This window comes from Chenopodium quinoa, unplaced genomic scaffold, assembly GCF_001683475.1.
Source record: "Chenopodium quinoa cultivar QQ74 unplaced genomic scaffold, ASM168347v1, whole genome shotgun sequence".
Classification (NCBI taxonomy): domain Eukaryota; kingdom Viridiplantae; phylum Streptophyta; class Magnoliopsida; order Caryophyllales; family Amaranthaceae; genus Chenopodium; species Chenopodium quinoa.
Genome location: NW_018744878.1, coordinates 3,549,499 through 3,610,446, shown reverse-complemented (window position 1 = coordinate 3,610,446; position 60,948 = coordinate 3,549,499). Strand labels below are relative to the sequence as shown.

General features: G+C 36.4%; 4 protein-coding genes across 4 annotated transcripts; all 4 read left to right on the top strand.

Moving 5' to 3' along the window:
- The first annotated feature begins 2,781 nt into the window (after window positions 1-2,781).
- Window positions 2,782-8,194, top strand: LOC110705578 (probable glycosyltransferase At3g07620). Its single transcript, XM_021883468.1, has 5 exons — window positions 2,782-3,223; window positions 5,168-5,923; window positions 6,009-6,133; window positions 6,356-6,704; window positions 7,342-8,194. The coding sequence occupies exons 2-5, from the start codon at window positions 5,285-5,287 to the stop codon at window positions 8,008-8,010; spliced, it is 1,782 nt and encodes a 593-aa protein (XP_021739160.1). The 5' UTR covers window positions 2,782-3,223; window positions 5,168-5,284; the 3' UTR covers window positions 8,011-8,194.
- A 706-nt stretch (window positions 8,195-8,900) lies between these two features.
- LOC110705577 lies at window positions 8,901-18,187 on the top strand. Its single transcript, XM_021883466.1, has 4 exons — window positions 8,901-9,636; window positions 9,900-9,998; window positions 10,092-10,162; window positions 17,742-18,187. The coding sequence occupies exons 1-4, from the start codon at window positions 9,475-9,477 to the stop codon at window positions 17,980-17,982; spliced, it is 573 nt and encodes a 190-aa protein (XP_021739158.1). The 5' UTR covers window positions 8,901-9,474; the 3' UTR covers window positions 17,983-18,187.
- A 12,034-nt stretch (window positions 18,188-30,221) lies between these two features.
- Window positions 30,222-35,393, top strand: LOC110705854. Its single transcript, XM_021883787.1, has 4 exons — window positions 30,222-31,859; window positions 31,920-32,657; window positions 32,742-33,054; window positions 33,520-35,393. Exons 1-4 carry the CDS (start codon window positions 30,222-30,224, stop codon window positions 35,391-35,393), a joined length of 4,563 nt encoding a protein of 1,520 aa, XP_021739479.1.
- A 6,738-nt stretch (window positions 35,394-42,131) lies between these two features.
- On the top strand, window positions 42,132-43,396 carry LOC110705576 (ethylene-responsive transcription factor TINY-like). Its single transcript, XM_021883465.1, has one exon. It carries the CDS (start codon window positions 42,373-42,375, stop codon window positions 43,138-43,140), a length of 768 nt encoding a protein of 255 aa, XP_021739157.1. The 5' UTR covers window positions 42,132-42,372; the 3' UTR covers window positions 43,141-43,396.
- Window positions 43,397-60,948: the final 17,552 nt, after the last annotated feature.

The window sequence follows — 60,948 nt, the reverse complement described above, 5'->3', positions numbered from 1 at the left end:
TACAAAAATCGTTTGAAAAATTGAGAGTTTCACTTACCTAAATTATTTGAGTAAATAATCTCCTATTTTAATTAAAAGTACTTTTTCGTATATAAATTTACCAAACCTAACACCAAAATAACAACCACAAACCCAATGTTTCACTTTCCATTAGAATCAACCAATTTAAGATTTCATTTCCAATGATCATCCTAGTCTAATTATCTAAAACCAAATTTTATTTATTTATTTATTTTTATTTTTTAATTTTTTTTTAGGACTACTGTACCACCCCTGCAAATCTGCTGCCCATGCATGCATGATTGCATAATAGAGTATTGATTTAACCTATGATCATTAAATGATCTCATGCATATTGAAGCGGAGAAGCGCCAATGCAATAATAAAATAGTGGAGTAATAATATAGGTTTGATGTCAGCTTAAAATTTGTTAAATATGATACCCATAAAATCACATTGATTGAGGGGGAAAAGTCAAAAACGTCCTTAAAACAACAAGCCAAAATGACCTCTTAGGAAGTAAATAGACTTGATAATTCACCGCAATGACAAGCCTAAGGCGGCACAAAACGTGGAACTCGCAAATTATTTATTTTAGTTTTGTACCTATCGCTTTACTCTCTTCTTCATGCGCGTATATTTTACCTAAATTACATGTTGACCCGTCAACCCATCATCACTTGATAATATCGTTTTTTATTGTACAAGATTGATACGGAGTATTAGAAAACTATACATTACGATGACTTTAAATAGTTAATTTTATGTGTAAAGCATAAACCAAAATTAAGGGATATATGGAAGTAGTGCAAAAATCAAATTTAAGGATTTAAAAAAGCAGAGGAAGTGATAATGTTTGATTAAGATTAACATTTATGTTTTCAAATCAATTGACATTTTATAACTAGATCAAAAATACATGTCATAAGCATGTACAATAATATTAAGGACAACACACCAAATAATTGAATATTTAGCTATTCAATGAGCTGGCATTCTGTTATTCCTTTTTCTCATTTAGCTTTCTGTTATTTTAGTACAATGAATGTATTAGATTCTGTCCAGCTAGCTTCAACTCCTTAGTGCATGTATTAAGGGGTAATGCTGTAACCGTTTTCAAGCTAAGCAATTAGAATATCTCTATCTCTATCTTCTTCTCCTAATTCTCTCTGATAATTCCTCTGCATTGATTTATCTACACTCAATTTCTTTCACTCATCAAATAATTTTATAGAATACTTTATACTCCATATTATAGCTTTAATAGGGTCTAACATTTTAACTAGTTTAAAATTTGGAAACGAAATTCTCATAATTTACTTTATACAATACTCAAATCGCAGATATTCTAAATAAATGATATTTACTTTATATAAGTCGGTTTTTCTATTTGATTATCTCAGAGCCAAAGAATGTGAAATTATTCACGAGGTTAAGCAAACCATGCAATTAGATTATCATATTCCTTCCCCTAAAAATTCTCTTTTCCCCTTTTTGTGACTATTTTCCCTTGTTATTGTTTTTCATTTACATTAAGTTGGTTTTCATATACGGAATATCGCATACTCTATGCACCCAAATATACCTAAATGAAGTATATTTAGTCGTTTCCCATGTGAGTACACTACAATTCACATGAATCACATTATACCACATAACTGACACTTTTAAGTCATATAGTAATATATGACACTTTTACATACTACATGCATTGTCCACAACTCTATAAATCATATATAGATCTATCGTACGAGTACAATTCTAAATTAACTGTTGAATCCATACCAACCTTTAACAAACTTACTCGAGTTCACCTCATATAACATACCTTTCAATCTCTCATCACAAGGTCACACTTGAACCCACTAAGGGCCTGTTCCGATTGACTGAACTCAGCTGAACTGAACTGAGCTGAACTGAACTGAACTGAACTTATTAATTAGTGATTTTTAACTACTAATTAGTAATCTTTGATTATTTATTGATTATTTATTATTATACATATGTGTATATACAAATGTACATATTATTATTAATATTAATATTATTATTATTATTAATTATTGATTATTATTATTATTATTTATTGATTATTATTATTATTATTATTATTATTATTATTTATTGATGATTATTATTATTATTTATTGATTAGTATTATTATTTCAATTATTATTGTTATTATTATTATTTATTGATTATTATTATTATTTATTACTTATTGATTATTATTATTATTAAATAACAAAAACCTACAAAGTCAAAAGATTTACAAGAAATTAGTGGGGAGCCGAGATACAATCTGGCCCCCCACCCCTCTAGCTATAGCGAACCCAATCCTGTTAAAGATGTGAGCAGCCGCACGAGCTCCAATATCCTGAGTCCTAGCGAACGCCTGAACCCGCTTCAGCAACGCAACGGCATCCTTCTCTAATTCCCCCAATGAAGAAAAGGAGAAAGGAAGAAAACCATAGCCAATAGCCCTGCAACGCGCCCCATACTTGTCTCGCTTCCGCTGAGCCGCAGCCGACATAACACGACCAGGAACGAAGTCAGACAACCCAGATTGAAAATATTATTATTATTGTTGTTGTTGTTGTTATTGTTGTCGTGGTAATAAGAGGTTAAAAGAATGAAATTTGGCTTTATATCATTAGCAATATCATTAGACGTAAATTAAGAGCTGAACTGAACTGAACTGAATTTCAACGGAAGAGAACAGACCCTAAGCCAGGCCACGACCCATCTACACCTCATTGGAATGGCTAACATTTTCAAACCAAGGAACAAAAGCATCACGCGTTGGCTACCCTCTCGTACTCTCGTGGGAAAATTAAATTTCCTTTCCTTAACGACACCAGACACAAAAGTTCTAGTCATTATGAAATGTCAGATTCCAATTATTAATTAAAAAAAAAAAAAAACCATAGGTTAAAAAATTAAACACTCAAATACTTCGTACTGGTATAATATAAAGTTAAATCATGGACCAACCTTTGGCTTTGCCCCAAAACCCCAAACTAGTTATAGTCAGCTCAACACTCTTCTTAGTCTTCTAACACTCCAATTTGGAAAATTCTACAACATTTTCTCTCTCCAAATTTCATTACTGTACATTAAATTCTCTCAAACTTTCTCTATCACTTTCTTACCATAAAAATTCAGATCAAAATTCCTCTGTTTTCCTCTGTTTTTCATTGATTCTTGCTCAAGTTTATACTGGGTACGTCTTAATTCTTCTTGTCTTTTCTTTTGTTTTTTGTCATTTCATTAATGAATATTTTCTTGTACTTTTTGAGTATCTGAATTTTCTTGTTGAATTATTCTGTGAATTTTGATCAATGAATTGCTTTTTTGGGTTTTAATTTCTGGGTTTGTACTCTTTATTGTTAATATATGGTCTAAAAACTTTATATTATCTTAAATTGATTGCATGGTGGATCTCAAAATCTATACAAATACCAAGTACAGTAATAAAATACTGTGTTTGCTTGAACTGTAAGGTTGAATAAGGAAAAGGACATTTGAGGATACTTCATAAACGAAGTACTCTGTAATTCTGTATTATTATGCTATGCTCTTTTGTCCTTTATTTTAATTATTTTTATTTTTTCTTTTCCTTTTTCCCTCTTTATCTTTTCTTTTTCTTTAATTTTTTTATTTTGTAATTTTAAATAAAGTGATTGAAAAGTTTAATCTCAAGTTTATTGATTTGGTAGTTACTAAATTTCTCATAGACTACATTATTTACACGTAATTAAATTGGTTTATCTTCTTCGTCATTGCAGCAATTTTGGTCATGTTTATTTTCTCTTTAATTTCACTTTATTATCTTGACATTTAAGATTTGGTAGGTAGAATTATTTTATTTTATTTATTTTTTCAATGTTTGGGACAACTGGAATTTTATATGCATGTAAAATGCAACACATAATTCATTTTTTTTTTTGACCAAACAACACATAATTCATTTTACTTCTCAATATAATATCCATTATTAATTTATTACTACATTAATTAATAGAGTATGAAAGAGTATTTATTAATTAATTATTGGTTGATGAGTACGAGTACATGTTTAATTATTAGGTAGTGGAGTACTATAAACTATAAAGTAGATTTCCACTTGCGTGTTTCTTTTTCTTTTTCTTTTTATAATTAATCCGATTTTTTTACTGTTCATAATGTTCGTTCAAGGTTCAACCAACCAATATATATTTACTAATAATGTGCATAATCTAAAATTGGTAGCTCATTAATCTTTCATACTTCCTTAATTATCTTCCATTAGGTAGCAGAATGCCAGTGTAGCGCACATTATAAGATTTCTAACTCACCATGTCCCTATATAGAATACGCACCTTGATTGTCAAGTTGTTTGGTTAACATAAACGTGCACTCTTTTTTTTTTTTTTTTTTTTTTTGAATAAAACATAAGACGTACACTTAAAGGGCTTTATGTGAAATTTTTTGAATATAGCTCGGAAATTAAGTGCTTGTTTGGTTAGCATAAGATCGCATGGGAATTATAAGTTCCTTAGAAGTGGAACTATGTCAAGCTGTTTGGTTAGCAATAAAACACTTGAAGGGGTTTATGTGAATGTTATACTTACCTGGCCTTAAAGTGTAGGAAGCCTTTAGGTAAATGGAGCTTACCTAAGTTAGTCCTTTTTGGGTAAGTGGAAATAATTGTGTGAATGTTTACTTCCTACTCTCAATCAAACAACTTACCAAATGAATGGAAGTGAACCTCATGGGAGTTATAATCTAAATAATATGTACGTTCGACCAAACAATCACCAAGAAAGTTAAAGAAAGATTAGGTATAGAGCATTGAGGATATCAATTTTTTCTTGAAAAGGCGAGTGTGAATTTATATTGGGACGAAGGGAGTATATTAAAACAAAGTATAACTTTTTACAGCTTAAGAGTACTTCTGTTGTTTTATTTATTTGTGTGCTCTTTTTGGGTCTTATCTTCTTGATTGGAGCGACATGATTCTTCTTGCTTGGATGTTGTATGTACCATTGAAAACAATTGATCAATGACCCCCCACCCTCCATCCATCCTCGGACATTCATCAACACATTACACATATGCACGTACGTGTACATAATAACCAAGTTTTCCAATGGCCTAACTTGTCTTAATATGTTTTTTTTTTCAGATGCTGAGCAACATCATGAGCTCCTCATTGTTAAACAAAACAAAGGAATTTTGTGAGGAACAACAGTACTGAAATCTTCTGGTACATTTCTGTGGTTGGGATTCAATTCATTATAATATGGGAGCTGATTTGCTAAAAGCCTTTCAAGTGGAAACTAGAAGATTGCTTTGGCTAATTGGTCTGGTGTTTATAACTGTTATATTATTCCAGTTTATTGAATTTCCAAAGGGTAGTGCTTTATGGTCCTTATTTTCTCGGGGTGAAGGCCCCATGTCAAAGGACCTTAGCCTTCTTGGTGAGAACTCGACATCCTTATCAAGCAACGTGAGTTCACCGAGTGTTGGAAATACAAGCATTATATCTGAAGACAGGAACAATTCTTTGGCAGTGGGACTTGATGAAGGCCGAAATGGTTCTCATATCTTGGAGAATCCTGATCCTGGCAATATAATTGATCGTAATTCTTCATCCATTGACACTCTGAAAGGACTTGCTTTGCCACCGGAAGATAATGGGAATTTAAGTTTGGCCCCAATAGAACCTCCAGTTGCACCATTAATTTTACCACATAATGTACCTCCTAATTTAAGTATGGAATTAAGCACTCCACCGCCACTGCTACTGCCACCGCCACCTCCACCTCTAGTTCATGCATCAGATAAGAAGCCAAAGTCCAAAATATTTGAAAAGGAGGTCCTTACATTGTCAGACATGAGTGAGGAGTTGATCCAAAATTATTTATCACCTTCTACAATGGTATGTATGGTTATCTGAATTCATATATTGTCCGCATTAGTCTATTCCCTTGTGCTAATTAATTTTACTTTCTTACTAATTTTAGGTACCGCGATGGTCATCAAAAGTAGATAAGGATTTAGTACTTGCAAAACAACTGATTGAGAATGCACCTCCCTTGAAGGATGGACTCTATGTTCCATTATATCGTAATGCAAGCATGTTTAAGAGGTAATGCACTAACGCTTATATTAGTCATGCATAAATTAAGCTCAAACCGTACATTTGGAATTGGGTTTTTAAAGCTTGGATCACGAAATGTATATTACTCTTGCGACTTCACCATTATGCTAAGTTTTTGTTTGATTACAACCAGGCTCCTGGAATGCAAATCATATCAGTAACTATGATAGATATTCATTTATTTTTCTACTATGTTATGAAATTTTTTAGGAGCTACGAGTTGATGGAGCAGATGCTTAAAGTCTACATCTACAAGGAAGGTGACAGGAGAATATTCCACAGGCCACCACTTGAGGGAATATATGCTTCCGAAGGATGGTTTATGAAACAGATGGAATCAAACCGGCATTATGTCACCAAAAGACCCAGGGAAGCACACCTCTTTTACCTTCCTTTCAGTTCTCTGCAGTTGGAGGAGGCTTTGTACGTGCCCAATTCACATAGCCACAAAAACCTTATACAGCATTTAAGGGAGTATGTGAGTATGATATCAACAAAGTACCCCTATTGGAATAGGACTGAGGGTGCAGATCACTTCTTTGTTGCTTGCCATGATTGGGTATGCTTCCTGTGCTTAATTATATAAAGTTTTATGACTAAAACATGGAAAATATATGCTTTGAATTTCGTATGTTTCTTCTTGAACTGGTTGAAGCTCTTATGGAGTCTACTTTACTTGGGAAAGTTTGTGCTACAAATCTGCCAAGTGCCAATTCAGAGGAAAATGCAGGGTATCTTAATATTCATCACCGATTTGGCTTAAGGCATCTAAGATTAGTGTCTAATTAAGATCAGTTGACCTTATGTTGTTCAAGAGTCTGGTTCTTTTATTTTCATTTTCGGTTCTTGGCCTTCACATAAATTTTCACTAGGATGCACGTAAAATACTAGATCGATTAAGGTGTATCCCGTGCTTGGACTTCAAACACCACCTGCTCATCAATACTACTCTATTAGGCAGCCTAGAATGGCCTCGTGACAATTGTTGCTATAATTTGATTTTCAAACAAACACTTACATTGATAAGAGCAAGACGATTCTTGACACTGAAATTTCAGAGGAACCACGGTGAATCCTTGATTGTAAGGGGTTGGGACAAATATTGATATCTGTTATTAGTCTTGTTACTCTACTAAGTGTAGATATCCTATATCAATATTATGAGTGCTGATTTAGTTCACTGTTTTCTTTCACAGGCTCCATCTGAAACAAAGCGGATAATGGCTAATTGCATTAGAGCTTTATGCAATGCTGATGTCAAAGAAGGATTCAAATTTGGCAAGGATGTATCCCTCCCTGAAACATATGTACGAAAAGCACGAAATCCTTTAAGAGATATAGGAGGAAAACCTCCTTCCAAGAGGAAAACCTTAGCTTTCTATGCTGGAAATATGCATGGTTACCTCCGGCCACTTCTTTTACAATCTTGGGGCAACAATATTGATCCTGACATGAAAATATTCGGTAGCATGCCACGTTCTAAGGACAATCGAAACTACATCAACTACATGAAAACCAGCAAGTATTGTATCTGTCCTAGAGGGTACGAAGTCAATAGTCCACGAGTTGTCGAGGCCATTTTCTATGAATGTGTCCCGGTGATCATATCAGATAACTTCATTCCTCCATTTTTCGAGACATTGAATTGGGAGTCATTTGCTGTGTTTGTGGCCGAGAAAGATATACCAAATTTGAAGAACATCCTTCTTTCAATACCAGAAAAGACATTTTTTCGAATGCATATGAGGGTTAAAAAGGTACAGCAGCATTTCTTGTGGCATCCTAAACCTCTCAAGTATGATTTGTTTCATATGATTCTTCACTCAATTTGGTATAACAGAGTTTTTCAATTTAGACCTAAATGATTTATTTATGTTAACAGGTATGGAAAGTTTCCAACATTAGTTTGTTGTTTGTATTATTTTTTGTAATGTTTTTGGTAGAGGTTGCTAATTCTTTATTTATTTGTTCAATTAATGTATATAATTTGTGTTAAGATAAAGAAACTTTGTAATTGTAAACTTGAAATAATTTAGTTCATTGATACTATAGTATAGTGCTCCAGAATCCAGATGCTATTATAGTATCACATCTACACGTCGTACACAATACGGCGGAATTGAATTCCTTCATTTTCGAGGGGATTGCCTATAATCTCACATATGACCATGTCATTAAGGCCCTGTTCTCTTCACCTTATAAAAATAATATCAAGTAAAAATAATTTCAGTTCAGTAAAAATAAGTTCAGTTCAGTAAAATTCAGTTTTCTTAAAGAAGAATTATAATTGAAAATCAGTAAAAATAATTTAAGTTCAGTAAAACAATTTCAGTTCAGCAAAATTAAGGTGAATCAAACAGGGCCTAAGTGAGGGGTTATTAATTACTCGTATTTTCCTAATCTAGTTTTTGACGTGTGTTGATGAGAATCGATCAGGATCTCTTGAAATTGAAAGAGACCACTTTTTTTTTTCACTATCAGATTTGTCCAAAATTTAACAAAACATCCATGGTATGCATGACTAGTTAGCATGGAGTACCATATAGTCCATATTTTAAATGTTGGTTAAACTAAAGATATTCACTTTAGAAAGAAATCATTCTTTGACATAAGTATTCAACTATATATATATATAAAAGGATCTTGCTAACAAACGCCCCCGGAGTGTTGAATAATCATTTGAAATATTGCCTAAAATGATATTATTTTGGAAAAATATGACAAAATCACGTATCGATCGATATAATTAATATTCATTTTAATTTAATCTTTATACTTTTAACTAGCTTATCCAACGCTTTCAGGGCTTTCGTTAGCTTTTGCCATTTATAATACATGTATACTTTGGTACCAAAAAAGAAAAAAAAACATTATACTCTTCCCGTTCAAAAGGCAACAAATCACCTACGAATCTACAATACGGTCACACTAATCTCCGAGAAACGTAAGAAAAATGGCAGATATCATGAAGAGAATTGTTAAACTACGTTTAACTACTCAATATTCAATACCCTCTTGCCCCTTCTACCTTTTTTCACCCAGAAAAAGTTTCTCCATTTTCACAATTCACCCTTTCCCCATTAATTTTTTATTCTTTTTTACTTTTTATTTATTTAATTTTTTTTTTTGGGCTGTTTCTTTACCAAATTCCATAACCAGACAGGGGAGGTGGAGGAGGAGAGAGAAAGTGAGAAGGGGTTAGACATGATAAAAACCCCTGATTTTGATCAGATCTATCAATTGCAATACTCTATTTTGATGGTCTGAAAATTCAATTAAATAATTTCTAAAAAAATAAATAAAGAAATTCATTAAAAGGATTGATTTCAATGGCAAGTGCTTCTGTGAAGATGAAGCCCATCAACAGGAATCAAGCTGGGCCTTCATCTTCTTCAAGCAAACCCATTTTAAAGAAAAAGATTGAACCTTCAAAATCTGTTGCTGATTCCAAGTTAAATAAGTCTGTCCCAGTAAAAACTGCAAAACCTGAGGTACCCATTTTCTGATTCTTTATTTCTATTGGATGATGTGGTGATTTTTTTATAATTTAACTGTCAGTTTACATATTGGTTTATTGGGTGTTTGATAATCTATGTGGGTAAGTGGATTTATTGTTGCTTTGGAGTGTCGAGGATTAGACATGGGTACTTGATGTGAAATGAAAAGACGAGAAATGAAAAGTCCGAGTAATATAGGCTTTCGTAACTATAATCTATAGCTGATCATTGTTTTTTGTCATTGTTTGAATTTGTAGGAGAAAGGGAAAGCAGTTGTACCTGCAACACCTGTTAAGAAGAAAAGGGAAAAGAAGGTTTTCAGTTTGACAGGACAGAAATATGACCCTCCAGAGGAAGTAAATTTGGATTGAATTATTGATATAATTTTTCATTATAGCAGATGTCTTGTCACATTGGTGTAACTTATTTATATGTGATCTTGTTGACAGAGGGAGCCCTTGAGGATATTCTATGAATCGTTGTCGAAACAAATACCAAGTAGCGAAATGGCAGAATTCTGGTGAGCATTATAATGTTCTGTGCTTATTGTGATGGTCTGTGAATCTATTGTTATTTTGTTCGGCCTTGGTTGTTGCTGTAATGAGTATGCTATGGGGATATTATGTAAAGTGCATTATGTGAAGAAGAGATATCGTGCTACTTGTCTGACCGAGTTAGGAGACTTAGGACTTTGGAATTAGAATTGATTAGCATCACTGTGCATGTCCTTCATGCATTCTTGAGGTGGAAATTAGTTTTAAGTCCTTTAACTAATGTTTTTGGCAACGTATGTTATTAATATTTACATAATTGTTGCTCTTCCTTTACGTTAATAAATAAGCTAAAAATCATTGAAGACAAGTTATACAATTTCAACCTCAAGATTCTTATGGCTGCATGATCAGGATTTGTCATTGGTATATCAGAGTTTTGATACGAGTAATAATTTACTGCCATATAGCATCAGGTAACTCAGGTCATTGTCATTTATTAGAATGCTGACCTTGGAAGCTAAGTAGATGTTTGGCTCATGTGACACAGTGACACACATACTACATCTAGGGAAATTGGGAATTATTTAAAATCAAAAGTGATGATATACACATTATATAATAAAATATCCAAAATGGAATTAAGGTTGTGGCAAGGGAGGAAAACTAAGATGTAGCTGCACAATTAGATGTACCATTGATTTATCTAATTAAAATCATTAACAGTACAAAATTCTATCATTTTAAGCTCACCTCTTTCACTTATTGATTCATTATTAGAAAATGTGAAGGTTCCAATTGAATTCAGCGGTTTAGTCAGAGTTAAAAATGAAGGAGAAAATATTGTGAACAGAATATAATTAATTGAGAGATTGAATTTGAAGGTACAAGGAATAAGGACTAAATGAGGAATGGATGTTGAACATTGAAGTCTTAAAGGTCAAAGGTGAATGGGAAGAAGCGACATTTGTCCCTAAAGGTTTGTGATTTAAAAAACTTGGTATACATATGACTTATGGAGATTGAAAATAGACAGAGAGGAAGTCAGTTAGTGCAATTCCTTGGACTTCACCATAAATTAATCTTGAAACAAATCTACTGTGGTATGAGTATGGAGATACATATATGTAAAAGACTTGCCTTAAGGGGAGGGGCACTTTAGTTAAGGAAAATCAATTGAAGGAGGAAGGCTACTAGTGGTATATATATAGGATAGATTAATTAGAGAAAAGGAAGCAGAAATTTTTGAGAGAGTATCATTTAATTTCCAAGCGAAGATCTGAGGTTATAATCTTAGTGGTGATTTAATTGGACTGCTAAACCAATCAAGAAACAGGGAAGGCTTTTAGCTGGCAGGGGAAACCAACTATCAAATTTACCCTAATTTTTCTTCTTCCTCATTTCTACAAATCTGATTTTTCATATCTATAACAACTTGGGTGAATAAAATTTGTCCAAAACTTTAAAGGACTTTGTCAATGGCTGATCCTCTCTCCCCCTCTATTGGATTTTATATTTTAGGCTCAGAACTTTAGTTGAAGTTGTGCCTACTGTGGTGATTTCACAAATCTTTCAGGGTTTGGAGATTAGATGCCCCCCCACCCCCCACACCAAATTGTGTAGAATACTTTTAGTTTCCATTGGTTGAAGAAAAATACCCAGCTAAAATGACCAAAACTTAGGTGTCAAATGAAGTTTTAGTGGGTGGAGTTTTTATATGATGTTGTCATAGGGATAGGAGAAAATATATTAAAGAGTCCTGAGTTGAAGATCGGAACATGGACATATAAATAGGCAGGCTGGATAGAGGCTTTGGTTTCCAAGCTTTATTTATTTATTTATTTTTATCACAGCAATGGAAACATAAACAAAAGTGCTAAATTGACCACCAAGAAGAAGAAGACCCACAAAGGTTGAAGGAAGAACTACATCCCAAAACCCAAGAAATCAGTTAAGACTCCAAATTTGAAACCTCGCCAACTCTAATTAGTACGTACTGCTGAAGGTTATTCTTGTTAGGTCTGTAGAATAAATTAGAGTATGATTAGAGAAGAGGAGATGAAAGATGATGAATTGCTCATAAAATGAGAGATTGACATTAGTGAAGGTTAAAGAGTTAGGTCTATTAGTCTACATATTACTAAGTACATCCTTCATTTCTTAATTGCAACACTTTGATTGTTGTTCTATACATATCCTAATTTGTCCACATTTTAGTAAAAAAATTGGTTTCCTTGAAATTTTCAACAATTGTCAAAAGGAGATGTTTCCAAAAAAATTACAACACTTCTAAATTTGGTAAGTTTTACTAATAAAAATACTAACAATGACCTTACTTTGTGGAGTGAATGGGGACGAAAGGGGTTAGATTAGGTTATTTGGGTAATAAGGAGTAGGTGAAGCCTTGCCTCTATTTCTTTCCTTAAAAATGTGTCATTCTCTAAGTAATGTAATTTTATCGAAATAGGGATGTATTATGTAAAAATTTTGGGTTAGCCAATGTATAACTGTAAAATAGTAAGTTTTTGTAGTAGGAGATTTTAGAGGATATTGAGAGATTTCTTATGACCTTGAGTAGATTAATAGAAGGGAGATCTTCTTGTTAGAGAAAATGCAATGGTAGGTTTAAGGAAGAAGCTTGTATTTTGGTAGGTTGGTATCTAAAAGCATTTCTTAAGTGGGATAATAGTTGAGGTGTTGCATGAATTTGGTTCTCTTTGGCATGGAGGAAATGAGTGATTCAAAGTGCGCATGATCTTCTAAGCAATGGTTTGGATGTGTTAACTAGGACTAGTGTTCACTGTACTAGCCTGTGGGAGTTTATCACCACTCGCCTTTTTCTTGGTCAAATACAAGGTAAATAATGAAGATAATATCATTTTGTAGTATCCCTTTGTCTTGCCTCTGTTTATTTTCAATTACCCATCAAACTTAATAATTTTTTTTTGGGAGGAACGGTTTTAACTCTTGTTGGAACTTTTGTTTTGAATAGCCCTTTATGATTGGGAGTTTGGAGAGCTGACTAAATTGTGGTGCATTCTTGATTCTATAGTATAATTTTTTTACATAAACTCTAAGTTCACCATCTTTACCTCTTACTATTATTCTTTGGAAGGCTAAGGCTCTGAGCTGGGTGAAATTGTGTGGGTTTTTAGTTTGAGAAACTCAGTACTGTTGAAAGTCTGCCTGTAGGTGAAACAAATTATCATCTCTTCATGTGTGCCTTTTCTTTCCTGTTTTGGGGAGACTTGTGAATACCCTGTTTTTGGGTTGTTAGGTGCACTGACTTACCTATGGAAGAGGCTTTGTAGTTTGGTAGGGAGTTAATGGGTTTTCCTATTAAATGCATTGGATCATTTATGCTCCTGTGAAGTTTGGTAGCCTAAAGTGGCGAACAGCTTTGCGGTGGGTTTGCTAATATATGGGTGCTTGGGTTTGAGAGGAATGTTTTGGATAGTCTTCTTGGCTTTGTTATGCGATCTGGTGTTCTAATTAGCTAAACTACAGTCAAATTCTCATGAGCATTTCTTTGGCATTTCTCCTTTCAGTGTAATGAGTTCTGATTCCCCCCCTTGATTTGCTTCCTTATTTGTAGAATTGTAGCTTTTGATATCCTTCTGAATGGATATTCTTTTCATCCTAAAAAAACCCTGTTATCCTGTATGCGACATAATATCCAGTGAAGATGTAATTCTCTTGTAAAAACAATTCAGAGAAGAATGGATTGACTTGACCATCCGACCCACTTGTATGGTGTTCCCTGGGCTAAGTAAAAGGACGTTCAGAAAAGATGAGTTATTGTTTGATTACCATGAAAGCAGATCTCTCTAGAGACAATAACTTTATATTAATATTTGACTCCTTTCAAGTAGCACCAAAACCTCATCTCACCATTCATTCGCTGGAAACCTTCTTATTTACAATAGTATAATTGTGTTTTAGAAAGATACATGTCTGATTATATGTTTAATGAATTGTCTGCTTTCTTTCTCACAAACTTTTTTTTTTCTCATGCAATTATTGTCTTTCATCAAGTCTTGCCATTTTGAGGAAGACATCAATGTATCGTGCAAACTTAAAATGAGTACATTAAACATTTAGTTGTTTTTGTATTCCACTTTGACTTCTTGTATCTAAACCCTGATTAGTGCTTCCTCTGTTTTCTTGAGTTCTTAATCCAAAATTTAGTTTATGAACTAGTATGAAGTGGATATATCCATTTCAGGAGTATATATGTATATTTTTTTCAATGAAAGTAGACCTTTTTTAGAATACCTGGTGCCTGTGTATAGTGGCTGTAGCTATAAGCTCATATGGGATGACTGGAAGTCAGTATGCCTATGCTCTGTTCCACTCATCAAAAAGTGTTGATGAGCCATACCTCCCCGATGCACTTAAATTTGCACAGCCTCCCATACTAGACATATATAGTTGGACTTGAGATCCCTATATGTTTCTTTAGTAGTTCCATTACAAGAGTTATTAACACTTGGTTCACTGTAGTTGCTTACTTTCTTTGGCACCATTTGCACCAGCAAACTGTCTTGTAAGCTGGTGAGTGATGATAAGCTTATTTATTGGTGGTCTGGATTATGGAGACGTACCCTGTGGACAAAATTGTAATGCCATATCTTGGGTGTAGACTAGTGCATTCAGGAGCATGCTCATGGTGGTTGGTCTTTCTATTGGTATTATGAGTTTATATAGCATGATTCTTTCGGTTCCGTGACGCTGACATTCAAGGGAATGGAACTCTGTAATGGTATTGCTATATATGTTTCTGACAATCCACTCAGCACCAATTATTTCTCAAATGACAATGCTCAGTTGTATAATAATGTCCCATGACGTGCTGAGGACACATTAGAGAAGCTCCTCAAAATAAGTTTTCATGCCTAATAGCTAATATTCTATAATACCCTTATGCAGTGTAATGAGTATTCAGAGTGAATAATTTATGACCTTTTTTGTGTAATGATTGCCTCCTTTGAACAACAACAAAACCTAGTATGAATCTCCGTCTGTTGTGCTTGGAAGGTTATGATTGGGATAAGCTATTTTGTTTACTGATAGACCTTCAGAGATTAAGCTACTCTACCATCTAGGTATCCAAATTTGTCTAGTTAGATCTCTCTATTACTCTTCACACTCAGGTTAAGAACGACAATTGACTACTCATTGGTGAATCTGGTCCTTTGTTTGTCAGTCAGGACATTTCTAGTTGGGAATTTCTTTGCTAGCTTGTAGAGTTTGTCTTCATTTGATTTGATTCTCTGTGTTTTAGTTAAGTTTGCTTCATTCCAAATTATTTGATTAATACCCCGTGAAATTTAACCTATCAACTACTACAAGAACTGGCAGAGCCCACTCGATTAATTACCTGACCTCCTTTATTTTATCCGATTAGGAGCAACATCTTAGTAGTTATTGAATGTGCTTGCTCAACTGCTTAATTGTTTGCTACTTATTTACTTGTCCAAATCATAATACTCGCAGCCTCAGAGGTTTTGGATAATAATGGAGACAATCATGAAAGCTTTTGCTTGAATAGTTGACAAGGACTCTTTTGATTCAACAGTAGAATATACAACTGTGGCGTGGACCTTCCACTATCATATCCTTTGCTTTATTCATAATCAGCTGAACTTCTTTTGGTGTTGGTTGAGTTGTCGTGATGTTGAAGTTTCTATCTTTTTGCATGTTTAAATTGTGTTAGTCCTCGAAGTCTTTGTTAAAGCAGAGATCTGAATTAAGTATTTGACCTAGTGGGGCGTGTTGCAGCTATTGCTCACACGGTACGTTGTATGTCACGTTGTCACCCATGCTAACAAAATGTTATATGGGAAATTCTGAGGTGACTCTGCATTCTTTAAAGTTTCGTATGGTGGAAATTTTAAAAATTCGATTTTCTGAAATGATCCTTGTTATCGTTTAACAAACTTTAGTGACTTTAAAATGCAAATTAATGAAAATATCCGTTAAATTAAAAAAAATAAAAATAAAAACCATTAATTACTCTCAGTCCCACCCCCTTCATGGCAGCTAACAAGCTCCAATGTTACCTCTTCCTTATCCATTCCCCACCAATAAAGCTTCCACCTTTGCCAGTAATTCTTTCAAATTTTGAATTAATATTCACTTCACAGTTGAACTCTATGCTCAAGGCCTCAAGCTATCAAATTCCTTCCATATTATCAGCCCAGCCATTAAAACATCTGGGATACCCTGAAATGAAAATAAGGTGATTGCAGTGAATGAGGGAATTTGAAAGGCCGCGTGCCTTCCACATTGATTGTTTCATGACCGGATTATCAAGCCTTTATTTATTCTCCACCGTATTAAAGTTTACAGAACATAGATTTATGACCATTATCATATGGAATTCCCCAGATGATAACGATGTTGAGGGGTAGTTATTTCTCTTGTTTCAACTTTTAAAAAATTCTATGTGATTTCTCCTATCTTTTCACATACTCTGATATTCATTCCAATGATATGTCCTGATGATGTTTCTGAAAGCCTTGTGGATGTGTTTGATTATGATTAGACGTTACCGTTGCAAACACCACATGCACTTCTGCTCTTTTGATACTACCCATAGCACAACTTGTCCTTGAGCTAGTTTTCTTTTGGGAGCTAAAAATCATTTGTTAGATTTCTAGAGAATTACCTAGGCTCCACTGCCGTACTGATAATGTCAAATGACCTGCTTCTACAGATTCATTTTTAATTTTCTAGGCTTTCAACTAGTCTTGTCTGTAGCAAAACTTGGTATAAAAATAATTGAATCATAAAGTTGTTTTCTTTGCATATATATTCACATAATTAAATTCCACCGTAAATCTCAGGCTGGCTTTCTGCATTTAATTTTGCTGTTTGGATGTTAGCTATGCGTCATAATGGAATAAAGGTTGCATAAGTGCCTTCTCTTATGTAATAAACGATATTACACTCGTGCTGAAAATTGGATGGTTTTATCCATGCCTTAGCTTAGATGTCAATTTTAAACGTCAGTCTTCACTTTATATGTAGCTAGATTTATTTGAGAACGGAAAATTTACTTAGTGGGCTTCAGCATTTCCTGATTAGACTAATGTGGACCTGAATTTAGAAGTGGACAAACAACAAATTTCCCCCCTTCTTTGGTTATGAAGAATGAAGTATGAGTGAGTCAATATTATTCTCCGACAATTTCTAAGGAATTAGGATTGTTGGTTTTGCATTTCAAAGTTCTATTGTTGTAAGTTGGAGCTTTTTTAGCTAAATGATGATTAGCTTTTGACAATTTGATTTTTTTTATTACGGAGTATGTTCTCTTGCGGTATTCAAGTTGATCTACAGCTTGGAATTAGCTGGCCAAATAATGTTATTTCATAGCTTGGGACTCTTTCAGTTAGGGATTTTCTGGAGTTATTTTGTTCAATTTTCTGGGAAAATTTCTTGAATATATTTTGACGTGCTCACTGTTGCAGATATCTGGAGGAAAAAAAAAATGTGTTTTTTGTTTGTTAGTTATGAATCGATTTCCATATAGGAATCAATTATGTGACTTGAACTAAATAATCTGATAATTGTGATATGAAGGCAATAACAAGGGCTGTTTTGCAGGTTGATGGAACATGGTTTATTGTCTCCTGAAAGAGCCAAAAAGGCCTTTGAGAGGAAACAGCGAAAGCAGAAACAACTTAAGATGGGAACTCCTATAAAATCGACGCCTGCACCTAGTAGACCAGAAAGTTCAAATAGACAAAAGCTTGTATCTAAGAACGGTGATATGAAGGCCAAGAAAAGAATTGTTGAAGACAGTGATGACGAAGTCATTGGGAATGCTAAAAGAAGGAGAGCATAAAATATGGTACCTTCGCACTCCATAGCAAAAAGTATTTGTAGAACATTCCACAAGGTTAGTTTCCTTATCATTCAAATTCTGAACAATACCATAGCAAAAGTCCATTGTAACAATCTTATAGGGTATAAGTTGAAGTCCTTTTTTCACTGATATACATTGTCAGATTCGAGAATAAAGGAATAAAATACAAGTTTTCTTTTATACAGCTCAACTGTGTTATTGATTCCAGTGGTTCTACACTTCTACTTATCTGACTGCTAGTTTCTCTTCAGAATTATCTGACGCATCTTCTTTGTGCTTAATCTCAAAACATCTTTCTTGTTGAGATTTAATATCAAAGTTTCATTTAGCAGCATACTGTATACTTGTATTTTTTCAAAAACTCTTACCTGTAGTTGATTATTGAATGCTCATGGGCCATCTGAATGCATGGTTATAACGAGCGGTTCCCGGTATATTTTTAACTATATCAGTCTTTAATTCACCCACAGACCCAAAAAATTAAAAATCAGAAGAGGAGAAACCTAGCAATTCCATGTGCATTTGCATTTATAATAAGGTCAGTAAAATGTCTCCGTGATGGTCCCTTTATGGGCCTTTTTAAGGGAAAAACATGACTCCTGTGCCCTACAATGCCTTAATTTAGATGGGTGGTTTCCATTATCAGTTTTTCAGAAAAATTCTTGAAAATCAACTCTTCTCTTTTACTTTTTTTTATTAATTGTCCTACCATTGATGTGTACTTATGTCACATGATCATCATGTAGACTGATCAGCGAGGATCGCGAAAACAATGAAAAATATCTGTCTCAGGTGGTGATTATTTATGAGTTGAGATGATTTATTGATGCACTGTTATATTCCATCCATGGCAGCAAAGTTTATGAACAATTTTTTAGTCATGTGGTTTAATTGCAGCCATTCAGGAGGAACAGGAAGTCTTAGATGATTGTGACATTTAAGATTTTGTCCAAGTTAAAAATATATGGATTTTGACTACTGTTACCTTGTTTGTTAAAAGCTGCAATTTGTGCTTTTGACAAAATGATTTTTTTTTTTTTTAGTTTTTTTCACCTAGTTATAACAAAATTATATGTTCACATGAGTAAAGGTTACTCAAGTTCAATCCACAGCTGAATAGGCTCTGATAAGTGTGTGTTCTTTGGAAAAAAAAAAAGGGTGTATGTATCTGTCACAATACTTCCTTCGTTATCAACGAATTGTTACTTCTGTGTTATACACGAAAAGCCTCATGGAGTAGCCGAGTAGGTGCTGCTATGCTGGTGGTTCCATTGTTGTGCACTGTTTGTTGCATTGCATGTGAGAATCCCATGGAAAAAATAATTCGTATCAAGTTGTGCATTTTCTTTTCTGCATCTTTAAGGTCGTGGAAACCCAGGTTCATTTATGGCTAAAAGAAGGCGGTATGTTGCATGAGTGTATCAAATGCTGACATCTTTCTTTTTTTTATTCTTTTAATTTTGTGTATGTATAGAGTCATCAAGAGTTATAAGTTAGTGTTGTAGACGAGATTTGATTCAAATCTTGGTACGAGTACCACTTTTTAAAAACTAAATGCACCTTGGTACTAGAAGAATTTGCTACCTCTTATTGTTGTGTCATCTGACCTGTGTAAGGTTTTTACTCAACTCAACACTTTGGCTGAAAGCCTGAAACACTGTAATTCTAGGGTTTTCTATTACTTTGACTTTGGTTTACAAACTTTTTTCACCATAAAATAAAGTCCAGTAACTTTGATGTACCTTTTCTCATAAATGTTCATAATGATCCTATAAAAAAAAACTTGACTGATTACTCCTATTGGAAGTATTTGTGGTTTTCTGTACTGTAAGTGAATTTCCTGGACACAAAATTCATGTGATGAAATATTTGGTAAGGTGTTCGAAAACAGGATGGTTTGTGAACCACTTCATAACTAGCATGTTCGCGAACAAAATTTGAACAGGCCTAAACAAGCCAAAGGTTTAGAAAGCTAAGCTCGAATAAGAATTTAAATCCTCGTTCAAGCTTGAGCTACCTCGAACACTAACAATTCTTTATCAAGCTCGCCTAGCTCAACTCAGCTCGTTTGCAACTTTGTTTCTTGGTAAAAAAACATTAACACATGACGACTACTAATGAAATGAATATTAACTTGTTTACAGAAAATGAAAGATCTCAAATAAAAAACTAAGTATGGCCTATGTATTAATGAGGAGAGTATTTATTCAATTCAATTTTTGTAAATTTTGATTTATTATTCGTAGTTTTTAAGAAAAGTTTTATGGGAAAAACTAGGAAGTGCAAAACTTTATGAGATTTTTAATTATTTTTAATTTTTATCAGACAAAAGCTAATGAAAGTTGCGGGGGGCTTGGATAAGGTAATTAAAAGTAGAAATATTAACTTGAAATAAACATTGATTATGCTGATTGACGTGTAATTTTGGCATGCATTTCCAAATTAATACTCGTACTACCTCTGTTTTTATTTAATAGATATTATTCTATTATCACGTTTGCCAACACACTTTTTTAACGATTAATATCTCTAATTTTCGATATTGTAAAATTATAAAAAGTTGATATTAATAAAATAAACATTAAGACGCTTTAAATAAGATCTCACTTGGCTTGTTTTATCATAGCTATAAATCACGAAAGGTGGTCAAAGTGTTATTTTAGAAACTATTTTAAAGAGTTATCTAACGGCCCAAAGACGTTCGTTAACAAGATCCTTTATTATAACTAGAAATTAATATGCACACTTCAAAAAAAAAAATTAAGAAAGGAATTTAAGTGACCAAAAACTTTGAAAAATAATGAATTTGTGTACGTGAATTATTGAACCAACATAATCACAGCAAAGTGGGCGATAGACAGTACTAAGATTTAATTGTTGGCTGATCCACTTTTGGTCCCAAGTCATAATCATATATAAGGAAAAATTGCCAAACTAAGCGTTTTTGGGAAACAATTTCCCAAACAAGACGCGTGGCAAAACTATTTACCAAACTAAGCTTCCAGAGTAAAACGCCAACCAGGATGGCGTTTTACCCTGGGCATTTTTTTTTTTAATTTTTAGTCAAGGATAAAACGCCATCAAGGTTGGCGTTTTACTGTTGGGCAAATTTTTTTAAAAAAACACATTTACACAAAAACGCTAACGCCGTTGGCGTTTTACCCTGAGTGATTTTTTTGAAAATAATTTACCCCCCTAAAGCGTCACCATGGTTGGCGTTTTATCTCTGCACACAAACACAGCTACACAGCAACAGCAGCAACAACCACAAGAGCTGCAACAACAACAACAACAACCACAGGAGCTGCAACAACAACAACAGCAACAACCACAACAACAGCAACAGCGACAACCCCAACACTCTAAAACGCCAACGACGTTAGCGCTTTTGTGTTAAAAGTAACACGCCAACGGCGTTAGCGTTTTTGTGTAAATGTTTTTTTTAAAAAAATTTGCCCAGCAGTAAAACGCCACCCTTGATGGCGTTTTACCTTTGACTAAAAATTAAAAAAAAAAATTGCCCAGGGTAAAACGCCACCCTGGTTGGCGTTTTACCCTGAAAGCTTAGTTTGGTAAATAGTTTTACCACGCGTCTTGTTTGGGAAATTGTTTTCCAAAAACGCTCAGTTTGGCAATTTTTCCCATATATAAATGATGTGATTAGTGAAAGGCTATGAATGCTATTGTTGCCTTTTTACATCTTATTTTTCCAATGTCCAACACATTTTTTTAAATATAAAACTTCATGAAAATGAAAAGTCGAAAATTTTTGAGCTCTTTCTCTACGTACCCTTAACTAAGGCAAAGCTACCTACGCGTTGCCCACGCTGAGTATCATCAAATTAAATCAATTCATCTGTACTGTCTTTTTCTCTCCAAGTGTCCGAATTTTATTCCTCGACTTAATATACTCTTTCCGTCTTAGTCCTTATATACATTATTGATGTATGGAAAGAGTTGTCACCTTTTAAAAAATTGTTCGTTACATTTATGTTTAGTGTTCATATCAAGAGATAAATATAAAATAATTGTACTTATGAGAAGTTAGTTTATAAAACCTACATCTTGACTGATTTGGATCATAGAACAAGTGTGATGTACTAATTCATGGACTGCCTATTTTCAGGTAGCAATTTATTCAACATCAATGAAGCAATGTGGCAAATTTTGGTAGATTTTGGAATGGTGCCAAGGTTGATTTTAGCATTATTTGTGGAAAAGAATATACTCATACTTTGTAATTGATGCTACAGTTTGTGAAAATAATGTAGGTTATGGTGCTTTCTAGTTTGTTCGTTAATTAAATTAGTTATTGTAGTTGTCAACTATTCTACTGATTAAAATTTTGAAAGCTAAAAGACGTATAACACTTAACACTACATGTTAGATAAAATTTGTCACGATCAATCTTTGAAATACGATCATAAGAGTAATAAAATATTAAAATTGTTAGTAAATAAATTAATAAGTTTAGCCGTAATGTTGCATTTTTTTGGCAATTAGTTGTCTGATTGATTTTAATTTGTTTGTAAACTAAGTGGAGATTGATTAGTCCTTTTTAATCTTAATTTCTTGGCGTGGACCCTAAGTTCTTAACTAGCTAGCTAGCTTAGCTAGGGTTAACACAATATACACGAATTGACTCATTAAAGTGGTTCCCACGCTGTTGGTACGCGCGATTATCCCCCACTCAACTATCAACATGCTAATCTTTACTGCTAAATCCTAATTGGCTACTTCAAAGCTTAATTAATTATACTTAGCCTCCTAATTTAATTAATTTACATCAGACCGTAAAAGATTAATTTTTTGTAAGCCATATAATAATTAAAGTTAATATTTGTACAAGTTTTTTGTTACATGAGTTTTTAATCATTATATATGCATAAACATACTACTCAATCAAGCAAGGTTAGGAATTTATCTTGTAATCTTGTCGAATTCTTCCAATTGTGGTACTTGGGGTGGGGGTGGCCTGGGAGCAGAGGGTAAGAACGTTATTCTTTCCCCTCACTTCTATGTGGCTGGTCCTATGCTATCCACAAATATTGAACCAAAAAACCCTTGAGGGTTATCAAGGACATCATATTTACCTTAAAGAAAGTATGACAAGAAGATAATAGGTTTATATTTCGTCTACCCCTCCTTTCTAAAGTGGAATATTTAAAGTTCAGCGTGTATTGTGTGCGGCTAGCTACACCATATGGTCGTTTGTAAATAAACAAATTAACCCTTATAACACTGACCGAGTAACCTCTGCAGTAGTGACCGAGTAACCCCTAAAATATTGACCGGGCAACTCCTATAAAAATGACGAAGTAACCCCTTTAACATTGACAAAATAATCCCTATAACATTAATTAAGTCACCCCATGATATCACATATGAAAGTTTGTGTTTAAAATTGAGTTTAAGGAGGTTCAGCTCAATGGCAAGTAAAATTGATGATGGGGCTTCACCCATCATCTTAGGCTTTTGATCGAGGTAGTCCTATGAGTCTATATCACACTCTATTTTTAACTTAATACATGAAATTTTAGAAATAGATGACGCAAACAATTTGGCCGATTAAATTAAGAAAAATTTGTAAATTGCAGCCATTTAAAATTCGTATTTTGTAAATTGCAGCCATTTATTTATTTTATTTTTTTGCAAATTGCAGCCCAAAAGTTCGTATAAATTTTAAATTGCAGCCCAATTCAACTTTTTCATCGGTTAACATGTCAAAAAAAATTCGTTTAAGGTTTTAGGGGACATTTTAGTCCTTAAGGAACCGAATTGAGCTCGGAATTAGCAAAAAAATAATGTAAGTGTCTCATTTTTATAGTTTCCCACAAATCGATATATTTTTGTTACACAAAACAAGACACTTATGTTATTTTTTTTGCTAATTTCGAGCTCATTTGGACTCTTAAGGGCTAAAATGGACCCTAAAACCTTAACCGAAGATTTTTCGACATGTAAATTGATGTAAAAATTGAATTGGGCTGCAATTTACAATTTATACGAACTTTTGGGATGCAATTTGCAAAAAAAAAAAAAAATTAAATGGCTGCAATTTGCAAAATATGAACTTTAAATTGCTGCAATTTGCAAATTTTCCTTAAATTAATGTAAGAAAACCATGAAATAACTCATCAATAAATCATTTTCGGCTAATTAAAATTGATCATAACATGTATAGAAATAATAATAATACTCCCAATCGAATAAAGAATAATTCTCCACACATCATGCAAGGTATATGTATCCATAAGTAGAAAAAACAATCAAACCATCATGAAATTGATCTTTGTAAGTTCCGTAAAGTAACATAATTGAACGTGTTTGCACGAGGGCATCCTTATGGTCCCTATTTAAGTTTAAGGTGCCTTTTGATAAAATCTCTAAATTTGTCTTGGTGTTTTTATAAATGTAAGCATCAATCTTTGGAATCCTTAAGTTTTTAGACATGGTGACATTATTTACCACTGCCTGAATATATATCAACAACTTTTGTTTTTTAGGTTAGGAGAAGGCGTCCTATCGAATTAAAATCTCTTACAGATTAAATTGCCTGAATTAGCGAGTAAGGTCCCTTGTAGGGAAGATGGGTAAAGGAATCCCCATTCTAAATATAACCTCTAGCGGATAGTGATCCCATATCTTCAAGAATGTAATTGGGTACCGTGAATGGTTATGTCTAATACGTAAACTTATACGAAAAAAATTTGAAAAATTACGCGTATCAATCAGATGTATATATCCAATAGCTTCCAAGGGTAATACGAAGTATGATAATATCAAATGTTGAGGGTCCATTTTGAATAAATATGTGTATTTATTCGCATAAAAGTTGTTGCCTTAATCAGCTTAGGGTTTAAAGTTGTAAATCAATGTTGTTCTTATTAGTGCTAAAATTATTAATTAACTTCTACTCCGTGTATGTCTAGCTAGCTTAGGTTGATTTATTAATGGCCAATATAATGCGACAATGGACAAAAACAACAGTGAACAGTGGCTCAAAGAGGGTTACTAATATAATGGAAAAGATATGAAACAATAATACTCACTAAATTAATGATTATTGAATACTTTGTATTTGTAAAAATATGTTTAAACAACATGTCTTGTGTGCGGCTGACCACATTACGTGGACTTGTAAAATAACAAAATAATCTCATGAAACACTGATCGAATAACCCCTATGTCTTTGATAGAGTAATTCATGTAACACCAACGAATTAACCCCTAATACTGACCGGATAACCCCTATAACACTAACGAAATAACTCTAATGATGGCTGACCACACAGTGTGTGTGGCCAGCCTCCCAGCCACATATGAAAATTGTGATGTTTAAATTGTTGGAATTATGTGATACGAATGGATTCAATACTCAAATACGGAGTAGAATTAATGATCGTGAGACATAATTGACCAATGACGTTAATTATTAGGTGGTTATACATTTTTGGTAGGAATTAATGATAACTTATGGGTTTAACTAAGTTAAAAAGCCTGCTATTATTATACTTGTACAATGTATCTACAAGGTCACGTAAACACCAAGTAGAATCGATCATTAATTGATTGGCTTCAGCTGCTTTACTAAATTAAAGCCTAATATAATTACCGGAAGCATGTTATAGAATTAATTCCTCTCCAAAATAAGTTAATATTTTTTCGTGTTCTACTCGGTTCACTCGTTAGGCTAATTTAGATTTGGGGTTCAATTTTGGGGATTAGGTTCCAACCCCCTTCCAATTATTGTTGCTGGGGATCGAACATGTAGTCCTCTTTACCAAGTACAGTCTCAAATCTCCCAATCATCACCGCACCAACAATCAACTGGTCTAAATAAATTAATATGAGGCAGGAAACACTTTTTTTTTTTGACCGGTAAACTACGGGGAGGGGCCCCATCCTATCATAGGAAACACTTATATATCCAGCGCGCATACACACACAAAGAGAGCGATAGACAGAGATCTAGGACTCGAGGAGCATGTAGACGGTCTATACACCAATAAAAGTGCATGTGACATTTGAAGCAACAATTCTCATAGTCTCATTCTAGTACTCGTATTAAAATTCACAATTTAAATGTATGGTTCAATCCTTAAAATAAATACTTTTTTTTTGTGTTCTACCCGGTTCACCCTTTTTTTTTGGGCTAATCCGAATTCAGAGATCAGTTCTGGGTGGTTAGGTTCCAGTCCCCTCCCAATTGTTGTTGTGGGGGATCGAACACAGGTCCTCCCTACCAAGTGTAGTCCCAATCACCACTACACCAACATCCAATTGGTTAAAATAAATACTTATGACACAAAATTAATAATGAACGTACCATTATAGTGTATTTTATTTTGATTGGGCCATATATAGGAAGTCTCAACACTCTCTATAATTTAGAAATTAAGTTTGGTAAAGAATTAAACTATTGATTATATTATCTACTTTCGAAAACACAAGTTAATTTAATACATATATAGAGATGTAAGAATGAGTTGAATTTTTATTTTTTTATTAAAATCAAACTATTGGCTTCCTATTCTCATTTTGATCAATATAGTAAGGTAGTGTTTTTTTTTTGGACAATAGTAACTAACAAACCTAAAAACAAACCAAAACAAAGCAAACAAAAAGGACCAAAACAAAACCCTACGCTGCCTAGCATGCCGGGCTAACCATTGAGCCGGGGCAACCCAGAACCGAGGCACCTTAGAAATTCGGCAAACTGAAAGGCTATCAAGAAGACGTCGAATATCACACAATAACCAAAAGCAAGAGACCTCTGAAGCCCAATCTTGGAGAAGACAGAAAACCATATCAGAGCTATCCTTTAAATCCAAATTTTCTCCCTTTGAAATCCAATACCCTAAATCCAAATTTCTTATCTTGTGAATACCTCTCTTATCTTTTTATTTAGATGTATAGTTTTTTTTTTAATTTATTTTTATGCTTAGTTTAGCTAGCCTAATGCTGTAATTTTTCATTTCTTATAAAAAAAAATTATTAAAAAACAAAAAAAAAATATTGAAAAATGAAAATTGCCCAAGGATGAAACTCAAATGACGACGCTAATATGTCTTGCTTGCTTGACTCTTGAGTGATGAGTAAAAGTTCTTTTAGAAGGGTGTATGCAAGAGTTGGGGTCATTTAGAGGTCTATTAATCCTGGTTGCATTAGTGTATATGAAATGAAAGCCGATGAATGCTCAATTGCACGTCTAGCATATGATATTGTCAATTTTACCCAAAGTAGGATATGTTTGAGTCAAATTGCGGTCCCTTGTGCCCTTAATGTGCCTCCTCTCCTCCCCGAAATGAAACTCTATTAAGGAATTAGCTCTACTTGTATTATGTGTAATAAGTGGCATAATAAGCCACACGTTCTCAATAAAGAAAGAGCCGCTCACAGTTAAAAGAGGCGAGAGCATTGAAAGTTGAAAAAAAAAGAAGAGCATAAAAAAAGGGGAGAACAAAAACTACCCCAAAACTTCTCAAAAAAAAAAATTCTCTTCTTTAGAGGTCAACTCGTGGATGCCTCCCACACCTTGTTTGCATTGATGTTTCTTATGAAATTCCCGAGTTAGAGTGTAGTTAAGGGGCCTTGGGTGTGCATTTTGGGAGGTGGACTAGCATTTTGAGATTTTATAACCGAAAGAGGGCTTGTTACAACTTTGGAATATCTAGGTGTGCTCTAATGAACTAGTAAAAGGCCAAAGGAAGTATCCTAGTGCAACTTTGTTTAGTTCTCCTCTCTACCCCCAACTCATGTGTACATTTGTATGATTGGTAATTCTTGAAAGTCGTTCACTTGTCTTGCTTGTGTCTCATATCCCGATGAGTTGACTTGGGCGAAAAATTGAACTTGTGTGATTTTTGTCGATGTGTTGTGGATTGCGTGAGTTGTGGGGTTAACTCATTGGAAACCCTCACGAGATAAAAACTCGTCCTCTAAGGCGACTTAGAGGTTTAAATTGCTTCTCACTTGTGCTAAAAGTGATGATGGTTGTCACCATGCGGATTTGTTTATTTATGCTTCCCCCTTGTTGCCTCTCCTTGGATTGATGATTAGCAAATTGTTTTCCTCCTTTGGTTTGACATGTTTGTTTTGCTCGAGGACGAGCAAAAGCTTAGCTTGGGGGGATTTGATAACTTGCTATTTGATATGATTTTAGGGTGTTTTGAACCTAGTTTACTTGATAAAAATTGCGTTTTGGTTCATTTTTACTCTATTATTATGCAATTTTTGTGTATCCTATGCTTCACGGGTTGTTGGTGTTTTTGTTGAGATTCTAGATTCAAAAGAACGACCAAATGGAGCCCATGGATACAAAGCCGAGGTTAGAAGCAAGAAGATGGTTGAAAGAAGCCAAGGAAAGGAGCAATATAGAAGAAAAGATGGAAAAAAGGGCTTAGAAGACCCTGCACGGCCGTGCCAGACCTTGCACGTCCGTGCAGGAGGTTCCAGAAAGTTTCAACAAGTTGCCAAGGCCTGCACGGCCGTGCTTAATTTGGCACGTCCGTGCAGAAGAGGCTGCACGACCGTGCCAGACCTTGCACGTCCGTGCAGGAGTGCTCCAAAAACTTAGAACACTCTGCCAAGGCCTGCACGGACGTGCCAAATTAAGCACGTCCGTGCAGATGTAGCTGCACGTCAGTGCCAATATCTGCACGTCCGTGCGGAGCTGCTCGATTCTTAGCAGTACGTTCTGCCTCAATTCTGCCCCCTCTGCACGTCCGTGCCGAATCTGGCACGACCGTGCTTATGCTTGCACGTCCGTGCCGAATCTGGCACGTCCGTGCGGACCTGCAATCAAGCCCGATTCTTGTTTTCTCCGTCTTTTTTATTTGGGGGTCTTATAAATACCCCCCTTTGAGCTCATTTGTAAGGGGCAGTTTTTTTTTAGAGCTTTCCTCTTAGTTTGTAGTCTTAGAATATTAAATTCTCAAATCATTAGTTAGTTCTTAATTTTTAGCTTGGAAGCATTCAAATTCAATCATTGTAGAAGACAAAATCCACCATTGTTGCTCACTTTGAAGCTTCATAGTAACCATTTATTACTCATCTTTTCTACTTCTCTTTACTTTGTTGTTGATTACTTGCTTAATTCTTGCATGCTTAGATTGTTAATTAGCTTAATCCTTAGTTTGAACTTGTTCATGAATTGCTTGAAACCTCTAATTGCTTTAACCTCCATGGATTGTGAGTAGACTAAATTCTAGGGTTTGGGTAAAACCCTCAATGTAGTCACTAATTACTTGTTGCATGTGCTAATTTGGTTGTTGTGGGATGATGATTAGTTGAGCTTAAGTGGTTTAATTTCTTAGTTCTTGTATATGGCCATTGCTAGAACTATTTATCCAAGCTTTCTCAACGAAGGATCGAGAGATGAACTTGAGTTAGCTCCCTTATGCTTAATTGACCCGAAATGCCATGAGAATAGGGATTACCGGTCAAGGGAATGTTTATGTCATCGTGATTATTCTTTAACACTTGTTTTATGCTATGTAACCACGAGAGTAGGTTGTATTCACGATTCAAGTAATCCCTCTAGCTTGAGAGAGTAGTTGGGTGCTTTAGATGACTTCCCCTAATTTGTCCCATTAATTCACCTTGATTGTAGCATGCTAATTGTGATTTGTGATGAAGTTGAGTGGTATAACCCGAGCCCTAGATTCCTCTTAATATTGTTAATCTTCTCTTAGCTTTAGTTGAGTTGAATTAGAAGAAGTTATTCAAAACCAACCCAATTTAGAATTCATTTAGCTTATTTAAACGGTAGTACTCGGTGGTTGATTCAACGCCTCTCTTGGGTTCGACCCTTTCTTACCCTTACTATTGTTAGTGAGACCAAGATAGAAATTATTATCTTTGGTAGGCTCGATGACGGCCTATCAAATTTTGGCGCCGTTGCCGGGGAGGCAAAGTCACATTGAATGTATTATTGTTGAATGAGACTAGATGTGTGTATATGTATAGTAGTTTTCTTACCTTAATTTTTGTTTATGTGTGTTTAACTTGCGATAGTCATTGCTAACGTTTTTCTTAGCTTTGTTTGACTTTGCATGACATGAAAGAGTAAGCAATCACCGCTTATTCCCGTTGATCCAGAGCTAAATAGGACTTTGAGAAACGTGAGGAGACTCTTGCAAGGCACACCCGAGTTTTCCATTGTATATTCGGATTCTGATCCGGAAGAGGTTTTTTGAGCTAACGAAGAAGATAATATGGGAGAGAATCCTCCTCAACCATTGTTAAGAGACTATGACCACCCCAACGCATTCCAACTTCGGAGTGGAATACGTCTTCCCACCACGAATGCAAACAACTTTGAGCTTTCACCACAACTCATCCGTATGATTCAAAGCGATCAATTCGGAGGTAGTCCTCATGAGTGTCCTTTTGCTCATTTGGACAACTTTCTTGAGTTGTGTACAACCATCAAGAAAAACAACATTTCGGAAGAGTTCATCCGTATGCACATGTTTCAATTCTCCCTCCGTGATAAAGCAAAACATTGGTTGAGAACGGTTGAAGAGGGATCATTGAGTACATGGGACGAGGTCACTAGAGCCTTTCTTGGAAAATATTGTCCTCCGGAAAAGACCGCCGAATTAAGAAGAAAGATCACCAATTTCAATCAAGACATTGATGAAACATTGATTGAAGCTTGGGAGCGTTTCAAAGATTACACAAGGAAATGCCCCCACCATGGTTTTACATCATGGATCATTGTACAAAGCTTCTATGACGGTCTTACTCCTATTTCAAGGGCCAACCTTGATTCCGGGGCCGGTGGTAGCCTCAAAAAGCTATCGGTGGATGATGCATATAAGATGATTGAAGAAGTGGCCAAGCATTATGCATATGGAGGTGATCGAAGGCAACCTCAAAAAAAGAAGGGCGGAATTCATGATCTTAGTGCAATAGATCTTATTACATCAAAGTTTGATATGCTAGCTCACAAGTTAGATCAAGCCACCCTCACACCCTCAAGCTCTTCCTCACAAGTCATGTCTTGTGAGACTTGTGGAGGAAATGATCACTTGTCCTCTTATTGCAACTCAACGAATCAAGAGCAAGCGGCGGCAATTAGGCAAAGGAATGAACAATACTCCCAATCCCACAATCAAAGTTGGAAGCCTCAACAAAACACGGGATGGAAGCAATACAACCAAGGCCCCCCACAAAATAACTACAACCAAAATCAAACCCAACCTCAAAACCACTACAACCAACCTCATTCTCAAAACCAACCAGCTCCATACCGCCATCCCAACCAAAGGGATCAAAACCACCAAAGATCACAATATAACCAACCCGCTCCTCCTCCTCCACCTCCTCAAAAGACTAGCCTTGAGTCCGTTCTTGAAACATTCATGACTCAACAAATAAGGAACAATGCGGATATGAATGCAAACATCCAACAACTCCAAGCACATAATAAGATAATGGAGAGCCAATTAGCTCGAATTGCACAACAAGTTGGAAGCTCATCCTCCAATTCTAGTGGTCACTTTCCAAGCTCAATGGTAGTGAACCCAAAGGAGCAAGCTAAGGCTTTCACTTTGAGATCGGGAAGGGGTTATGAGGGCCCGGTTATGAGTGAAGAGGAGCCACAAAAGAGAGATGAGGGAGTTGTGGTGAGAAGCGAGGATGATTTTGAAAATGAAGTAGTTGAAGTTGAGAGAAAAGAGCAAAAGAGTGATGAGGGAGCCACAAAGAAAGATGAGGGAGATGAAGAAAGAATAGAAAAGCCCCCTATGAGAGTATATAAGCCCCCCATTCCGTTTCCTCATAGAATTGTAGAGAAGAAGTTGAATGAGAAGTTTTCAAAATTTCTTGAAGTCATGAGAGGACTTCAAGTGAACATCCCCTTTCTTCATGCTATGTCACAAATGCCTACCTATGCAAAATTTTTGAAGGATCTTCTATCCAACAAGAGTAGGCTTGAAGAGAGTGCAACCATCTCCCTTCCTAAGGAGGTGAGTGTAATCAGTCAAAACAAGCTTCCCCAAAAGCTTGGTGACCCCGGTAGCTATGCAATACCGGTGAAGATTGGAGATTTGGAAGCTATGGATGCTTTATGTGATCTTGGGGCAAGTGTGAGCTTGATGCCCTATTCTATTGCAAAGACCTTGAAAGTTGGAGACTTGAAACCAACAAGAATGTCCTTACAACTATCCGACCGTACGGTTAGGCTACCTTTGGGGATTCTTGAAGATGTGCCGGTTCAAGTTGGAAGAGTATTTGTGCCATGTGATTTTGTAGTAATGGAGATGGAAGAAGATTCAAGAGTACCCCTCATTTTGGGGAGACCATTTTTGAACACCGCGGGAGTGGTGATTGATATGAAGGAAGGAAGATTGACTTTGAATGTGGGAGATGAGAAAATTTCATTTTCATTCTCACAAACTTTGAAAAAGCCATTGATTGATGAAGTTCATAGAATTGACACATTGGAGAGGGACTTAGAAGAGTTCCGAGAAAGATTGTATGAAAGAGATCCTTTACAAGCTACCTTAACGGGAAGCTTAGTTGAGGAGGGTGAAGAAGCAAAGGGGTATGATCTCTTGCTCAACCAACCTTTGGCCCACAAGGTGATAAAATTTGAAGTGCTTAACGTGGAGGCAAAAGAGGAGAGGACTACGCCTCCTCCTAAGGTTGAACTTAAACCCCTTCCCCCTCTACTTAAATATGCTTTTCTTGATGATAGTGAGAATTATCCCGTTATTGTCAATGCTAAGCTCGATGACACCTCTCTTGAGAAACTCCTAGTTGTTTTAAGGAAGTATAGAGATGTCATTGGGTACAAAATTGATGACATTAAGGGGATAAGTCCCACCATATGCATGCATAAAATTCTACTTGATGATGATCATGCTTCCTCGATTGAGCACCAAAGAAGGCTCAATCCCAATATGAAGGAAGTGGTAAAAAAAGAAGTTTTAAAACTTCTTGAGGCGGGCATAATCTACCCTATCTCCGATAGTAAGTGGATTAGCTCGGTTCAAGTTGTGCCTAAAAAGGGAGGCATGACCATCATCAAAAATGATAAGGGTGAGACCATTTCTACGAGGTCGGTCACTGGGTGGAGGATGTGCATTGATTATCGAAAATTGAATAAATCCACCCGGAAAGACCACTTCCCACTCCCCTTCATTGATCAAATATTGGAAAGACTAGCATCACATAGTCATTATTGCTTCTTGGATGGATACTCGGGATTCTTTCAAATTCCAATCCACCCCGAGGACCAAGAAAAGACTACATTCACATGTCCTTTTGGCACCTTCGCATATCGAAGAATGCCATTTGGGCTTTGTAATGCACCTTCCACATTTCAAAGGTGTATGATGTCTATTTTTTCCGACATGCTTGAATCATCAATTGAGGTATTCATGGATGACTTTTCTGTTTTTGGTTCATCTTTTGACACTTGTCTTTCAAACTTGATTAAAGTGTTAAAAAGATGTCAAGAGGTGAACTTAGTTTTGAATTGGGAGAAATGTCATTTCATGGTAGAGGAGGGAATTGTTCTTGGTCATGTGATTTCTAGTAGGGGCATTGAGGTAGATCGTGCCAAGATTGAAGTAATTGAGCGCCTCCCACCCCCTATAAATGTGAAGGGGATAAGGAGCTTTCTTGGACATGCGGGTTTTTACCGCCGGTTCATAAAGGATTTTTCAAAAATCGCAAAGCCGCTCACTCAATTGTTGGTAAAAGATGCCCCTTTTGTGTTTACTAATGATTGTTTGCTAGCATTTGATAGGTTGAAGGAGGCCTTGATTTCGGCTCCTATAATTCAACCCCCTAATTGGGAGCTTCCTTTCGAGCTTATGTGTGATGCTTCGGATTTCGCCGTTGGGTCTGTTCTTGGACAAAGGAAGGACAAGAAGCTCCATGCTATCTATTATGCTAGCAAAACATTGGATGAGGCACAAAGGAATTACACAACCACGGAAAAGGAGTTTCTAGCCATTGTTCATGCAATTGAGAAGTTTAGGTCCTACTTGTTGGGCTCTAAGGTCATAGTCTTCACCGACCATGCGGCCTTGAAGTACCTCTTGTCCAAGAAAGAACCTAAGCCAAGATTGATACGGTGGGTCTTGCTCTTGCAAGATTATGATATTGAGATTAGAGACAAGAAGGGTGCCGTAAATGTTGTGGCCGATCATCTTTCACGGTTGCCTATCTTTGTAGGTGATCTTGATAACTTGCCAATTGATGATTCATTTCCGGATGATCGACTATTTGCCATCCTTCAAGCACCGACACCATGGTTTGCGGACATTGCAAACTACTTGTCTTGCTCTATTCTTCCTCCCGACCTCACCTATCAACAAAAAAGGAAGTTTCTTCATGATGTTCGCCAATACTTTTGGGACGACCCCTTGCTCTTTAAACAAGGTGTTGATGGCCTTTTTAGAAGGTGTGTCCCGGATGATGAGATTGAAAGTGTTATCACAATGTGTCACTCCTCACCTTGTGGAGGACATATGAGTGCTAACAAAACCTTAGCAAAGATCTTACAAAGTGGTTTCTATTGGCCTTCAATGTTCAAAGATGTGTGGGGTGTAGTGAAAGTTTGTGACCGGTGTCAAAGAACCGGCAATATTTCAAGAAGTGAAATGCCGTTGAACAACATTCTTGAATTGGAGATTTTCGATGTATGGGGCATAGATTTTATGGGGCCTTTCCCGACCTCTTTTGGGAATAAATTCATTCTTGTGGCCGTCGATTACGTGTCAAAGTGGGTAGAAGCTGTTGCATCTCCTACTAATGATGCTAAGGTGGTGGTCAAACTCTTCAAGAAGGTCATTTTTCCGAGGTTTGGGGTGCCACGTGCCGTCATTAGTGATGGAGGTTCGCACTTTGCAAAGCGGTCCTTCCAAGCTCTTCTTGAGAAGTACGGTGTGAGGCACAAGGTTTCATTAGCTTACCACCCTCAAACAAGTGGTCAAGCCGAAATTTCAAACCGGGAGATAAAGGTGATCTTAGAAAAGACGGTGGATAGGTCTAGAAAGGATTGGTCTACGAAGCTAGATGATGCCCTATGGGCCTACCGCACCGCATTCAAGACTCCCATTGGCACCACCCCTTACAAGCTAGTATATGGGAAATCATGCCATTTACCGGTAGAACTTGAGCATCATGCTCATTGGGCTATTAAAACGTTGAACTTTGACCTTCAAAGTGCCGGTGAAAAGAGGTTACTTGACCTCCATGCCTTGGAAGAGCTAAGATTGGATGCATATGAGAATGCACGGATCTACAAGGAAAAGACCAAGGCTTGGCATGACAAGCATATCAACAAAAGGGAGTTCAAGGAAGGTGACAAGGTCCTACTATTCAATTCCCGGTTGAAGTTGTTTCCGGGTAAGCTAAAATCAAGATAGAGTGGACCTTTTACCGTCAAGAAGGTGTTCCCATATGGTGCAATCGAAATTTCCAAAAGAGAATGGTGAACCGTTCAAAGTAAATGGCCAAAGGCTAAAAGCGTACTTTGACGGTTTTGTGAGCGAAGAGGCAAAAGTTGTTCACCTTGATGAGTTCGATATTCCTCACTAACATTTGATCCCGCAATGTCGTCAAGCTAGTGACGTTAAAGAAGCGCTTTCAGGAGGCAACCCGAGTATTTATTGAAAAGAGAAGTAATAATAAAAAAAAAAAAGGGAAAGAAATCGTGCACCATCAGGTATGCACGGACGTGCAGAACATCGCACGTCCGTGCAGATGTAGGCAGAACCATACAGAAAATGGATAGCTGAAATCTGAAGCTTCGCACGACCGTGCCAAAAATCAGCACGACCGTGCCAAGTTGCACGTCCGTGCCAACCTCTGCATGTCCGTGCAATCGAAGACAGAAGAGGCGGCTATTTTGCCAGAAACCTGCACGTCCGTGCAGACCTTAGCACGTCCATGCAGGTTCAACCTGCACAGCAATATGGCGATTTCTACTAAAAAAAAATATATATATAAAAAAATAAAAAATTATAATAGCAAAGACCCCCCCCCCCCCATACTCACAATTCTCACTCCTCTTTCACACTCAAACACTCTTTCCTCCTCCATACTCCATACTTCATACTACTCCTATTTCTCACCCTTCAAACTCCATTTTTCACTTAAATCCCAACTCTAAACTACAAATTTCACTCCTCTTTCAAAACTCTTCACAAATTACTACCCCTTTTCACCGCCAAAACCCCAAAATACCAAAATTTCATCAAACCCTAACTTTCAACATTGATTTGGGGGTTTCTTGAATTTTGATTTTTAAGCAAATTGGGTGAACAAGGGCCTTCAATTAATAACAAGGAGTACTAGAAAGGTTCATTTGCGGGTTCTACACCCACGATATTCTTGGTATAATCTTTCTAATCTCAAGCTCTTCCTATATAGTTTAAATGCTTGTTGGTTGATATTATGAGTAGTAATAGTTCAAATTGTTGACATTTTGTTAAGAAATTGTGATTGTTGTTAGTTTAGTAGTATAAAAGAAAAAAAATTTGGTTGAATTGTGAGCATTGAAATTTTGGTTGGTGATAGGTTTGTGTGAGTTTGGATGCTTTTGGTGTTGGATTGTTGAATTGTTTTTGGTAAATTGTGAGCATTGACAATTTTGTGTTGGATTGTTTGAATTGATAAGATCATTGTTGGTAAATTTTCGAGCTTGTTCTTGTTGTGTGTTGGTTAGGTGGAAGACTTAGAGCCTTGTGTGTTTCAAGTACTTGTTCATTAGGTGTTGTGCTTGCTTGAAGTGTTTTTTTTTTTTAAAATTTTTTTTTTTGACCATGTCAAGAAGAAACCAACCAAGAAACACCTCATCCGCTAGGCTTAGAAATCCTCCACCTCCATCAACCATCGAACCACCGCAAGTGGACACCTTAGGTATTGTCTTTAATAATTCGGATTTCATGAACAACTACCTAAGAATTAGTAGGAGAAGAATCCGGCCAACGAAATTTTACAACCATGAGGTAGCCGAAGCCTTAGGTGTAGAGAATGATGTTAGACAACTATTTTTTCAAACCGGTGTCCCAAATTGGTTGGAAATGCATGCTAACACCTATAAACGGCTTACCTTAGAATTCCTCTCCTCACTATATGTCCACCGAGATAACCGCAACAACCCCCGTTACCTGACCTTCCAATTGATGAACACCCATCACAAGATGACCATAGAACAAGTGAACCAAGCATTTGGGTGGCCAACGGATGGAAAATTCGGACCTAAGGATAAGCCTTCCCGAAAGCATAACCCGGGATCTTTTTGGAGAAAAATCACCGGCCTATTTACTAGAGATCCTAGGACCGACAAGGCCACTACCATAGTACACCCCGCCTTTAGACTATCCCAGCGCCTAATAGCTAATACTATTTTTGCTAGGGGAGATAGTTCGGGTGTAGTTTCTAACCGTGAGTTGCTTTTTCTTTGGCACTTGTGTGAGGGTGACGAAAGGTTGAATTTAGGGGCTTGGCTTGTAGACCACCTAGATGACGTATCCTCGGGGAGTGGAGTGATAACAATTGGAGGGATGACGTATCCTCCCACACCTTGTTTGCATTGATGTTTCTTATGAAATTCCCGAGTTAGAGTGTAGTTAAGGGGCCTTGGGTGTGCATTTTGGGAGGTGGACAAGCATTTTGAGATTTTATAACCGAAAGAGGGCTTGTTACAACTTTGGAATATCTAGGTGTGCTCTAATGAACTAGTAAAAGGCCAAAGGAAGTATCCTAGTGCAACTTTGTTTAGTTCTCCTCTCTACCCCCAACTCATGTGTACATTTGTATGATTGGTAATTCTTGAAAGTCGTTCACTTGTCTTGCTTGTGTCTCATATCCCGATGAGTTGACTTGGGCGAAAAATTGAACTTGTGTGATTTTTGTCGATGTGTTGTGGATTGCGTGAGTTGTGGGGTTAACTCATTGGAAACCCTCACGAGATAAAAACTCGTCCTCTAAGGCGACTTAGAGGTTTAAATTGCTTCTCACTTGTGCTAAAAGTGATGATGGTTGTCACCATGCGGATTTGTTTATTTATGCTTCCCCCTTGTTGCCTCTCCTTGGATTGATGATTAGCAAATTGTTTTCCTCCTTTGGTTTGACATGTTTGTTTTGCTCGAGGACGAGCAAAAGCTTAGCTTGGGGGGATTTGATAACTTGCTATTTGATATGATTTTAGGGTGTTTTGAACCTAGTTTACTTGATAAAAATTGCGTTTTGGTTCATTTTTACTCTATTATTATGCAATTTTTGTGTATCCTATGCTTCACGGGTTGTTGGTGTTTTTGTTGAGATTCTAGATTCAAAAGAACGACCAAATGGAGCCCATGGATACAAAGCCGAGGTTAGAAGCAAGAAGATGGTTGAAAGAAGCCAAGGAAAGGAGCAATATAGAAGAAAAGATGGAAAAAAGGGCTTAGAAGACCCTGCACGGCCGTGCCAGACCTTGCACGTCCGTGCAGGAGGTTCCAGAAAGTTTCAACAAGTTGCCAAGGCCTGCACGGCCGTGCTTAATTTGGCACGTCCGTGCAGAAGAGGCTGCACGACCGTGCCAGACCTTGCACGTCCGTGCAGGAGTGCTCCAAAAACTTAGAACACTCTGCCAAGGCCTGCACGGATGTGCCAAATTAAGCACGTCCGTGCAGATGTAGCTGCACGTCAGTGCCAATATCTGCACGTCCGTGCGGAGCTGCTCGATTCTTAGCAGTACGTTCTGCCTCAATTCTGCCCCCTCTGCACGTCCGTGCCGAATCTGGCACGACCGTGCTTATGCTTGCACGTCCGTGCCGAATCTGGCACGTCCATGCGGACCTGCAATCAAGCCCGATTCTTGTTTTCTCCGTCTTTTTTATTTGGGGGTCTTATAAATACCCCCCTTTGAGCTCATTTGTAAGGGGCAGTTTTTTTTAGAGCTTTCCTCTTAGTTTGTAGTCTTAGAATATTAAATTCTCAAATCATTAGTTAGTTCTTAAATTTTTAGCTTGGAAGCATTCAAATTCAATCATTGTAGAAGACAAAATCCACCATTGTTGCTCACTTTGAAGCTTCATAGTAACCATTTCTTACTCATCTTTTCTACTTCTCTTTACTTTGTTGTTGATTACTTGCTTAATTCTTGCATGCTTAGATTGTTAATTAGCTTAATCCTTAGTTTGAACTTGTTCATGAATTGCTTGAAACCTCTAATTGCTTTAACCTTCATGGATTATGAGTAGACTAAATTCTAGGGTTTGGGTAAAACCCTCAATGTAGTCACTAATTACTTGTTGCATGTGCTAATTTGGTTGTTGTGGGATGATGATTAGTTGAGCTTAAGTGGTTTAATTTCTTAGTTCTTGTATATGGCCATTGCTAGAACTATTTATCCAAGCTTTCTCAACGAAGGATCGAGAGATGAACTTGAGTTAGCTCCCTTATGCTTAATTGACCCGAAATGCCATGAGAATAGGGATTACCGGTCAAGGGAATGTTTATGTCATCGTGATTATGCTTTAACACTTGTTTTATGCTATGTAACCACGAGAGTAGGTTGTATTCACGATTCAAGTAATCCCTCTAGCTTGAGAGAGTAGTTGGGTGCTTTAGATGACTTCCCCTAATTTGTCCCATTAATTCACCTTGATTGTAGCATGCTAATTGTGATTTGTGATGAAGTTGAGTGGTATAACCCGAGCCCTAGATTCCTCTTAATATTGTTAATCTCCTCTTAGCTTTAGTTGAGTTGAATTAGAAGAAGTTACTCAAAACCAACCCAATTTAGAATTCATTTAGCTTATTTAAACGGTAGTACTCGGTGGTTGATTCAACGCCTCTCTTGGGTTCGACCCTTTCTTACCCTTACTATTGTTAGTGAGACCAAGATAGGAATTATTATCTTTGGTAGGCTCGACGACGGCCTATCAAGCATGCCTGAAGATGACTAATTTTGCGACACCCAAATGGCCCAGAGGAGACATAAAAAGGAACGTAGATCCCTCCATTGCTTCCGAGAACTAAATCCCGGGATCAGATCCGAGAACCAAACCTCAAATGGACGATCTGAAAGGCATGGGTCGGACCACAAAGGAAACCTGTTAATGATAATGTGGCGAGTAAAGGAGCAATCTCGAAAAATATGAGAAGACGATTCAGAAGCTTCCCTACAGAAGATGCAAACTGGGTTGACCGGAACACCCCTCAAACTCAGAGAAGCCAACATAGGTAAGGCATTATGAAGCATTTTCCAACAAAAGATCTTCAACTTGGGAAGAATAGGCATTCCCCACAACTTTTTACACCACACCTCCGGAACGGGCTTACTTACAATATTCTCCATTGAGGCGCAAACTAGCAAGGAATAGGCAGACTTAGTAGAGAATCTACCGTCCCTTGTGAACTTCCAATAAACAAAATCAACCATGAGCTGCTGAGGACGCTCCGCTGACAAAATACGGGACGCCGTAGGAGAATCAAAGAACCTATGAACCAAAGATGGTTCTCACGCGTAATAACGCGGATTAATGATAGAAGACACATGAGTCGAGGCATCCGACCCACCAACAACCGATTTAAATTGAACAAGGCCACCCGGGGCCCAATCATCCTCTGACATACGCACTTTAGTACCCATACCGACATTCCAGGCAACCCCCTTGTGAAACTGTTTGCATACCCGCCCAAAGCCAGACCCTGGCTACCCCAAGATCGACAACCGAGCCTCCCTTGAGGCAAAGACAAGATAGAAGGTTATTTTGCAGACAAGAGCTTGGAAATAAGAAGCTGGAGATGATGACGGAGCCGCCAACACGAAGTTGAGTTAAGGTGCTCGACACTACGAAGGCCCAAACCTCCCATTTCCTTAGGGAGATGCAACAAGGAAGTCGACCGAAAGGCCATTCCCCGCGAGGACACCGAGGAGCTCCCCCAAAAAGTCTATATAGTCTTTCAAACCCTTTCCCCCCTTCAATTCCAATCCATTATCCCTAACAGTATGCCCTAGTCTAACTTTCAATTGAATAGTTCTTCTCCAACATGCATTTAGAAGATTACGAGTAATTATTACACTGTAAGTCAAAAAGTTATTCTAATGGATGACAAATTATCGACAAATCTTTCATGCTTTCTAATTCAGAAGAGCGGATTGGAGTATATGTATGAGAGAGTGGTCGATTTTGCTATAAAGTATCACTTTCTAATTCCAAACAATATATGAATATAGTGAGACGAAAATAATTGCAAAAATCTTCTATACTGAGTATATGTTTCGTAATAAACAAACAAGTGTTATGTAACAAATTACTTATCTTTATCAATTATCACGCAAGTTAATACGGATATATAGATATATGAGAGCAAGAGAAAAGATTTTCATTTTAAAATCACCTTTCCGGCTCCGATCCCAATGAGGGAAAAAAAAAACTTACATTATCCTAAATAGTTTTTCCCTTCGCTTGCATTTCCAACCAGCACACAGCAGTACATCAAATATGGAAGAAAACAGGAGGAAATCAAGACCAAAGAGGTGGAAGGTAGTAGTAGTGGTCATTGTCATAGGGGCATGTGTACCAATTTAATGTCGTCTCAAGCTAAGATTGTAGATTATATACCCACTAGTACATCCTGCTACTATTGTCTACTGTTTCCATTCCATTCGTTTCTAATTGTTCGCCTTACTAGCTAAGTTTCGATTAATTATACATCAAAGAGAAAATTCGAGACACAAAAAATAACATGGAGTGTATGTAATACTAAAATTGTAATCTTATGTTTACATACACGTTCAATTCAGTTCAGTTCAGTTCAGTTCAGCTGAGTTCATTCTATGAGAGCGGGCCCTAAGTCGAAAAAAATGAAAAATGCATATATGAATAAAAGTTCAAGGAAACTCTACTACTAGCAGTCTAGCAGTAAAGAAGAGCAGCAGAGAAAAAAGAGGAGAGGATAATTCAATAGTACAACCAACGGCAAAATATGCAGTGACAGATTAAAAAAAAATTAAAAATAAAAAAAATAAAAATCATAGAAAAACATAATATTGAAGTCACTATTCATTTTTTCTGAATGACAGTGTTCATAATTGGAGAGGTTGCCCCACTTTTCTTTTTCCTTGGGTCCCACTCTTTCTCTCTCCTCCCCCTACCCCCTTATAATATAACTCTTCCTCATTTTAATTTAGTCATTGCCAAATTATATGGTCTTGGTATTCCACTTAAAATCTTTCCTTTCTCATTTTCTTAGCTTGCTTCTTATTTTCCACTTCTATACAACAAGTAACAAAAAAAAAAAAAAAAAAAAAACCCATAAATTTCCTTCATTATTTCCTAATTGGGAAGATCATAAACACCAAAAATAGTACTGAAAGTGGGTTGAAATTGAGTAAAAGGCGAAAAAATGATGGAAATTCAGATACCTATTAATAGTAACATCAACAATAATAGAAGTGGTAGTAGTATCAGAGATGATACTACTACCACTTCTATTCCGAATTTGGACCCCGTAAAGACGCCGAAACGAGCCCGAGACTCTGGCGGGAAACACCCAGTATACCGCGGGGTTCGAATGCGGACATGGGGCAAATGGGTGTCTGAAATTCGGGAACCCAAGAAAAAGTCCCGCATTTGGCTCGGGACTTTTCCTAACCCCGAAATGGCAGCCCGAGCACACGACGTAGCTGCTCTTAGCATCAAGGGTGAATCCGCTATCCTTAACTTCCCCGAACTCGCCGGGCTATTACCCCGGCCCGTGTCACAAAGCCCTCGTGACGTACAAGCTGCTGCAGCTAAAGCAGCAGCTATGGAAAACATCCACTGTATTACTAACAACAACGATAACAATAATAAGTCGTCATCATCTTCATCTTCCAGCTCATTGTCTTTTTCGTCATCGTTGTCCTCGTGCTCGTCCCTATCATCCATGGTGTCAGCAATGGAGATAGGGAACTCGGACGAGTTGAGCGAGATCGTGGAATTGCCGAGCCTCGGGCCGGTAGGAAACTCAGGGGAGATGATGGGGAGGGAGTTAGTGTATGATTTTGATAGTGGGGATAATAATGGGTGGATATATCATAATCCACCATGGATGATGCAGTGTATGGAGGATTTTGTAGTGGTGCCTGAAAATGTTATTTCAACCACTTTTGAAGGTTTGTTGTGGGATTAATGTGAGTGTTGCCTAGTTTTTTTTTTTTTTTTTTTCTTTTGTAAGTGTGAATTTTGTGTGTGTATAATCTCTCTCTTTTTTAAAAACTCTTGTTTTTCTTTTCTTTTGTTTGTGAATTAGTAAAAAAAAAAAAAATTAGTTCTCCTCTTTTTGTTTGGAGAGTTAATTTAGAACTTTTCTATTGTTTTCAATTTTTTTTTTTCCTTTTACTAATTTGGTTCTCCTCCCAAAATTCTCAATAAATTAGACGTTCGTTCATGGAGGTTTTAATTTTTTTTTATTTTTTTTTATTTTTTTTAGAATTGAAGATTATACTAGTATATACACAATTTTAAATCTGTAAAGTACGGAATTAAATACTCCGTATAATTAAATGTGAAAGATGAAATTAGGTATCAGTTGCGAATAATATTTGGTGAGTTAGTCTAATTTTTAGTTTTACATATTATATTTAACGGAACTTTATCCACTCGTAAAAATAATTTGATTGTCATATGAAAGTATATGTATTCAACTTGCCTATTTTGAAGAGTGATCAAAATCAATTTATTTTCAGTTAAAGGTAAGAATTGAAATAATTTAGTACCCCGTTTTTCATGTCTCACTCTCATTAACTCTTTTGATCAAGATTGTTTGTTTCTAATTTCCAAACCTTGACCCTACTCAGGTGGACCAAATAATAAAAACATGAAATAAATCTTCTTAATACATATTCTTTTAAGACTATACTTAAGCACCAAAAAAAAAAAAAAATTTATTTATATATTACGGAGTACCATCTCTGTTTTCTTAATTTATTTTTAAGTATAGATTACATATTAGTAAATTACATAATTTGTTTTAAAATACAATTTCTTCATCATAATTTTTCATTTCTTTCAAAATAATTAATACAAATATACTTCCTTTGTTATGTGTAATTTTTAAATATTACTGTATTTGTTAGATATAAAATATTTTAAAATTGCATATACTACCTCCGTTACAGGTTTTGTTTAATAATTTGACATAAAACATAGAGGAAAAATATTTAATCATTACACATAATTTGTAACGGAGGTAGTAATATAAAACGAAGACACAGAGCAATATTTACTCTTGATATTGCACTTTTTCATGGAGAATTTCTGTAGTAACTTTAGACTGTAGTCAATGATAATTTGACAAAATGTTCACTCTTGATAAAAATTCAAACGGCTGCAAACAGACAGAGAGAATAATTGTAGTAAATTTGTTACTATTCCTAAAAGCTTTTAATCAATTACCATGATTACGTTTGACGAGGTACAAAAATTGGTACATGCTACTCGTAATTTCGTAAATAATTGCTACACCCTCGCGAATACTCTTCAAAAAAAATAATAATAATAATAAAAAAATCCTCATGAATAAATCTCGGCAATTACGTCATCATTGCGTATTTGTCATTAGCTAAGTATTATGCTGAAATTGGCACACTTAGCTTTGAAGGCTTGAATTGATATGAAAAAAAGCACAGAAAATTATATTCATACATACAAAAGTGTGTTAAAATCAAATTTGGGTATGTCAAAATCAATTTCAGTACTTCGATTATGCTAGCTAGCAACTCGTATTAGCTAATTTTTAACCTTAGTAATTACGGAGTATTCTTGGTGTTTTTTTTTTTTTTTTTGTGTGTGTGTGTGTGTTTAGTAATAATATTTGTAGTAAGTCTTGTTAATAATGATTTGCTAATATGTATTAAAATACTTATTTATTACAGAGTGATAAATTCAACTTAAATTACGTTAAAATATACTAAGTATATAATAGCGAATTTGTTTTATTATGTTATTTTAGGTGGTGCTCATGCAATTGCATGCATGCCATCTCTCAATGTATACAAGCTTTTGAGCTAGCAATTATACAAGTTAAATAACCTAAATAATGTCATAAGGGATGCAACAAAGTAAAGATTATTGAAGATAAAAAAAAAAAAAAGAACACATACACACAAATAGACAAATATACTAATACTCCGTCACTTTTACAAACAATAACTATGACATTGGGCTAGGTTAATAATAGTCTTAAGACCTAGCGAGATCCTATGTTGCATTGTTCACAGGAAATAAATTGATTCAAGACATATTCTAATACAATAATACAAATAACCATATTCTACTCCATGATATGAGTTTCTAGTTAGCGCGTGAGTACAGTTACATATGATGTTGTTATCCAATCACTAAGTGGGCCACTCTTATATGCAGTGATTAATCTTAGCAGTATATGAAAAGAGAATCAACAACAAATTCAGGACAAAAATTATATATAAAAAAAAAAAGCTAATTATTATTTAACTTTAAGATTGTCCTTTTTGTTGTCAAAAGTGATATTATATGTACAATTTACAGTAATAAGCATAAAGTACTGCATTAATGTGATTGAGCATTGTATATGCTAAAGTTTATTTTAGTCTACAAAACATGAATCACGACGTACCATTTTTCTTTTAAAAAATTGAAAAAAAAAATCAAACAATTTGATTAACAAAAGAAATTAGAGAGGCTTTACTTTATATTGTGTTGGGGAATCTAATTAGACACATTTTGTTTTTAATATTAATGCAAAGTTATGGATATTTTAGATTGTGTAGGTAATTTATTGTCTAGCTCAACGTATGCCATTGTAGATCTGTGGTTCCAGAAGTGACAACTTTTCTAACTTTTTTTTCCTTTTTTTTCATGATGCAAACAAAATTATCTTTTCATATCTGTCCACTAATATGCTCAACTTCAAATCTTCAATCCCATCAATTAATACAAAATAATAGTGTTAAAACCTAGAAATTTTATGCAAATTATGTTACATAGTCAACTAATTAATAGTGTTATAAGATTAGTGAACCTATTTAGAATGAAGTTAATTGTGATGGATCATTATGTGAGCTTTTGTATTGTCCAAAATTCTAATCGTTTTAACAAATTGGTATCTCTTATAATTGCGTGGAGTGCTTTAAAAGTCATCGAGTATTGGACTAATTACAAAAATCACGAAAAAAAAACGTTTAAAGTATGACATACATAAATTAGAAAGGAAGTATCTAGCTTAACTTGCAAATAATTGTAAGTGAAACAAAATCAATTAACCATAACTATCAATGAATAATACAGTGTGATAAAATAATTATGAAAGTTTTATATAGTAATTGATAGTGATTGCCTTGTCTAAATCATGTATCTTATTCCAAATCTTGATTATTCTTGAGCATAATTATGAGTAATCACATATCTTGGTTACTTTATTGGCCTCGTTCCTACATTTATAATCTCAAACGAACATTTTTTTTTTATTATTACACACACACACATAGGGGTTGGGTACAATATTTTGGTGGTGGGAATTGAAAAGGCGAGAGAAAGGTAAAAATACAAAATTACCCATGTAACATATAGATAAACTAAAAAGTACTGTAATTGTAAAAAAATAAGGGTGTGTTGGGTATTTATAGTGTGAACACATATAATTTTTTTCCTAAAGAGGAAATGGTGCAATATTTGTAAAACTTCCTAAAAAGACAAGTAGTGTAATAATAAAGAACACAAAGTTTTATATACGGCTGGCCGCACCGTACAGCTGCCATATTTTTTATTTTTTTTTTTATATTTTCTCTCTCCTCTCTTTCTCTCCTCTCTCTCCTCTATCTTCCTCCATTTTCTCTTCCTAACTTTCTCTCTCTAACCATCAATGGCCGAGCTAGGTCTTCCGCCGTCATCAGGTTCGTCGTCTCCGTCCAAATCTCCTCGAAGCTCCAAGCCATATCGTCGTCACCGTCTTCGTTTCGTCGTCGTCGAAGCTCCTCGAACTCTAAACCAACCCAAACATTCGTCGTCGTCTTCATATTTGCCGGCGAAATCAGCCAAAGACCTCCACCTCCGTCGTCGTCCTGTTAATTGATTACTGGTGGAGTCGAGCAATTGTAAAATCTCAGTTAATTGCTCTTATCTACTGTAAATTGATTCATTCTACTGTATTTTGTTAATTGATTCATTCTATAGTATTTTTTTAATTGATTTTCATTCAAACCAACGATTGCTTCCTTTATCATCTGCAACATTTCTTATATAAATTTGTTCTATGCAAAATTGATTTAAATTGATACTTGAAAGTTTCGTTATTTTGGTTTGATTTGGATGAATTTGTGGTCCCTGTTTTGTTGTTGTGGATGTTTATTTCAGGGGTTACTAGGTCGGGGTTACTTAAGAAGTTACTAGGGGTTACTAGGTCGGTTAGGGGTCACTACTAGAAATAGGTCTATCTCCGACGGACTGGTTCCGACGAATATGTAATTCCGTCGGAAAACTCAGAAATTCCGACGGATTTTTATTCCGTCGGAAATTTCCGACGAAATAAAAATCCGTAGGAAGGAAATTACATTTTCCGACGGAATATAAATCCGTCGGACCGACGGAAATTTCCGTCGCAACATATTTTAAAAAAACAAAACAAACAACCTCCTTAAAAACTAAAAACCCTAAATCCCCCACTTCACTTTTCCGCCCCTAATCTCTCTTTCCCCCTTCTCCTTCTATCTCTTCTTTCATTCTCTCGATCCTCTTCTCTCTCCTCTTTCCTTTCACCTTCTCATTCCTATTCTCTCTCCTCTTTCTACCACCGTCCCCCTTCTCCTTCTGCCCCCCTTATCCTTCTTTTTCTTTCTCCTTCTATTTCCCTTTCGACCTCCTTCTGTCTCCTTTTCGATCTCCTTCTGTCCCCCTTATTAATTTTCGTTCATCTTCTCTCATTTCTTTCACCCACCTTACTACCACTATTCCGCCGCAACAACACCAACAACGTCGATATCAACTAAAACGGCACCAACAATGACATCAACAATGAAGGTTTTGGGTCAAATTCGACCATGAAAACTTTAGATCTAGAGTTTTCATGGTCGAATTTGGCTTATAAACCCAATTTCGAGGTTATGTTTGGTCAAATTAAGGTATTTATCTATTTTTGTTCTTAATTTTGATTTTATTTTGTTAATTTTGTTTTGGGATTTTTTTTTTTGAAATATATGGTGGTGGTGGTGGTGGTTGGAGTTCCGATTTTGGGGGTTGGTTGGTGATGATGTGTGGTCAGATTTTTTTTGATTTTTTTTGGGTTGCGGTGTCGTGGTCGGCAGATCTAGGTACGTGGGGTTTAAATTGGTGCTGAAGGGAGGGAGGTGGTGGTGGGTAGATCTGGGTTTTGGGTAGGGATTTTTTTTTATGTTTGTTTTTTTGTTGCGGTGGGGTGGTTTGGCGGTGGGGACTTGTGAGGATATAGGTCTGTTAGTGGGTAAGTTAGGGGTTGGAGGTGGTTAAACGCCGTGCCGGTGGTGGTGCGGCGTTTTTTTTTATTTCGGTTGAAACTGTTTCCGACGGAACCCCGTCGGAAATTTACGACGGAATGTAAAATCCGTCGGAAATTTACGACGGATTTTCCTAGTGCCGAAAATTGTCTTCAGACGGAAACTTTCGTCGGAAATTCCGTCGGAAAAGTGTTTCCGACGGAATTTACGATGGAAAATGTCATTTTTCCAACGATGCCTTTTCGGACGGACCAACGCCGACGGAATTCCGTCGGAAACCTGCTTTCCAACGGAAAACAGGTTGTTTCCAAGGAAAAAAGTCCGTCAGAAAACGGTCTTTTTCTTGTAGTGGGTTACTTGGGGTTACTAGGTTAGGGGTTACTAGGTCGGTTAGGGTTTACTTGGGGTTACTAGGTCGGTTAGGGGTTACTTGGGGTTACTAGGTTAGGGGTTACTAGGTCGGTTAGGGGTTACTTGGGGTTATTAGGTTAGGGGTTACTAGGTCGGTTAGTGGTTACTAGGTTAGGAGTTACTTGGGGTTACTATGTTAGGGGTTACTAGGTCGGTCAGGGGTTACTAAGTCGGTTAGGGGTTACTAGGTCGGTCAGGGGTTACTAAGTCGGTTAGGGGTTACTTGGGGTTACTAGGTCGGTTAGGGGTTACTAGGTTAGGAGTTACTTGGGGTTACTATGGGTTACTATGATAGGGGTTACTAGGTCGGTCAGGGGTTACCAGGTCAGTCAGGGGATCGTGCTATTTTGGATCTTTTACCAAAACGACTAATTTGACAAAAGTATTTACCAATACGACTAATTATAAATTTTAATTCCCAAACTAGCTAATTTATTAACTTGGAAGGAATTTATCTATTTCTTATTTCCTTTGAACCGGTTTGGTTCACTTTTTATTTTTTTTTTTAACTTTGTTTTTTTGGTTTTATTTTTATTTACTTAAAGATTTTTTTAAGTTGGAAAATTTAAGCAATATACAAAACTACAAACAACTAACTTAAACAATTGCAGACTCGCAGAACCCTAAATTCGATAAAAAAAAAATTAAAAGCACTAATTTTTCATCTATATCAATCACAAAAATTTGGAATTTCAAGTAGTATTGTTCTCTAAAACTACTGCAAATTTATACGACGATAAGAGATTTTAAGGTATTGTTCATCTTTTTCATGTATATTAATTGTATACTCTTTGTTAATGTCGGCTAGTATGAATTTTTTTTTTGTTTAATGTGTATGATAAATAAAACTTACATATATTTATTTCTATCTTTATGTGTTAAAAAAATAGTTGTATTTTTTTTTTCTCTTGTTGATTGGAAGTTTGGATCATTTTTTGAGTGGTTGTTTATGTTGTGTAACTTTTTTAAAAACTGAGAATTGCTGCATATATATTATGTTGATTGTTATTGTTCAAATTAACGGGATATTTTAAACTATGGCCTTAGAATTTAAATAAAACAAAAAAAAAAACTAATTATTTTTTAATAAAACAAAAAAAAAACATAAAGTGAACTGAACGGGTTCAAAGGAATATAAAAAATAAATAATATCCTTTCAAATCAATAAATTTAGCTAGTTTGGGAATTAAATTTTATAATTAATCGTTTTGGTAAATACTTTTGTCAAATTAGCTATTTTGGTAAAAAAAAAATCCTGCTATTTTTACATAATTCAACAAGTTTTGTTTCCAAGTTAATTATTGAGTAACTTATATTATCTCGATCTCAATATATGTTTGTTCTTGTTTCATTTAACTATAATGGTTGAGATTTGATTAGAGTATTTTTCATTATCATTAAAAAATCTACCTTTGATTGATAAGATTTAAACCCCAAATATGTAGGTATTGTTTTATGGAGTAAAATAAAAACCTTATTGAGTGAGTCAAAATATTACTTGATAATTTGATATGGCCTACTCCCTAAACTAATTGCAATTTATATCAAGGGAAAAATAAAAACTCAATTTTTTTTAAGAAAATAAATATTCCTTCAATTAGTCATAATTAGAGCTAAGACAAACAACAAAGTACACAAATCCTAACTTAGGATTTTATACCCTGACAAAAACAATCAAAGTGGCCAAATATTAGTGGATGCCAACATTTCCCTTCTCTGAATTTCATAGATAATTAAGAGTGGTACACCACAACTAAATTAAAGTAGCAGACAGAACATTGCTTTTGAGGGGTCCTCCATTGCATGAATTATGAATATGACTTGAAGTTTTTTGCCTTTTAACATTATGCCATATTTTTTTTAATAGATGCCAATCATGCCACAAATTCATAATTTCGTCTTTTTATTAAAAAAGCAAAAAACGAGTATCTTTAAACAAAATTGACATTAAATTGTTTCAAACTTTTAAGACAGGACAAAAAATCAAGATACGTATCCTCTACTATATACGTACTTCGTATTGACAATGTATACTCTTTCGGTAAATTATACTCCATATACAAGGAAAATCTTACGTATACATGTGACTATGTGAGGTTCAAATTTTTTTTTTTTTTTGACAAAAGATACTATTAATGAAAAACAGAATTACAACCTAAAATAGAACACTAAACAACCATAAAGAAGCACACTAATAACCATACCCATTACAAGAAGAACGAAGAAAACAACACATTGAAAGAGTTTTGCAGCAAACCAATAGCTGCTGAGCCCGGACAACCAAAAAACCCGAACCACATCCCTACCACTACTAGGAAACGGGTCAGTTTCGACGGAACCGTTCCGACGGACATGAAAATCCGTCGGAAGTTTGCGACAGATTTTAACCCCCTTTCCGACGGATTTTTTTTTAAAAAAAAAAAAAAAAATCCAAAACCTTATTAAACGGCGCCCCTACCCTTCCCCTTTCATTTTCACATTCCGCCTATCTCCTCTCTTCCTCTTCTCCTCTCCTCCTCCTCCGTCTCTTCTCACGCAGTCACACCCTTCTCTTCTCACCCAGTCACACCCCTTCTCTTCTCTTTGAACTTGGCGTGCTTCCACTAACAAAATGAAAAGAAGCAACAAGCTCTCCTCTCCTCTCTTACTCTCCTCTTCTACCTGTTTATGGTGATGCTTTCAGGTCAAATTCGACCATGAAAATCCTAGATCTAGGGTTTTCGTGGTCGAATTTGGCCTTATTAAACCAAGTTTGAGGTGAATTTAGAAGCTTTTTTTTATCTTTATGGTACGTTTTAGTGTTTTATTTTTAGGGAAATTCTCAACGGTAACCCCCAACTTTTGCCACGCACCAATGGTAACCTCCCCCTTTTTTTATTACACAAAATGACCTTAGTTAAAAAATTCATCTCACTCATAACCTAATTTCATTAAATATTAACTATAGTTAGATTTATATAAAAAAAATTTAAAAAATAACCCTAACCACCAAAAATCAGCCACCAACTGCCTAGCCACCACCTGCCCATCCACCATCTACCAACCACCATCTCCCTTCCGGCATACCATCCCAAGTCCTTCGATCTCCGGCGATGCTACCCACCCAGACTCCCCCGATCGCCACTGATGATGCGCCAACTCCACCTCAAACACCGCCACAACCCTTCTTCCCTCTCCCCCTTCTCACCGTCACCACCACTAGATCGCTGATCTTGGAAGCCCGACTACCCCCAGACCGATGAACCCAAACACAAATTAGATTTTGTAGATCGAACAAGGAGCGATCTCTTCAATGGAATGAGCGCTTGGAAGGGTCTTGTGGTGGCACTGTTGTGGACTGAGTGCGACGGTGGCTGTCGTGGTCGAATTGGAGGTGCTGGTGGTTAATTTGGCGGTTAACGGTGGTTGTCTCGTGGGAATCGGCTGTTGGTTGGTTGCGGGCTGATGTGTGAAGGAGTTATTGCGCTGGGGTTGTGCGGTGATGGGTTGAAGGTGGAGGTATGGAGGTGGTTGGTTGCAGGCTGCTGTGCGAGGGAGTTGTTGCGCTGCGGTTCGGCGGTTTGGGTGTGAAGTCGGTGTTTCAAATGAGGGGGTTGGGTGGGAGGTGGCTCCGATGAGGGTGGAGGTGGTGCTGACTAGATCTTGTGGGGATAAGGGTGGAGGTGGTGGTTGGGTTGGTGGTTTTTCTTTTTAGTTTTTTTTTTTCCAAAGCTAACCATAGTTAGGTTTTTTTTAATTAATTAACTTTCATTAATGTCATAAGCGAGATAAGTTTTTTAATTGGGGTCATTTTGTATAATAAAAAAAAGGGGAGGTTAACATTGGTGCGTAGCAAAAGTTGGGGGTTACCGTTGAGAATTTCCCTTATTTTTATTTTTGATTTTTTTATTTAGTATTAGGGTGATTTTCGGTGGTGGTGGATCTAAGTTTGGGTTCGATGGTGGTGGTGGTCTATCGTGTTGAGGGTTTACGGTGGGCGGGTATGAGTGAGGGTTCAGTCAGGGTTGGGTGTTTTGGGTGGGTAGATCTGGTTTGGTGAGGGTGTAGGTATTTGGGGGTGGTTCGGTCAGAGTCTAGGTGTTTGGGGGTGGTTCGGTCAGGGTGGGGTGGGGTTCGGTTATGGTGTAGGTGTTTGGGGGTGGTTCGGTCAGGGTAGGGTGGGGTTTGGTTATGGTGTAGGTGTTCGAGGGTGGTTCGGTCAGGGTATGGCCTGGGGGTGGTTCAGTCAGGTTATGGGGGTGGTTCGGTCAGGTTTGGGATAGGTGGGTCTGAGTTTGGGTTAGGTGGGTCTGGGTTTTGGGTGTTTAGGGTGGGGTTCAGTTAGGGTGTAGGTGTTCGGGGGTGGTTCGGTTAGGGTATGGCGGTGGTTAGGGTTAATTGAGGTTGTTGTGGGCGGCTCGTTGGTGGTGTTAGGGTCTTTTTGGGTGGTTGGAGGTGGTGATACGCCGTGCCGGTGGTGGCACAATGTATTTTTTTTTTAATATCTCGAAAATATTTTCTAACGGAATTTCCGACGGAATTTGCCGGTGCTGAAATTTGTCTCAGGACGGAAAATTCCGTTGGAATAGTGTTGAAAAGGTGGTTTTTCCTACCGAGGTGTTTATGACAACCATTTCCGACGGAATTCCGTCAGAAACACCTTTTCCGGCAGATTTCAAGGTGTTTCCGATGGAATTTTTTTCGTCGAAAATGGGTTGTTTTCTAGTAGTGTATTATGGATCAAGAGAAACCAAAATAACTGAAACAATCGAGATGGACCAATAGCGCAGATCATAAACATTGAAGAGAACCTGAAATATGCATCATGTCGTTGAAGAACGAACCTATAACACCATTTCTCTTCTAGAGATTGAAAATCATATCTGCATCCTAGGAGTCTGGGAACACAACCTATAGAGTCATTTTCTTTAACGACTCTATGAGAAACCATGCATCCAAATGCAGGTTATCTTCTTGCAACTCTACCAATACAAAATGCAAAAAAGTGGAGGACTTTGCTTGACCCAAACATCAAAGATGGGTAGCCTCCTTTAAGATATGGATTAACAACAATGACTGACCTTGTCATCAGCCAAACTAACAAAGGGATGATAGCAATTTTATGAATTCCCATATCATCCCATAACCAAGCAACAAGACCTGCAATCCAAACTCTTCCCTCAAAACCACACTCCTCCTGCACACTCCATATGTTGGGAAACCTATCCATCTGCGCTAATAACTTCACTCCCTGGAAAATTGTACTAACCACCAAGGCAACATAATCACACCCCGACAAGGCCGGCTACTAGAAGGGACACCATCCCAACCAACAAGGGATTGTGTAAGTTTACAACCCTTAACACCGGCCAACACGGCTCAAATGACCACGATAACTCTTTGTTAACTTCCAGAACTAGAACTACAAAACAGAACTCTAACTCATGACTGATGTGTCTATTTTATATAGTATTTTACCCCCGTCCCTTGGTCGTAATTAGTAGTGTTTTTGGCTCTTTAGAGCCACTTTTATTACTAATTGGTGTTTTCTAGTGTTTTCGTAGATTTGGTTGACTTTTGCAGGGATTTATGCTTGTGGAGTATTTTCCCTAGATATTTTGGAGCAATCACAAACATTGGAGAAGCACGACCAGATTTTATAGCCCAGGGCCAGTTAGAGCCATCGAACCGGTGATTAAGGGCTCGGTATAGGTGATACCGGGGCATTAGGACCGAGTATTCAAGACCGAAAGAGGAAACCCATATTGGCCCGAAGAATTGGAGCCCAACGTAGTCCAAATAGTGGCCCAAGTGAGTCGCCTGGCCAAAGAGGCTGGCGCCCGGAGGTGCGCTCGGCCGGGCAGGAGAAGCTAAGGTGGTCGCCCGGTGACGCGCCCGGCCGGGCGCGAGATTAGTACTAGAGAGTAAAAAGGCGCGCCCGATCAGGCGGTGGCCCAAGTGAGCCGCCCGGCCAAAGAGGCTGGCGCCCAGAGGCGCGCCCGGCCGGGCGGGAGAAGCTAAGGTGGTCGCCCGGTGACGCACCCGGCCGGGCGCGAGATTAGTACTAGAGAGTAAAAAGGCGCGCCAGATCGGGCGGTGCCTCGCCCGATCGGGCGCGTGTATTTATTAGTTGACGATTAGCGTCGTTTTAGTTTGTTTTAATTTAGGATTTGTACGGAGTATAAATACTCCTCCGTAATACGATTTTAACTCTCTCTCTCTCTTTTTTTTTACTCTTTCCTTTTACTCTCTTAATTGGTTTCTTAGATTTCTTTCTCTTAAACCCTTGTTCTTAATCTACTCTTAATTCCAGATTTATTTTGGTAACGATTTCTCTTCTCTTAATCTTAGTTGTTTATTTTATTCCTTTCATCTTGACTTGTTTTATTGCTTTGATTAGTTTAGTTTTTACTATGTGTGAGTAGTTCTATTTCTAGGGTTTATGGGGATCCATAAATAATATGAAGGGGTAATTTATTATTGTTAATTATCAATGCTAGATTAATTTCTTATTGATTGATTTAATGCTATGTGACTAGATTTGCGCAAATCTTTTATGCATGAGTTTGACAATATTGATTCAAAATTCGACAGATGAGAATTGATGTTTAGGTCTAGTTTCAATAGGCAGATTAATTTATAAATGGTTAATTCGAGATTCGAGAGATGAGATTTAATACCGGTAGATTAATTATGTGATTGTAATACGTAGCGAAAGCCCTTTACAATCTGGTTAATTAATGCATTGATGATTGACTATTATTGATTATTGGTATTGCATGATAATTTCTTATTGAATTGTTTTAACGCTTTACAATTATGGCTTGTAAAAGTATAGCAATATTGAATTGATGAATCGAGCAGATGTTAATTTGATATTAAAGGCTATTTTCAATAGGGACTTAGATCTAGTAAATTGTGAGAGCCTGTTAGATCTATGTTGATTAGTAAATTGCGAGAGCCTGTTAATCATGTTATTTATGCATTTTCAATGATTGATTATTATGTTTTACCCTGGAGTATTATTTATTGGTGAACCTATGCCCTAGATCTTTTATTATTATTTTCTCCTTATTCTTAATCTGCGTAGTTTAGTTTATTATTCACATAAAAATATTGGTTACTTCATAATCTAGATTATTTTAGTTAATTAGGAATAGAAAGACTTGTTTCCCTGTGGAGTTCGACCCTACTTCCCTATCTGCTTTAGTTAGAGGACTTATGTAATTATTTTTTATTAGGAGATACGACTTTACCCTGTCAAAATTTGGCGCCGTTGCCGGGGAAACAGTCTTATTTTTATTTTATGATTGTTTTTGTAGTCTAGATTATTTTCCTTTTGTCTCAGAGAGCGTTAGTTCTCTGAGGCAAATCTCACATTTGCTTCTAGTTTTTGTTTATGCCCAGGTGTTCCAGATCAGGGTACATCCCTTTCGATCCTGAGATCGAACGTTCCTTCCATAGACAGAAAAATTTCTACAAGCAAATTCTGGCGGATTCTGGTGATAATAATAATCACCGCGATCCTCCAACTGGTTCTAGTGATTCATAGGTATCATCAGACGCAGAATCAGAGATGGTGGTCCCGAAGAAGCTTAGTGATTACTCACAACCCAAGCTTACAGATTTTCCACATCTCGCCCCCACTCCGACTCTTGATGGGGTTCAATTCGAAATTAAACCTTAGTTTATAACGATGATAGAGAGGAAGCAATTTAGTGGAGCCAAGGGTGAAGACCCAAATCTTCACATTGCCGACTATTGTCAATATTGCAATACCATCAGGCAAGCCGGGGTCACTTAAGACCAAATCAGGGAGATTCTCTTTCCTTTCTCTTTAACTGGAAAAGCTAAATTGTGGTTTAATGGCTTAAATAGAACTGCACTTGGTATAACTGAATGGGAAACTCTTGTTTTGAATTTTTATAACAAGTATTATCCTGCAGAGAGAACAGCCGTACTACGGAGTGCAATTCAGAACTTTGCCCAAGAAGCCGATGAATCTTTATATGAGGCTTGGGAGAGGTTCAAGGATCTACAAAGAGACTGCCCCCACCACAATTTAGCACAATGGCAGTTAATCCAAGCCTTTTATAATGGCCTTGGAAATTCTTCTCGAATAATTTTAGATTCTGCAGCTAGTGGGAGATTTATGAATCTTGATGTTGAAGATGCAGGTCAGGTTATTGAAGACATGGCGATACACGATTCCCAATATGGGAATCCTAGAGGATTTGTTAACAAGGGGAAACATAGTGTTGACTCTGTATCCTTTTTGCAAGCTCAACTAACCTCTATATGCCAAAAATTAGATAATCTTAGCTCTGGTAATGTAGCTAATGTCTCTGCGATTAATAATAATTCTAATGAGGCTTTCTGTGAAAATTGTGGTATTATAGGTGTAACACCCCCAAATTACTCTCTAATATTTACAATAATAATCCAACTTTAGGGAGTAACATGGGAGTATTACCGCCACGTGATTACGTAAGGCTTAACAGAGTTTTGCAGCGGAAAATAGTACTTAAATTTCATTAATAATAATAGTAATAATAGTAGTTTGATACACTTTCAAAATAGCTACATCACTAATACTATGTATACTAAATTAAACTAGGTGATCACCGCCCATCATTCCCAATGCAGCATATAGTTCACGTTGTCCGATCGCCATCACCTATCTACTTATCAAAAAGATAAGTAGGGCCAAGCCAAAACAAAACAAATACGTATTAGCCAAAAAGCTAAGTACATAAAAATGCTAGACATGTAAAATCAATTTAATTTAATTAAACATGCTTTCGAAGAGATTTAACTTTAATAAATCATAATTTATCCAAACCATTCCTGAATAGAAATTCATGTATAAAAACTTGTCAGAAGAACCAATTTCCGAAATAACCAACTTTCCAAAGATAATTCCAAATAGGATGGATCAGTCCATATTTTCGTAAATCATTTTACCACCTAAATGTGCACACCCCCAAGCTAGTAACTCCTTTACATAGTGCTATCAAGGGGAAAGACTAGGTCATACAAAGTCCATAGTCTTCAACTTACTCTGCGTAGTGGGAGTTAAAAAAAAAATCCAAAGATCCAAGGAATAAATCCTGATAAATAACTTTCCAATATCCCATACTCGGGATAAATTAAAACAATAAAACTCCCTTCTTGAATATCAATACAAGTTTATAATCAACCATATAAAATATTTTAACATTTGAGATTAAACGATTAAAACATGCCTCACCGAAATATATTTCACATTTATTTAAACATAGTTCGAAATCACTTAATATGTAAAACACGTTGCATATTAAAGCCACTTTTAAAAGATCTAGCCACGTGTACGTACCTTGATCCTAGCACACAAGTACGGAACTCCTAATTTCTAACATTGTATACTTGCTTAGCTTCCTGACCTGAGCAATATTCATTGTTTCATGCATTGCATAATGTGCTAAGAAACATTTATATATCAATGATTTTTAATCATACAAAGCATATCGTTCTTAGCTCCTTGACCTAAGCAACGTTCATTATTCAATAATCACTTCATCTGTATACGTGCTTAGCTTCCAGACCTAAGTGACGTTCAAGATCGTTTCTTTACACCATATATGATTCTTAGCTCCATGACCTAAGTTCATTCATCGTGTCACATGATGTAATTGTCCTTAGCCTCCTGGCCTAAGGACATGCATCATGCATACATTACTTTCAAGAAAAGCAATTCAATCCATGCGATTCATTTTGTCTTGCTCAACGAGCATTCAAAACTTCTTTCTTTTTTTCGCGTCTTTTCTTTTGGGGAAGTTTACAAAAAAAAAATTCAAAATTTTCTCATCGAAGGAAGTTCGAAAATAAAAGTTCAATTTTCACATCTTTCTTTTTCGGGAGAAAGTCAATACCCTCCACTCATGACAAAAATTGACGGAAAGTTTTTGCTTTTGCATCTTCGTTTGCTTGTGTCTGCACACACACATATATACACACACACACTCACAAGTCATACACATGTCATGTCACATCAAGTCAAACTTGGTCAAGTCAGTGGTTAAGTCAATCACAATATATACGAGTCCATTGGCAAATTTATTTTTGTAGGTGTCATCTACAACCCACGTTCGGGGACAAGCGAACCAACTACAACCCACGTCCGGGGACAAGCGGACCATCTACAGCCCACGTTCGGGGACAAGCGAACCAACTACAGCCCACGTCCGGGGACAAGCGGACCATCTACAGCCCACGTCCGGGGACAAGCGGACCATCTACAGCCCACGTCCGGGGACAAACGGACCATCTACAGCCCATGTTCGGGGACAAGCGGACCATCTACAGCCCACGTTCGCGGACAAGCGGACCAACCACAACCCACGTCCGGGGACAAGCGGACCAACTACAACCCACGTTCGGGGACAATCGAACCACCATCATTTCATGACGCAAGGTTCTTGATACACAGAGACTTGCAATCTCATCATCTGTCGACTTTCCTCAAGCATGGAAAGTATTATCCGGTGGATTTCTTCAAGCATAGAAAACCGTCAAATTCCTTTGATCAAGCATGGAAAGCATTATCGGTGGATTTTTTCAAGCATAGATAAACGCCAAAATCATATGTTGACTTTCCTCAAGCATGGAAAGTGTCATCCGGTAGGTTTCTTCAGGCTTAGAAAGCTACCAAACTCATCTGTCGGCTTTCCTCAAGCATGGAAAGCATTTCAACAAACGTCATCCGGTGGATTCCTTCAAGCATAGGAAAATACCAAACTCATTTGTCACCGATACACTGGTGCCAGATACGTATTCTATCCTTTTACTCTTTTATCTGTGGAATTAACATTTTTCTGCAGGTATCGGCGTATACAGAGTGATTTAGGATCACAGAACGTCTTAACTCATTCTCCGTCCCTATCGACTACTTTGACTATCGTTTTCGAAACTAACGTTTCTACAAACTCAGTCAAAGTGGGGGCTTCTGTAGACACCTAAAAATGTCTCCCCAAAACCAAACCCGATGATGAACAACCTTTCACCGCCATTATTGGTCGGGTTGAGTATTTAATTTTTGGAGTGCTTAAATCCATATTTTCATTTCATAAACCAACCCAATTCCTAGCCCATTTCCCCAAACCATAACTTATCTTCCTCTTTTCATGCCTTTAAACCCAAAATAATTCATTTCGTGTCCTTTAAAATCATTCATTTCGTGTCCTTTTTATAAAAACGTTTGATCCAGTTTATTTTGGTCCATAATATGGGTCCAATGATTAAATTTCTGGATGGGGTTTGAAAATAGCTTTCCAACGATATATTATAAGCCCAAATTCGAGTTATAATGAATAAGTTATGGCCAAAATATTAAACCGAGCCCAAACCGAACCTAAGCCCACCTTACCTACGACCCAATGATCATGTGGAGGGTCCAAATGATTTAATCCCAATCCTAAACCAATTAGGATTAATTAAAAGCTTCTACAAGTTTCTAAAAGATCTTAAATATCCTTTTTGAAAAGATAAGATTAAAGAGTTTGAAATTGAATAAAACTCCTTTTTTGAAAATCCTATTTCTATCCGAATTGAAAGACGTTCAAAGATAGACAAATATTATTTTCGTATCTTATATTTTTTATCCAAATTTTATATGGTTGGATATCCCTTGAAATTATCTTTCCAATGATATATTATAATATCAATTCCGAGCTATAACGGAAAAGATATGAATAAAATGTCAAACTCTATCCAAAACTGACACCGTCTCACTATTTCGGTTATATATTTTATTCTACAAAATATTTTAATCTGATTCCAATTGGATTAGAAAGTATATTTCAATAGCTTTACAACTATATATTATTCATCTCATACCAATTTGTGGATCAAAAGATATGATAAAAACAAAAAGTGAAAAAACTGTTGTCTATCGCAAGAGTTTTATCCGATTCGAATTCTTATCTTTTCTTGATTCTTCGACCTTCTTTTTTCTCTATAAATAGAGGTCATATCTCCCCTTTTCCAATCATCAACAAGCTTGATCATCAAATACTTCTCTCTTCCTCTCTTTTACACCAAAAATCATTCTCTTCTCTATCCCA

Coding starts and splice junctions, on each gene's coding strand:
- LOC110705854 (XM_021883787.1), top strand. CDS start 30,222: ATGGGAGAGAATCCTCCTCAACCATTGTTAAGAGACTATGACCACCCC. Junction 31,860..31,919: donor AAGTCATGAGAGGACTTCAA/GTGAACATCCCC, acceptor AAATTTTTGAAG/GATCTTCTATCCAACAAGAG. Junction 33,055..33,519: donor CATCATCAAAAATGATAAGG/GTGAGACCATTT, acceptor ATTTCATGGTAG/AGGAGGGAATTGTTCTTGGT.
- LOC110705576 (XM_021883465.1), top strand. CDS start 42,373: ATGATGGAAATTCAGATACCTATTAATAGTAACATCAACAATAATAGA.
- LOC110705578 (XM_021883468.1), top strand. CDS start 5,285: ATGGGAGCTGATTTGCTAAAAGCCTTTCAAGTGGAAACTAGAAGATTG. Junction 5,924..6,008: donor ATTTATCACCTTCTACAATG/GTATGTATGGTT, acceptor TACTAATTTTAG/GTACCGCGATGGTCATCAAA. Junction 6,134..6,355: donor AATGCAAGCATGTTTAAGAG/GTAATGCACTAA, acceptor GAAATTTTTTAG/GAGCTACGAGTTGATGGAGC.
- LOC110705577 (XM_021883466.1), top strand. CDS start 9,475: ATGGCAAGTGCTTCTGTGAAGATGAAGCCCATCAACAGGAATCAAGCT. Junction 9,637..9,899: donor TAAAAACTGCAAAACCTGAG/GTACCCATTTTC, acceptor TTGAATTTGTAG/GAGAAAGGGAAAGCAGTTGT. Junction 9,999..10,091: donor AATATGACCCTCCAGAGGAA/GTAAATTTGGAT, acceptor TCTTGTTGACAG/AGGGAGCCCTTGAGGATATT.